Genomic DNA, 72089 nt, shown 5'->3' on the forward strand with positions numbered 1-72089 from the left:
CACAGGAAATTGTTTGCAATACTCATCAACTTTGTTGACATTCAAAAGTTCCATGAATTTAAACTCTTCTAAGGATGAATATCGTGCTTTTATTTGGTCAAGTACTGTACTGATAATTTTGTTATAAACCATTCTATAATGCGTTTGGGGCTCAATAGATACATTCTTGGATCTCATCGACTCCATATTTTCCCCCTAACATATCATAAAAGATTGAAAAATTATCAAGTTTGTTTTCGAGTATAGTTCTAGTTTTATCGATTTGCTCTTTACAATACACTATGTCATGGCTTTTACTCTGGACTTTTACTATGTCATTACTTTTACACGTCAGTAAAAGAAAAAAATGTCACTGAATACGTCTAACAAAAATAAGAAATCAGGAGCTTTTAAAGTGTGTAAGAATCCAATTGCTGAATTTATGGTGGTATCATTCCATGCTTCAGGATTTTCAGTGATGTGTTCAAAAAAGTTGATTATGAAATTATAATTTTCCTTTGTGGTAATAATAAGACGTGAGTGGTAATTCCATCTAGTTCCTGTTGCTTTCGGAAATCTTTTTTTAACAATGTTATCTAATGCATTAGCCCTTTTCGGTGATATCGTAAAAAATGTCCCCAGTCCGTTTATTGTAGAAAAAAATATCTTGCATTATTTCATAGCAGAGCATGATTGTGAAGGAACTAAATTTAGGATATGAGCATAACAATGAATAAAGATCACACATACATATTTCTTTCTTGCTTTTGCCTGTAACCCATTTAATTGTAGCTTCGCAAATTAGGTAAATTCGGTGTGGGTCTCCTACCATTTATAATTAATTGTTATCCATCGAAGTCTCTTTTCGAAAAACTATTTCTCAAAATATCGTTTATAACACACATTTCACTCATTTCGAAAAAGGCTGCTCTTAAATAAGAACACACGTGTAAGCGTGTGCGTAAATTGTAAGTCAATTTCAACAAAACGGAAAAATAACTTCAGTTAAATTAATCTAAGAAATAAGAAATATAATATAAATTATATTTTTGTTTTCAGAACACTCCAAAAATATAATAGTGCAAACAGATGTTTTGGATAACAATATTCAAACTTACCGCTTAGGCTATTCCAACATTTCAGCTGGCTAACTCAACAATTATGGGACTACTGTTGTTCCGGTCAGAAATTTGACAGGTCAAAAAGTGGAACCAGGTAAACAACAATTCTACACTAACAAAGAGAAATGCGGTCTTCTCAAAGCATGTGGCATATCAATGCCACAATGAATTTGTAGAGTCACTGAGAGAGAGGGGAAGGCGATACAAAATATTATGAATGACCTTTACTCCTAGCATATCTTTTAAACAAGTCACCATGAGAGAGAGAGAGAGAGAGAGAGAGAGAGAGTGATGAGAGAGAGAGAGAGAGAGAGGAAGGAAGGACAAACTAACAGAGACAGAGAGGGAGTGTCTGTCTTGCGGGGGTCTTCTCAAAGCAGAAGTACGAGTCACTGAGAGAGGGGAAGAGGAGGCAACATATTTCGAAAACAACTCTTTTACTTGTTTCAGTCATTTGACTGCGGCCATGGTGGAGCACCGTCTTTAGTCGAGCAACTCGACCCCGGGACTTATTCTTTGTAAGCCAGTACTTATTCTGTCGGTCTCTTTTGCCGAACCGCTAAGTGACGGGGACATAAACACACCAGCATCGGTTGTCAAGCAATGCTAGGGGGACAAACACAGACACACAAACACACACACACACACACACCACACACACACACACACACACACACATACACACACACACACATATATATATATATATATATATATATATATATATATTATATACGACGGGCTTCTTTCAGTTTCCGTCTACCAAATCCACTCACAAGGCTTGGTCGGTCCGAGGCTATAGTAGAAGACACTTGCCCAAGGTGCCACGCGCACGCCCCTGATATATATATATCTGTATTATATGTATATATATATATAAACTTGTTATCAGTTCGAATATGTTTGAGAAATGTTTGCTTTTTCCTCTTCTGCACTAACTTATTCTGAAAAGGTTTCTGTCATGAATGGAGACAGATTCATGTTTTCTGAAGAAATGAATTCGGTCGAGGGGAAACGGTCATAAACATCATATGGATTAGTAACGTTTGTTCATTGATTCATTGATAGTTTAAAAGTCAAATTGAAGAGAACCCTTCAACACAAAATTAGGAAATTCTGTTCTGTATCTATTGAATCTAATTCCAGCATGAAAGAATCATACAAAACTTTGATTTCTGGGAAGAGGCATTTTTATTAGAAATATAAGGCGGGGAGCTGGCAGAACCGTTAGCACGCCGGCCGAAACGCGTAGCCGTATTTCGTCTGCCGCTACGTTCTGAGTTCAAATTCCGCCGAGGTCGACTTTGCCTTTCATCCTTTCGGGGTCGATAAATTAAGTACCAGTTACGCACTGGGGTCGATGTAATATACTTAATCCCCTTGTCTGTCCTTGTTTGTTCCCTCTGTATTTAGCCCCTTGTGGGTAGTAAAGAAATAGGTATTTCGTCCATCTCAACGTTGTGAGTTCAAATTCGGCCGAGGTCGACATTATCTTTCATCTTTTCAGGGTCGATGAAATAAGTACCAGTTGAGCACTGGAGGTTGATGTTATAGACTATGTTTCCCCCAAAGTCCAGCCTGTAGTAGAAGGGATTATAAGAAATATAAGGGATTATAAGAAATATAAATGAAGTGGCGGGCTGACAGAATCTTTAGAGCACCGGACAATGTGCTTTGCAGCATTTCTTCTGGTTCTTTACGGCCTGAGCTCAGAACCCGTCTTTTGAAGGGTGATAAAATAAAATACTATCTGAACACCGGGTCGATCTAATCGATATACTTCTGCCCCCACCAAATATACTGGCCTTTTACTAAAATTTGAAACAACTTTTAGAAATATAGGTAGAGATTTGAGGGTCATTTTGAGTTTTCTGATGCAAGATTGAAGGAAATACTTTTGCAGGCCCTCAGACCAGATGATTGTTGTGCTTTGAATCATGTGTTAAATGAAGTCTAAACATCTGTGCGACAAAGTTTAGAATTTGTTTGGGAAACCATAAGACCGAAAACTATTCTAAAATAGGCGAACTTTTTGGATTTCTTATGCACCAACGAACATTGTCATTAAAGATTCATTTTTTGTAATGTGAGCTGGAAATTTCTCGGAAAATCTCGAGGCAGTAAGTGATGAAATCGGTGAACATTTTTGTAACGATATTGGAAAAGTGTTTTTTTTGGTAACTGGAGCCTTATACCCACTAATTAATGCTTGACTTTTAAGAGAAACGTTCCTGAGATAAAATACAGCAAAAATCAAACCAAGCTGCTCTGTAAATTAAATTTGTATATCTTTGATTGTATTTTCAAGGACGTGAGGCTATAGATGTCATTGCACTGCACGCTACACAAAAGCTGAAACATTGAAACGGTTGAGAAATGCTTAAAAATACTAAAAGTGCAAGGTATATTTTAAAGTACCAGGTGTTCTTCGAACAGGAAAATTTGTTGTTTTCTTATTTCCAAGTTGTATAGTCTGATGGCTGAAGGCTGAAGTGGGGTTAAGCAAAAAAATGAGCAATGCTATATAATTGAACGTTATTTACACCTGATGAAGACTGGAGGGTATATCTGCCGAAACATGTTAGCAACAAACAAGATGAGGACAAGTATCCATCAAATGTAAATAATGTAAATAATGTACATAATTCCTCATCTCTTAAATATAGAACGGTATTAGCTATATTATCGGTTATTTAATAATATAGTTGTTACAGAAGTCTAGCAACGATGGATGGCGTGCAAAAGAGTCAGAAAGTTTTGGAGTGGAAAGCTTACCAGAAAGAGGGAATCTCAACGTTGCAATGTTGTTTTATAAAAGTTATCAAGGTTTGAAGGTTTTCAAACGAAGATCACTAGTTTGTGAATTAGGTAGGATGGTAAGTCTTGGATAGATGTAGCTCTACGTTAGCCGTATTCATAATTACTAAGAATACAAAAAAATATTCAGACGGAGAAGGGACGTTAGTGTTGGCAATATTTTCTATAATTTAATGATATTAGAAGTGAAAGGAAAAATTCGGCCATCAGTAGAGTCAGACGCTTCTGAAGAGTGAGGCATACCTGTATGGCTTCCATGAACAGTGTAATACAATCCTACAGAGTGAGAGGAGTTAAAAGTTTGGTGAACAGAGAAAAGAACTTCGAAATACATTGCTTGTACATGATGAAGGTTTCACCTCAGAATTGGACATAAGTTTTGATTTGAAGATTCAAAGAATTCAGCGTTCTTGGTTGAGCTAATGTGTTCCGAGTAAAAAGAGTGCTTGTAAGGGTTTGGAAGGGAGAGTCGGAGTTATATGCAGTTTTACTTGGTTGTGGCTTTGTACGAAGTGATCGAACATCCTTTTAACAAGGTGTTCAATAACTTTGCGCTACCTCGTTCCCATAGCTACATTCACAGAAACATTACATATTTATTATGTATACATTTGTATCTAGTAACAAAGTTGTTTTCTATATTTTTGTCTCGGGACAAGCTTTCTTGCGGATGGAACGATGCATTGTTTTAGGAAGATTATACTGCAATAAGAACGAACACATCGAAGATAGTTTTATCAAGCCGCTGATCAAATGTGATTATGCTCAACGCAAATGTGGCATAATAAACATTTTCAATTGGACCGTGTGGGTATAAGGGATTCGCTGTATCTTTCGTTCATTAGCAATTTCATAATTATCTCCTTTGATTGCCAAAACATAACCTGCAAAATGCGTCGTATTACAATGGTCATAAGACTATGACAGGCTACACTTCTTGTCCCTATTAGCCCTACTGTCAGCTTAACTGGAAATATACTGAAAATGCATACTTCAAAAAGATGCATAACTTTTTGAAGTAGGTAGTGTTTCACTTCCAGGTCTTTCGGAAAATAAGTCAGTCCAGCACTTTTAAAGATCGCAAGCGAGCGGACTGTGAAGTGAATTGTTTTTGAGAAACACAGTACTGACTAATAGAATATTATTCTCTCCCCCTTTGATATAGTTCTTAATGTAATTTATTTTTGTTACTCTTACTAAGTAGATGTTTTACGACACTCAAAGCCTGTCTACACTGATCTTAGCCAAGTCCTATCTTTTCTCTTCTGATAAACAGTGTATCAATATCGCTGTTTTCTGTGGTAACTTGCAATCACTGTCTGAATCTTGCAGGTTTTAATATCTACAGAATGAATATCCTCTAAAGACCAGTCAAGTATCATAAATGTAGGTATCGTCATACGTTTGAAAAATACATTGTGGGTTATTGTCTCGTGAAAGGAAAGCCGAGCTTTCAGTAGTGTGAATGCTATTGGTCAGGTATTTTGGGACCTTTCATTAGCAGCAACTAAGACAGCAAATACGTTTATCGGCTGCAACATTATAGCTGCTATGAATGGAGAATAGGGTAGTATACTTTTCTGTAATCAAGCCATGCTACCACGAGATTTCCGCCGCGTTGTCTTATTCCCAAAATATATTTGCCAAGAGTTGTTCTGTAAACATATCTACAGTTCCTTCTGCTTATATCTACAGTTCCTTCTGCTTATATTCTATAATCATCTTTCTCGGGCCAGTTTTATCAATTTTAAATAGAGATATATAATAATTCAATAATGGTTATGATGGCAGCGTCAGTTTGTTTGTATTTTAATTGGTTTTTCCTATAACATATTTTGGCTAGTTTTGAATGTCTTAAAAAAAGCTCATTTGCATCACTGGAATTGGAATAAGAACTGTTATCCGAGACAAACATTTTTCGGCCAAAAGAAAATGCTAGTTATCAAAGCTTGTTTACCCCTGAAGTGGTTTAAGTTTGGGAGCGTTTCATCCTTGTGTTTTTCTAGTTACTCCTAGCTATAATCATTTCCACTAAACTTTTCATACAGCAACACTGTAAATCTTGATTTAAGTAAAAGGGCTCAGGAAACTGAAAGAAATACTATGTCTTAGATAGCTGAGAGATTAGATAATATTTGTGTATTTGTGTGTGTGATGGAGTTTTAGTGAGAGGTACCAAACGCCACCTTTTCCCAAAAGCTCTATCGCACACATAGATGGATAGACGATTCTCAAGATAATTCCTCACAGAGAAGTCGTATAAAGCAAACTCTACAAATTATCCATATCTTCAAGTTTTTGAAGCAGATACAAATCCTTCGTTTCAGGCACTAATAGGATCAGTAATCCAGCAAGAGCTCCAATGAACCCATAGACACTGAGTGGTATCCAATAGCCATATACATTGAGACCAATGATTAGTGGTGCAATGAGACCACCAGTACGAGCGAACGATGAACCTACACCCATTCCAATGTTTCTGAAATACGCAAAAATAAAGAATATTTCACATTAATGTAGATATAGATATGCAAATATTTCAGAGTGCATTTAATACAAAAAAGGCAGAGAAATAGATTGAGAGTGAGATTGTGATTTTAAAGGATGCGCATTTCGAAGTACATTTACTGAAACATTGTTAAAACTCGTATCCGTTAAGATACAACTGGATATTTATATACCTCTGTTGTTAATATTTCCAAAGAGATGGCAAGGTGGCAAGTCGGCAAAATCGTTAGCACACCGGGTGAAATGCGTAGCGGCATTTCGTCCCTCTTTACGTTCTGATGTCGACATTGCCTTTCATCTTTTCGGTGGTCGATGAAATAAGTGCCAGTTGAACACTAGAGTCTATGCAATCGACTTATTACCTCCCTCGAAATTGCAGGCCTTGTGCCAAAAGTTGAAGCCAATATTTCCAGAGATGTCGAGAAGACCAGGGTGAAATGACAAGCGAAATGTAAGCTGGAGAAATATACTAACAGGTAATTTCCTCTAATAATCTGCGATATCCACCAACAAGAAATCGGATTTCCCATGAGGTTGTCGCTAATGATACGGTTTCGTAATGAGCTTCAAAACATTGGCTGATGGTAACCCGAACAGACCACCCTGCACTTATTTTGCACATGTGCAGCTGCACAATTCCAGAGTGTATAATCTCTATTTACTCATAATAAAGTTACTTTTCTCCTGCATACAATCATGACTCAGTTAATTATTGGGGCGCTGGCATATGCAGCACTCTGCCTAAATCCCAGTCTTGAGGAATTAGGCTTCTCAAAGTCAGAAAAGAGAAAGCTGACTGGAAGACTACAGAACCAAGTCATCACTGGAACTGTAAAAATCTGTAAAACTTTCCAGAAGTTTATCATTTAAGTATATATGAGCATGTCTAGATATGCAACTATGTACATGAGAATACATACGTAAAACAAGACATACAAATCTGCATACATACATACATACATACATACATACATACATACATGCATGCATACATACATACATACATACATACATACATACATACATACATACATACATACATACATACATACATACATGCCCTGTTGTTGATGTTGAAATCCCAATGAAGGAGCCTTGAATCTTGAAATAAAACTGAATAACGACATACATACTCTAGACAGAACTCTCGTCAAAAGCATCTCATCATGATCATTCCACTTTCGAACACGAGAGTAAATGGGCAGAAATGATACTTACCTTCTACGCATGCGCTAAAGAAGAAGCTTAACTTTGATAACAGTCTATTATTTTTTTCTCTTTATATAGCTATTTGTGGGTTATGTTTGCGGGTAAGTGTATATTTGTATGCATACAAAGATATACACGTTTGTGCAACAATATTTCATAAGGAATTATATCAGTACACTTCCATTGCCGAATCATTCCAAGTATACCAGAGAAATTCCTCTTCAAGGGGTTAAAATTATTCACTTACCGTACTTCTGTTGGAAAAAGTTCTGCTGAGGTCAGAAAAATACCGACAAATGCTGCCGTCCCGCCAAGCTTGCCGAGGACAGCTAATATCAGAGGCAACCAAATGTTAACTGAAAGGAAATTGTATAGACTGAGCATAAAGATATTTGACTTTTATTAACAGTAAAACAAGTTACGTTGTCGAGGAATTATTTCGCAGTGAATCGAAGAAATGGATTTTGTGTAGTTGGGATATTACTCTTTACTCTCTTTTACTTGTTTCAGTCATTTGACTGTGGCCATGCTTGAGCACCGCCTTTAGTCGAGCAAATCGACCCCAGGACGTATTTTTTGTAAGCCTAGTACTTATTCTATCGGTTTTTTTGCCGAACCGCTAGTAAACACACCAGCATCGGTTGTCAAGCGATGTTGGGGGGACTATCAGAAGCAACAGGCATTATACATTCTTGTTGGAATCCCAAGCGTGACCAACACGGATTACTCTTTACTCTTTACTCTTTTACTTGTTTCAGTCATTTGACTGTGGCCATGCTGCAGCACCGCCTTTAGCCGAGCAAATCGACCCCAGGACCTATTTTCTGTAAGCCTAGTACTTATTCTAACGGTCTGTTTTGCCGAACCGTTAAGTTACGGGGACGTAAACACACCAGCATCGGTTGTCAAGCGATGTTGGGGGGACTATCAGAAGCAACAGGCATTACACATTCTTGTTTGAATCCCAAGCGTGACCAACACGGATTATGGATATTATTCAGCTATCTCGTTATTGCTCTACCCTTAAATCTCCTGCCGATAAGTTCTGCATGAAGAATCCACCTTGCGATTCTTCCCTGTCACATTCTAATCACATGTCCGAAGTAGCGGAGCTGTGACCTATCAATGTGTGCAAGTAGCGGCTCGACCTAGTCAGACACCCTGATCCCCAAGCTACGCACCCTGTCGAAGAACGTTACCCCAGAAATTCTTCAAGGAAATCTCATTTCGGTCGCTTGTTTTCACGATCGTACTCTTCCCGTAATTATCCAAAATTATTATTTTGGAATAAGTTTCGGATTATCAGCAGAATATTTTCCGCTGGTGAAACAGACAACTAAAAGTCGAAAGAAATTTATAATAAGATCCATTTTGCTTCGGATTCTATTATAAATTTGCTCTCCGTAAAAACTACACTTAAAAGTATTCTCGGTGAAAGCGACATAATTTTTGTCTGCACTATCCATGAAAGTGATCTGCGTGCTATAAACTTGAGCCTCTGATCGAAGAGATATAATTAAGAAGACAGAATGTGATATCAATGTTATTGTTTAATCAGTATTTACCTCATAATTTAAAACATTTCATAACAAACCAATTTCAATAGTCTTTTATTTGTTTCAGTCATTTGACTGCAGCCATACTGGAACACCACCTTTAGTCGAGCAAATCGACCCCAGGACTTATTCGTTGTAAGACCCCGGGACTTATTCTTTATTTTATCGGTCTCTTTTTGCCGAACCGCTAAGTTACGAGGACACACCAGCATCGGATGTCAAGCGATGTTGGGGAAACAACCACAGACACACAAAAACACACAGACACATATATAACATATATATATATGACGGGCTTCTTTCAGTTTCCATCTACCAAATCCACTAACAAGGTTTTGGTCGGCCCGAGGCTATAGTAGAAGACACTTGCCATAGGTGCGACACAGCGACTCCTGCACCTTGACTTTAATCATAAACATATAATGCTGTTCATTGTTGTCTGAACGAAATGAGTTTATGATATCCCAATATAGGAAGGCGGCGAACTGGTTCAATGGTAGGCTGGGCATTAACTGCATTTCGCCCGTACTTGTGTTTTAAGTTCAAATTCCACCGAGGTTGACTTTGCTTCTCATCCTTTCGGGGTCGTTAAAATAAGTACCAGTTGATTACTGGGGTCGATGTTAATCGACATACTCCTTCCCCTAAAACTCCTGACCTCCTGCCAGAAGTTGAAATCAATATTTCACTATAGGAAGGCGGTAAGCTGGCAGCATCGCTAGCACGCTCGACAAAATGCTTCGCGGCATTGCGTCCGTATTTACGTTTTGAGTTCAAATTCCGCCGCGATCGACTTTGCTTTTTATCCTTCCGGGGTCGATAAAATAAGGGCTTACTGAGATCGATGTAACTGACTCCCCACTTCCCCTCGAAAGTGCTGGCCTTGTGCCAAAATTTTGAAGCCAATATTTCAAAATACGGAATTTCGTTTACTGATTCAAGTTTTAAACTGAATCAAATTTTGTGTACACCAGTAACCGACAATAGTGTCATTGCAATGTTTGAACTAAATCGAATTATGTCAGAAGAATTAACATATTACACAGAGGAAGCTTGCTGCTAGAGAAATAAGAAATGAATATTATATATCGGTTTTCTCCCAGTTGACATTTTTCTTAATATTGAGATGATGCAGATTACATCGTATTTCTCTTTAAATCCTCTCCTCTATAATGGATCATTATTAGGCTCTGGAGCATTGAAAGTTTTCCGACAATATATTTGAAGATCTGCAGTTATGTGTATGTGTGTCTGTGCGTGCACACACATTTCCTATATTCTTATATATATATATATATATACATACTTGCATTCATACATTACATACATGTTGAAAATCATATTACAAGGCAAGGTAATTATTTATCTATGATATTTAACAACGAAAACACGTGATGTTTGATACAACAGAATATTACAGGGCAAGGTCCCAGACACTGAGGTCTTCTCTCCAGCTGATATGTCAAGCATTTACGCTGTGCTGGGAAGAGCGTAGGTCAGGTGGACAGGCAACCTTGTTCGAAGGCCTGACGCACGACTCCTCAAAAGACTGCCAACTGGCAAAAGAAAAGCACAAACAAAATGGACAGAACAAGCGTTTCAAGGATACAGTCAAAGCCTTGTTGAAGTATTTTGAGATCAATCCTGATACTTAAGAAATGCAAGCAGAGAGCCACCCTGCCAGGTGAAGCTGCACCAACAGAAATGTCCCTTTCTACGAACAGAACAGGATTGCAGAAGCTCAAAGTAAACGTGAGTTGCACAACTCCAAAGCCGACCCCTTGCCTTCAGTCCCAGCAGACGGCCAGTGCCTGACTTGTGGCAGAACCTTCTGAGTACGCATCTTACTTGTACTTAATTGTACTTGTGGCGACATTCACCCTGGGCGGGTGGAGTCGGCTTCTTCTACCACCCTCGAGGCATCTCGAACCATGGCAGCCCACGCACGACGGTCCTGCGCCAGTTCACTGGAAATAGCGAGCCAGTCACGGTTCCATCGGCGCAGGCCGACCACCTACGGTCAACCATTGTATTCACCATTGAGAATTCATGGAAGAAGTTTCGTGGGAATATATGGATTTCACAAGCGGTCCCCAACAATCCCGCATTTAGAGACATCCTGTTTGCCGCAGATTGTCCGCAGACGCAGGACAGAACGACCGAGGAGTCGCCGGTTGCCGAAACAGACACTCCGAGGATTTTCACCAGAGCCCCGGGTTGTGGCCCCTAATACCACTCGGTGTCAGACCAATCCGCCTTGGGTGGCCCTACCAGGAACCGAAGTTCCCCACGGCATAGCTCTGACACTACCCGTTGCCAGCGTCCCCACCACGGTGAGGAGAGGATGGACTTTGGGGACGCTGTCGCCCACAGCTGGACCTCCGCGGTCACCTTCTCCTATGTAATGTCCTTGATTAGGTTATCGTCGACAACGACGGACGAACATTATTATTATATATAAATCTTTGTTGCTTCACCAGAAGCGATAAATTACAGGTCTCAGTACAAATATTGAGTACTCTTTTAATAAATTATAGGCAAATAATGAAGGCAAAGTCGGCCTCGGCGAAACTTGAATTCAGAAAGTAAAGACGGATGAAATGCCGCAAAGCATTTTGTCCGGTGTGCCAACGATTCTGCCAGCTCGCCGCCTTTATGTCGTAGTGAAATATAATTAAAAACATTATAAGAATGATAAATTTATTTGACTGTTTGACATTTGCTTATAAGCTTAATATTTATGAGATTTAACAACGAAAACATGCAATGTTTGATACAACAGAAGAATATTACCTTTAGACACAAAGTTTGAAACAATACAATTCATTCCACCGAATATCAAGAAGAAGCAAAGCGGCTTACGATGACCAAACCATATAAAGGAATAATATCCAAGAATGTTGCCTGGAATTTCCACGGCTGTCATCAGAAAGAAGTTCATGTAGCGATCTCCAGACATATCAACAGATATTAGCGTCATTCCGAAGTATATCATACTGCTGGCCAGCCTGTAATTAAACGGTAGCATTGACTGAGAAATAACTTGGCTAAATGACTACGTCTGGTAGCCGGGTACATGCAAATGCGATAGTGTGTAGTTATTAAAGATCGTTTCAATCTTGACTCAAGGTTAGTAGTTTTGAGAGGAAGTGGTAAGTCGGTTACATCTATCTCAGTAATTGGCTGGTATTTATTTCATCGACCCTGAAAGGATAAAAGCCAAAGTCGATCTCGGCGGAGTTTCAACTCAGAACGTGAAGTCGGTCAAAATACCGCTAAGAATTTTGCTCAGAGTGATAACGATTATTATTTACTCTAGGTACAAGGCCCAAAATTTATGGGAAGGGGGCCAGTCGATTACATAGTCCCCAGTACGCAACTGGTACTTAATTTATTGACCCCGAAAGGACGAAAGCAAAGTCGACCTCGGCGCAATTTGAACTCAGAACGTAACGGCAGGTGAAATTCCGCTAAGCATTTCGCCCGGCATACTAACGTTCCTTATTTCTTTATTGCCCACAAGGGGCTAAACATAGAGGGGACAAACAAGATCAGACAACGGGATTAAGCCGATTACATCGACCCCAGTGCATAACTGGTACTTAATTTATCGACCGAAATACCTATTTCTTTACTACCCACAAAGGGCTAAACACAGAGGGGACAAACAAGGACAGACAAACGGATTAAGTCGATTACATCGACCCCAGTGAGTAACTGGTACTTAATTTATCGACCCCGAAAGGATAAAAGGCAAAGTCGACCTCGGCGGAATTTGAACTCAGAACGTAGCGGCAGACGAAATACCACAAAGCATTTCGCTTTGCGTACTAACAATTCTGCAGGTCGCCGCCTTGGAGTGTTAACGATTCTGCCTGTTTACTGTCTTTGAGTAGTTATTAATAGTGGTTTCAAATTTTGGCACAAGGCCAGCAAGTTTACAGGAGGTTTTAGTCGAATACATCGATCTTAGTGCTCAACTGGTACTTAGTTCATAGACCACGAAAAGATGAAAGGCAAAGTCAAGCTCGGCGGAATTTGATCTCAAGACATAAGGCCGGAAGAAATGTCGCTAAGGATCTTAGCCGGCGCGGTAACGATTCTCCTAGTTTGCCATCTTAATAGTTTGTTCCTTCTCGAGCCATCCCTAGCTCATAAGGGCCGGTTTGCCGGTTTCCTTGGCGTATGGGTTCCCTACCTGGATGGGACGCCGGTCCGTCGCAGGTGAGCTGCAAGATGCAGGAGGAAAGAGTGAGAAAACGTTGTGGCCAAAGAGTCAGCAGAAGTTCGCCATTACCTTCTGCCGGAGCCGCGAGGAGCTTAGGTGTTTCGCTCATAAACACACACATCGTCCGGTCTGAAATTCGAACCCGCGATTCCTCGACCGCGAGCCCGCTGCTCTAACCACCAGGCCATGTGCCTCCACACCTTAGTTATTAATAGTGAATAACTAACTTGGTTCTATATATATAACTAGCAGTATCACCCGGCGTTGCTCGGGTTTGTAAGGGAAATAACTATATAAGCATTTATAAAGAGTTACTTCCCTTATATAAACCGAGCGAAAATGCATTTAAAAAGGCGGAAAAATTATGGTAAATTTTTTTTTAAATTGTAGACTCATTGTAGACGCGAGTTACTTCCCTTATATGATAGCAAAAAATGCATTAAAAATGGAAAAAAATGATGGTAAATTATTTTTAAAAATCGTAGACTCATCGTAGACGCGCGCTAATACCCAGAAGGACTCGATATGAATCACGACTATAAGATACCCGGTTTTGGTTAAACTGCACCGCAAAATGTGGAAGTAGTTAGGAATCTAAATCGTAGGAGACAGACACACAACTTGACTTTCATATATAAAGATTACGGTTTTTATTTTGAATATTCCTATAAATTTTACTATAAAATATTGTGATACATTTACAATTTTTATGTGTAATACTGAACACAATATAATATTTACCAGTTAAACCAAAGGTTTAAAGAAATCACGGCTCTTCGACGTGTTTTTAACAAATCTATTGGAGTGTAGGTCTTGTGATCCCTCTTTCCTAGATATTCGTCAAATTTGGATTTGCTTTCTGCTTCTCTTTGAAGTTTCCTAATAAGATTTAGAGTATCCTCATTATCTTTCTTATTTGTTCTTGCTATCTTGTTACAGGACTCTTCAAATTCTGTAGATCTCCCTTTACTAAGAATCCATCTGGGAGATTCGGGAAGATATCTACAAAGTAAAAATCATTGATAGCGAATAAAATAACGAAGTTTCTTTTTTTTTTTATGCAATTGAAAAACTGAAGTTGTAAAATGTAAAGTTTGAAATTGTGACGTGATGCAATTTAGGAAATTTAAGCATGCGATGCAATCTTCAGAGAATTATTCCGTCGATGTGTTTATTGTATGTAAGAACTGTAATATATATCGTTAAGTTGATAGTTGTCACTAAATAGCATGTTTTCAGCATATTCATTCCACGTACAGATACTCACGAATGTGTGAAGTTCTATCATAAACCAACACAGCAAACTGGAAATGTTAGGAAACCTGATAACTTCACAAAAGAAGAGTGAGATTTGATTTGCAACACACACACACACACACACACACACACACACACACACACACACACACACACACACACACACACACACACACATACACACACACACACACACACAAACACATACACACATATGTGTGTGTGTGTTAAATGGAGACGAGCACCAAAACTTTCATGTGGCACGCTTGAACAATTGTGAAGATCTCTTTACATAGAACCATTGGTTACCTTGTTAACCCACAAACAAAGTACATACATGCATATTTTAAATTGATCATAATTATAATTCTACGAATATTTTGTAGTTAATTATCCCATTCGGTAAGCAAATAGTTTATACTTTTTCCAAATTGTTCAATACAGCAATAAAAAAATATTTTCCTAAAATTCATATGTATCATTAAATTTTTAACAAAACCAAAATCCCTTTGGTTTATTCTAATTGAAGAAACATTGCACAAATGACAGCAGCTCTCAACCAAAACATAATCACGAAAATTCAAAAAACTATTCTGGTCAGTGTGGGAAAGTGAATATTGAGACTAATACTAGTGATATAAGCAATGCCAAACGGAATAAGAAAACTGGAATAGAAAGAAACTCTGCAAATATAACCGCCGCAGAAAGAGAAACAAACCCGCTTCATAAAATAAATGACGTTGACCCCAATAAGAATTCTGCTAGAAAGAGAAGTAATATAACGTTATTACACGAAAGTGTAAATAATTAAAAAATTTCGTTTTACCTCTAACAAACAAATTAATATGAAATCTGAACGAAATATGTAAGACAAGAGCACTCAGAAAGCGCAAACACGCGCCAAACAACACCAACGTCCACTTAACGATTAGTCGGAGATGATTTTTAAAATGAGAATATATGAAATAAACTCGACTGCTCTCACAAACGAGAATACTAAAAATAAACCCGACCGCTCTCAAAGATTAAGTAAAAAAAAAAAACAGGAAAAATAATCCACAATTCTTGTCCAGTACCCGATCGATCCCAAAATCTAATCAGTTCGTGTCAGTCACAAGGCCAAACATTCCTGAAAATTTCATCCGAATCCAACAAGCGGTTCTTGAGTTATCTTGTCCACGAACAAAGAAAATAATACCGCTGCCTTCGCTAAGACGGAGGTAATATTTTCTGCAATTGTTGAAGTCAAAGTTCATTCTTTGTCAATAATAAATGCAAAGCAAAAAAATGTGGTATATAGATGAAAAGTTACTTCAAAGGGAACTGAATATTTTTACATCAGTGCAACATTACTTAATTTCAAAAACAGATTCGCTAATCATTTAAATTCGTTTAGAGACAGAAATAAAAATTCCAAGCAAGTCTAAGTAAATTAATCTAGTCTATTAAAGATAGTAAAAAGAAAATGTTACTATCAACTGGGAATTAATCAGTACCGCTAAACCCTATCGACTAGGGACAAAGAAATGTAACCTAAGGATAGAAAGATTTTTGCCAAATTTTTTACATCAGAGTATAATATAATACATTCTAGACAAGAACAATCTTTACGATGCTTGCATAAGGAAAATGGACCTTTAAACAACTTAAATAAGTTATAAATAATCAAACAACCATAATATATTACAAACGAAATATTTTGAATTAACTGACTCAATAAAACGAACAAATGTTTATCTAAGCAATACTTGGAATTAAAAATAGAGTTCGCGTCGGAATTAACGTTTAACGCCACATCATTCAACGGAATTCTAAAATAAACATAAAGCTGTAACCAGTTCAATCTAAAAGGATATTACAGTGAAGACTCTGAAGAAACTACACTGGTATTACAGAGCAAAGTTGCAAATGCAAAAGTTACTAACCGATGTAGTTGAAACATATGTAGGTCAATAATAAGCTGTATTTAAATCCAAAAATAAATTAAGATTCATGAAATGTTACTTCATCATACTCCTTATTTTATATATACATACATACATACATACATATATATATATTTAAGGAAAATAAGACAAGGTAGAAAATGCTAAAATAATTTTATCGTGAAGAACATTTATGAGACTTTTCAACTTAGAGTAAAGCATAAGAAACAATTAAATTGTGGAAAAATTAAATGAAATGTTTTTAAAAATTATTTCCATAGTTTTCAAACGCGAGGGACATTTTTCTTTTTCAGTCTGTCTCTGTCTCTTTCTTTTTTACTCTTGTGAGTTATAAAGAGAGAGAGAGAGAGAGAGAGAGAGGGAGAGAGAGAGAGAGGAGAGAGAGAGAGAAAGAGAGAGAGATAATAGTGCAGATATACAAGTAAAACCGCTTGGATTAGATATATAAAATGTACATACATAAATACATGTAAATTGAGGTGGAGACAAAGACTGGAGATATTAAGACAACAAACGTTCATGTGTAATAATATAAACATTTATATATTAACAGAGCAGATTTACACAGAATACAATACTCTCTCTCTCTCTCTCTCGCACACACACACACACACACACACACGCACATATGTACAGGTCGTCGTCGACTTACGATCTTTACGACTTACGACCGATCGACTTAACGACGTTTGGCGCGCCAGCTCCCGGCAGCAATAATTAAGTACACTTGAAATCTAATAAGTTTAATGTCTTAGAAATTAACCCATCTACGAATGATGTCAGCTAACAAACACTTCCCCTAGGTTTGGTTATCGATCGCCACTGTGTTGGATGACTATCCTGTCGCAGAGACATCGAGGCAATCTCGTATTTGTTTATAAGACAACTCCTTGAGACTCCGAAATTTTTGACTATCACCAGTATAATGATATAATACAGAATGCTGTGTGTGACGTTTACCTGAGAATGTACCTTAAGAATATAAAAATATAAAACAAAGTTATGTAGACATACAGGCCGACTTACGACCAGTGAGTCGGAACCAATTGTGGTCGTAAATCGACGACGTCTTGTAAATATACATATAGTTTAAATTTACTGAAAAACAAAAGATGAAGACAGGTGTATGAACAACAAGCAAGAAGTGTATCAGATTGACGCCCGGGAAAAATGAAAAAAAGTCCTTTACGTTTCAAGCCTATGTTTATATATATATATAGGTCGGGCAGGGGAGGGTAATTGAACCGCATTCATGTTTTGAATTCGGCGGTGCTAACATTAAATATTATCTGTCCGATACCGTTAGGTAGAGAGATATGTTCAATTATTCCAGTACTTTCGAATCCTGGGGTCCTATGCTGAAGAGGAAAACGTTGGGTAAAGTATAATTATATATTCTTTATTCCAAACCTAATTCCGAAACGCGCGTCCATAGGTGACCAGATATTGATTGATTTTCGTTACTTTTCCTCTCTGCCTGTGTGATTGTTTTCAAGTATTTTGGTTTTTCTAGGAGTCCCTTTTTAAAGTAGAAGAAATAGCTAACGTTTTTTGGCTGCTATTTCTAAATTTCGGTATGTGATGAAGCAAATCTTTGCTGAACCCTATTTATTAAGTATATATATATATATATATATATATATATATATAGCTTAGCCATTGCGAGATTAATAACCCGGTGCAGGACTCAATACACATATGTTTCAGAATGAAATTTTAGCTACGTATAGACCAGTAATAAAAGAGATGACAAAGGCGTAAATGGTTATCTAAAGAACTTCATTAGCTTACAGCTGTTTCTGCTACCAGATGCAGTGGACGCTTAGTTGAGAGAGTGAATAACACCTTATAGCTTCATCGGAGCCTCAAATATGAAGAGGAATTTATTTGGGAAAGAATTAGATTTGTACTGTATGAGGAACCACATCAACAATTTGAAAAGTCAATACAGATGTATATAAGAAAAGTGTATGTGGAAAATGTCAGTAGACGTATTAGTGAAAATATATATTTATATATATACAAACATATGCGCTCTGCGTGGTATGTGTATCTGCATGTGTGTGTATAGAAGACTGCAATTTTGGCCTCTTTGCTCAAATAAATTAGCAAGTCAAATCTTATCTGTAGATATAATGTTTACGATAAAATGTTCAGAAACTAACACTCAGATTATCGTTACATTCCTACAAAAAGATACCTACTTCAATGCTACAATGACGATCAGAATATGTGGAACAGTTGCAACATAAATTAGGTGCTGCCATTTGCGAAGTAGATACGCCACACCTGCTAGAAATGTTCCTCCAACAGCGAAGGCTCCGTTCGTAACTAAGTTCATTTGTGTTTTGTACTTTTGAGAGACACATTCTATAACTGTAAAAAAACAAAAAAAGAAAGTATAACGTTAGAATTTCTTGATAACATCATGTACGACAAAGTAATCTTTATATATAAAAGAGAGGTTGTGTGCTGTCTGTCTCCTACGATTTAGATCCCTAACTACTCCCACATTTTGCGGTGCAGTTTAACCAAAACCGGGTATCTTATAGTCGTGATTCATATCGAGCCCTTCTGGGTATTGGCGCGCGTCTACGATGAGTCTATGATTTAAAAAAAATTTACCATCAATTTTTCCCATTTTTAATGCATTTTTGGCATATATAAGGGAAGTAACTCTCTAAAAATTTATTGAGATGGCTATTATACTTTATATCTCTAAAAATGCTTATATAGTTATTTCCCTTACAAACCCGAGCAACGCCGGGCGAAACTGCTAGTGATATATAATTTATCAATATGGTGGCATGGTTGTGAGACAAGAAATTTACTTCTCAGGTACGGGGTTCCGGGTTCAGTCTCACTGCGTGGCACATCGAGCAAGTGTCTTCTGCCATAGCATCGGGTCGATCAAAGCCTTGTGGATTTGGTAGACGGAAACTGAAAAACACGCGTCGTATGCCACACACACACACACACACACACACACATACATCTGTACGTAAAAGTAGAACGTTGGAATGAGTGCTCAATGCTGCATTGGTGAATAATTTCTTTATTGTGAATTAAGGCCTTAATTCACAAATATAATATATAATAAATATATATTATATATATATAATAAATAATAAATTATATATATATATATGCTTATATGGGTACAGCACATCACCAACGGTGCAAATAACATGAAATACGTAAACAAACGAGTAAACTACGTAAACAACAAGAGAAAATGGAAAACAAAATAAGTTAATTCAGAAAAAGACCCCTTCATCATTTGTCGGTTGTCTATCTACTCCCCATATCGAGCATTCAACGACACTATGAATCTTCAAAGACAGTTGGTCTCATAAATTCTACAATAAAATTTTGGATATTTGGAGGGTCAAAGTTGGGAATAAAAAAAGACAGTGGAAACCGAACGAAAACAAGGATGGAGGGTCATTAGACCGGAACGAGAGGAAAATAGTGAACGCTGGGAGAAACATTCTTTTGAAAAGAGAAAAGATAGGAAAAAAAGAGAAAAATACGGCCATTCGTTTAAACGTCGGTGCAGGGACAGAAAGATGGTCATGTGAGGAAAAGAAAGAAGGCCGAGGATCACGTGTGAGCAACGTGTGTGAACGTGTGTGTGTGTGTATTTGTGTGAGGGAGGGAGAACATAATAATCATCTATGGACCCAGAAAACAGCATGCACCCGTTAATGTTGTTCCGTGAAGCACATCCAGAATTGTACACAAAACATTTTCATTTGAAAATAAACAGAAATCATTAAAAAAATTCTCTGTTCAAACATCAATCAATAAAATGTAACACAGCATGGCAGCATTTTTACAGAATTGCCAAAGAGACACAAAGCACAACCTACACAACATATTCTACGCCATTATTATTCAATAAAATAACGCAGCACTTATTATTCTTAGACAAAAACTTACACAATTCACAATTTGTCACAGTGATATTCTCCTAATAATATAAACATCTGGCTCTCTATCGGTTTCGACAAGGGTTCCAGCTGATACATCCTGTTGTTAACATGCAAGTTGCTGAGCACTCCACAGACATGCTTTTATTGCAGTTGAAACTGACATATTAAGTAATGAAATAAAAAGTCCAAGTATGAAGAATTTCAGAATACTTACTATTAGTGTATAAAATTACAAAATTGCCTGAAAATCCAATTCCTACAAAGAAGTATATAATAACGAAGACAATATAACTTGGTGCCTGTGTTTTGGCAAAGCTGGAAATTATGATAAGTATTTCTGCCGCACAGTAGGTTTTGAATCGGCCGAATCTGGAAAAAGTAAAATCATTCAGAGCAATGAAGGGTTCAAACATCGACAGCGAAAATCCTTAAAATTTTCCCACCCCTTAAATTCCTTTTTCGTCATGTCAAACTGTTGAATTCTAGATTAACTTCTCTCTCTCTCTCTCTCTCTCATTATTTCTTCCTTTCTCTCTATCTTTCTAGGTATATATACACACGCACTCTCACATATATGTACATGAACGCACACGTACACACACACACAGACTCGAACTCACATCCCTGTGTAGTGCTTTACCAATTACGCTAAACTGCACACTGACAAATTATTTCGCAATTTTCGAACTTAGAAATCTAGCTTATAAGACTCTGTATAAGGTAGATTTATAAGCTCAAAAATTGCGGATTAATTTATTACTGGGCTGTTTAGCTAATTACTTATACTATTATTTAATTGGGTGCCACACATCCATCTCCAAGTATGTGTGTATATATATATAATATATATATATATATATATATATATATATATTATATATATATATATATATATTTATATAAACTTTGCTTATATATATATAATATATATGCAAACTTTGCTTCAAATCACTTGATACAAGTCTCATCTTAAATTCCAAAATTGAGGTGTTTAGCCGGTGAAGTCGTGAGAGGAAATTCATGTTGAAAAGATATTAACCGCTTGTTGACAGGCGATCGGAAATCGAGCATAAACTGACTGCTTTTTTTGGACACAACTTGTACAGTTCAAAGGGAAGTAACTCAGTCTCGCCCAGAGAAATTTGTTTCAGGATTCTTTTCACAACCCTCGATGTTCAAGACTGTATTCCTGCCACCATTAATAGAACGGTAATGTGTCTCTGGCCTGCAGGTCTGATGAATCGCCGATATTGCTAAGAGCATAATAGGTACAAAACCAATGGTGACTTCCTGGTTGGCCACATCCAAGGTCTACGTTAAACACTACTTAAAATGACTTATATTATGTCGACGCTTCCACCGACAATTCAGATATTTTTTAATACTTTTACTTACAATAGTGATATATATTTATAAATCCCCATTTGTTCATATTAAATTATACCCTTAATGAAAGTGAAAGTTTCGCACTTACTTGTCTGACAGTATACCAAATGCCAAATTTCCCACAGAGAAACCTCCAAACATCACAGACACGGCGGTGTTTTTCATCCATGCTCTGTCACAAGCTAAATCAAACTGAAAAAATGAAATTGTTAACAAAAGAGTCGTTCATATATCAATTAAAATGATTATACGAAAGTATATAATTCAAGGAAATAGACGCCTGATATATATATATATATATATATTATATATATATATATATATATATATATATATATATTAGATATAGGGTAAAATTAATTAATTAATAATTAATAATTTTACCAAGTAGTTCAGTACGTTAAAAAATAACCCTCATGTGTGTATGTATATATGTGTTTGTGTGTCTGCGTGTGTGTATATGTGTGTATATATATATATATGTATATATATATATATATATTATATATATATATATATATATATATATATATATAATATATATATATATATATATATATATATTATATATATATATATATATATATATATATATAATATTATATATATGTATGTGTGTGGGTGTGTGTGTGTGTGTATAGATATATGTATATATATAACACTTAGATATGTTTCGACCAAAGATTGCTCCAGGCCATGTCTAACTTAATAGCACCACCTGATAGGATTATTCGAATCCTGTTTAAGTCAAGTTTTGTTTATGGTCCATTCAAGTAGTGAGTTTTTGTTGGGTGAGTTGTATCCAATTATGGGTGGCTTATCTGGTATTCCTTGAAGGAATCTATCCAGACTCCGTTTAAAGTTGATGGGATCCTTTTCCTCTTTGATCTCTTTCGGGACAATGTTAAATAAGGCAGGGCCTGTTGAGGAAAAGAAATCATGTTGCAGTGTACATGTATGTTGTGATCTTGAATTGGGCAGGGGACGTATGGCCCGTGATCCCAGTCTTGGATGAACCTTGAAGCTAATGTTCAGGTCGTTTGGGCAAAGTTGGCGGTATATTTTCCACATCGTACAAATGATGTACCGCTCACGGCGACGCTACAGAGAGTAAAGTTTCAAGGCTTTCAGCTATGCCTTCAATTCGTTTAGTGAGTGCCCTCTGGGGTGACTCAATCCTGGAAATGTTTTGTCTTGTATGGGGAGACCACAGTGGGCAGCAATATTCGAGGTGTGGCCGTACAAAGGAGGAGAAAAGTGGTATGATGACACCTTGTTCTCTGGACCGGAAAGTTTTTAAGATCCAGGAACTCATCCTACGAGCTATATCGACCTTCTTGTTGATGTTTGCACTCCAACTGAGATCGTCATCAACAATTACACACAGGTCTCTGATATTGTTAGAGGCTGTGAGCGGTTCCCCTGAAGGAAGAGAGTATGGCTGTTTTAGTATATATATATATATATATAAAAGGAAATGAAGAAAATGCTGACAAAATAATTTAAGTAATTTAAGTAATTTAATTAGGTCAAAGTTCTTTTTACCGGTTGCGCATTTGTTATGCTTATCAAAAGATTAGAGTTCCTTTCTGATAGATTTTTTCCTCTTATATATATATATACATACAGACAGACAGGTACTTTTTATTAAAGCTGCAAGATTATCACAGGACTGTTACTCAGAGTTTCACGTTCCCATTTCCCGTTCGTCGGACAGTTGTGATAAACACTGAATAAAAATCGTGACTGTGCAAGTAGTCTAATGTTATGTGATGTAATTCAAAATACGTGAATAAGCATTTGGATTTGATTGGGTGGCAGTTATTTTTCAAAATCTAACGGTATAATTGACATTACGAGCTGGGTGGTAGAGAGGTGTAAAGGTTAAACAGTAAAACTGTGATAAGACCAGAAAAACTCTTACGTGGAACGGGTGGGGACGGTCAAAAATTATAACTAATAATATAGTGAGTCGGGTGTTAGAAGATGGGGATAGATTAAATTCATAATAATAATAAATGGGATGTTATACTAATGAATTAATGGTGTGGAAATATTTATGTATGTATAAAGACATACGGGCATATTTACTTACATATACATATGGGTACGTACATTATTTACATTTTTTACATTTGACGGATATTTGTCTTCATCTTGTTTGCTGTTAACATAACGTTTCGGCTGATATACCCTCCAGCCATCATCAGGTGTCTTGGGGAAATTTCGAAACTGGGTTCTCATTTCATGTATGGAAAAATGGAGACCCCCACCTGTGGGATGAAGTTAAAATAATAGACAGAGAATACCACTGGAAAATACGAAAACTAAAAGAAGCCTCCTAAGCAGACCGAGTGTAGATATGAATAGCATATGGGAACCGGTATTAAGGAAGGATAGGAAAATAGTAGATTTATAAGCCCTAAAATTCACTCCATAATTGCACATGGGCATATGGTGTAGTGGTTAAGAGCGCGGGCTACTAACCCCAAGATTCCAAGTCTGATTCCGTCAAATGTAAATAATGTACATAATTCTCTTATAAGCATAACACTCGCGCGTACACATAAATATATATATACTCTTTTACTTGTTTCAGTCATTTGACTGCGGCCATGCTGGAGCACCGCCTTTAGTCGAGCAAATCGACCCCAGGACTTATTCTTTGTAAGCCCAGTACTTATTCTATCGGTCTCTTTTGCCGAACCGCTAAGTGACGGGGACGTAAACACACCAGCATCGGTTGTCAAGCAATGCTAGGGGGACAAACACAGACACACAAACACACACACACATAGATATATATATATATATATATATACATATATACGACAGGCTTCTTTCAGTTTCCGTCTACCAAATCCACAGACAAGGCATTGGTCGGCCCGGGGCTATAGCAGAAGACACTTGCCCAAGATGCCACGCAGTGGGACTGAATCCGGAACCATGTGGTTGGTTAGCAAGCTACTTACCACAGAGCCACTCCTGCGCCTGTATATATATATATACATACATATATATATAGTTTACTATGCAATTCTAGTAATGGGTTGAATGAGCAGGTAGAGGAGGAGGATGGGGGAACAACTTGTGTTTGGACATTCTCAGTAGCGAGTAACTATAAACAAATCAAATGAAACAAGAGCACCCAGAGAGCGCAAACTTCCGCCAAGGCAACACCAACATCCTCTGAACGATTATCCGGAGATGCTTTTTAAAATGACAATATCTGAAATAAACTCGACTGTCCTCACAAGCGAGAATACTAAAAATGAACCCAACCGCTGTCAAAAATTAAATAAAAACACAGGAAAATAGATCCCAAAATCTAATCAGTTCGAGGCCAAACATCCCTGAAAGTTTCATGCGAATCCATCCAGCGGTTCATGAGATATCTTCTTTGCAGACAAACAAGAGTAAAACCAATACCTTCGCCTTCGCTAAGGCGGAATTAATAAGTAAATGTAACTTTGCATATATATATATATATATATATATATATATATATATATAAAGTTATTCCAAACATGAAAACACAAAGAGAAAACACAACGTAAGGACGTGGAACAAATATAGTATTATTGGACTCTCAGGACAGAAGGAAAGAAGGAGGGTTTAACGTTTCGAGCGGAGCTCTTCGTCGGAAACATAGGAGAAGGAAAGATCCAGAGAAGGGAAGACAGAGGAAAAAAGTCGCCAACGGTACACACGCGGTCACATACGAGGTACATACGCATATATATATTTGCATATATACATACATACATATGTGCATCAATTTTGCAGTCTGAGTCACATCAGGCACATGCATACATAATGTGGTGTCCCCAATAAAGCAGACACATACCCACATGACTGCTTGAACTCAGTATTTTCGGCAGGACACCACCACTTTATATATGCATGTACCTGATGTGACCCAGACTGTAAAACGGATGCAACACAACGTGATGCGCAACACCCTCCTATAAAGCACAGTTGGCGGATGAGGCGAAACGTTCATCGTACTAAATAAAGATTAATACCAAATCCATCTTCCGTTTCCTTATTCGATTATTCTCCATCGGAAATATACTCTCCACTGCGGATGACACCAGGCAGCTCAAACCGTGCTAGTGCGTTACTGAACACATCAATACACTAATTAACATATGCCAATATATGCATATTGATGTAATGATTGCATTGTTCAACTAAATGGAGTTGCATGAAACGATCGTACTGCATTACCTCTAGATACACTTGTTGCTTATTTTGATTTTAACCACCTTACTTTGAAATTGTATGGATAATACTGTACTAAATTCTGGTGCCTCAACTTAAGTACCATAGTCATCTGAATCACAAATTACCATCTATAGTAATTATACTAGTTAACATCATGATTGTGATAATTAATGATACTTTTTCAAATAATGCTAAAATAATTTTAGTAATTGTTTTAATTAGGAATGGTCATTTTGCTAGTTTAGCCAATAAATATATAACGTAATTTTAGTAATAATAACAATAATAACATTAATTGAGGGCATAAACCCAAATATAAGTGAATTACTTGTGAATGAATAATGTACTCCACACAGTAAAATATAAACGAAACTGTTACAATTGATTGTAATATGAATGGATATTTAATTAGCCACGATTCAACTGTAATACAAGTAGAGGTGATTATAAGACCAGATTTCAAATTGATTTAAAAAGTAACGCTGTAACCTTCGACTGAATACCGACGCAGGAAGCTTGTTAAATTAGTTCACTTTGAAAACATTGCAAGTGATGGATCCTTGATGTAATTGCAGTGACTAGGATGCATAATTGCATATGGAGCAATGTGCAGTTGCTGCAGTAGAAACATATGTTGGTCATTGTTATATATGCTGTGGAAACTTTATAATAGAAAAGTTTGGATGTGAGTAAATCTCCACTCTCCTCTTGGTTTTTAATCATATATATATTTATATATTTATATATTCCCGGCCTGAGAATCGAAACCGCGATCCTACGGCGGCGAATCCGCTGCCCTAACCACTGGGCCATTGCGCCTCCACACACACACACACAGACACACAGGCACACACATCCACATGTGTGTGTGTGTGTGTGTATAGCCGATAAGAAACTTGAACAAAAATAACAATAAGAAGCGTGTCTTTTGCACTAGGAAGCCATTATTTAATCACCTTTCTTAACTAATTAAATAATGGCTTCCTAGCGCAAAAGGACACACTTCTTATTGTTATTTTTCCTCCATTTTCTTATCGTCTATATAGATTAAACTACGGTTTACCTGTTAAATTACCTGCTGCCGTATAACTTATACCAAGGAGTATACTTACTGAGGTAATTGCCAGGAGTGCCTTTGGATACATTTATTCCTTAGAGGGTTTAAACATCTCTAACTTAAACCTGCATATATATAGATATATCACTGTGATCACCCTGACCAACCAGGCTATCAGATGTTGCTACACATTGCTGGTCACAATGCACTTCGCATTGTTTTAGCCTTCAAATGACGCCACCCCGCTGGCTAAGCGAGCAGGCCAAAAGAAGAAAGAGTGAAAGAAAGTTGTGGCGAAAGAGTACAGCAGGGTCCGCCACCACCCCCTGCCAGAGCCTCGTGGAGCTTTAGGTGTTTTTCGCTCAATAAACACTCACAACACTCGGTCTGGGAATCGAAACCGCGATCCTACGGCCACGAGTCCGCTGCCCTAACCACTAGGCCGTTGCGCCTCCACACACACACACACACACACATACACACACACACACACACACACACACACACATATACGCATATATAAATACATATACATATATATCTATATACATATAAATAATATATGTATATATATATATATATATAATATATATATATATACATATATATACATATAAATAAATATACACATTTATATATAGATATATATATATAATACATATACATATATATATATATATATATATATATATATATATACATATATACATTTATATATATATATATATATATATACATATATATATATACATATATATATATATACATATACATATATATATATATTATATATATATATATATATATATATATATATATATAATATATATATATATATATTATATATATATATATATATATATATGTGCGTGTGTGTTTTTATATTTTCATATTCTTTACGTAATTCTCTTATCCTTTTATTCTTTATATGTTTCATAATATTTTTGTCTCCCCACGCTTTCCCTCCGTACCCACGCACGCAAGCACATCTACCAAACATGAAAGGCTCCCAACATATTCGCGTGAGCGCGCTAATATAAGCGCGTATAGTTTTAACACTAAGTAATGATCTACTAACCTGGTGATAACTTGAGTTTCCCCTGACCAAAAGCATCATCTCCCACCTCCCGTATCCCCCTCACCTTCCTACCATATTCTGCGTAAACTCAAATTAAGCACATTACACGAGTTTTATAGTGTAAACCAATAAATAGGTTACGGATTAATTGGTTTAAACTTTAAAACTCGTGTATTGAGGTTGGTTTGAATTTACATTTGACTTTCAACAGCTTTAAATTGTCCACTTCCCGTTCAACTTAACATCTATCAGTATGTATATCCTAGCTAATAAGAGCATTCTCGATTTCTAAACCAGAACCTGACTACTACTAATATTCCTTTGTAGTCCTACATAATTCCTCTACTATACTTAATAGTAATAATTTCCAAATATTACTGTCTTAGATTGATCATGTGTATAAAAAACCCAAACCAAATTTCAACACAACAGTTGAAGAATACGTTATGAATTTGTGTTGCAAAATTTCTGATGTGAAACCGTGTGTTGAAACAGATATTGTATTTCGGGACGGTCATTTTTTTTTTTTACCAAATAAACACACGCACCATATATTCGTTCTTCACTCGTTTATTATTGTTCTTATTTTAACCCATGTCCATTGTCCGGAAATCTTTCGTCACACATTTGTGACCTCTTCAACGACACTTTACCTCCTCGTGTGTGCCCCTGCTCCGCTTTAGTATTCTATACAAGAACAGAATGGATTAAGCGGAGCAGGTGCACACACGAGGACAAGAAAATATCGCTGAAGAGGTCACAGATGTGTGATAAAATATTTCCGGACAATGGACAAGGGTTAAAATAAGAACAATTATAAATGGGTGAAGAGCGAATATATAGTTCGTGTGTTCGTGTGTTTTGGCAAAAAAACATGACCATCCCGACATACAACAATGGTTGGAGAATACCTAACTTATACAATGTTAATATGGTAATGTGCGCTGACCTGACAACAAACAGTAATTCGCTCTTCCAAATTTGGGCCATACTATACTCTTCCTTCTATTAAATGACTTCTTCCCAGATCATTTCCTTACATCTCTTCACCCCTTTGTAACATGCCTTCCCCCTTTCTCTATTTAAAACGCATCTTTCTAAATTTTTTCCCTCCCTTTCATAGGCGCAGGAGTGGCTGTGTGGTAAGTAGCTTGCTTACCAACCACATGGTTCCGTGTTCAGTCCCACTGCGTGGCACTTTGGGCAAGTGTCTTCTACTATAGCCTCGGGCCGACCAAAGCCTTGTGAGTGGATTTGGTAGACGCAAAATGAAAGAAGCCCGTCGTATATATGTATATATGTATATATATGTGTATGAGTGTTTGTGTGTCTGTGTTTGTTCCCCCCAACATCGCTTGACAACTGATGCTGGTGTGATTACGTCCCCGTAAATAGCGGTTCAGCAAAAGAAACCGATCGAATAAGTACTAGGCTTACACAGAATAAGTCCTGGGGTCAATTTGCTCGACTAAAGCCGGTGCTCTAGCATGGCCGCAGTCAAATGACTGAAACAAGTAAAAGAGTAAAAGAGTAAATATATAGTAGAGGAAAGAAGATGAGCTGTGAACTTTATTCTCCTGTCTGTCTTCTCTCCACTGTTTTACTCTGAATCCTTCTATATTCTATTTTATTCCTTTGTACACTGTGCGTTCTCTATCTTGAACTTTCCTACAAACTTACCTTGTCTCTGATGACGGAATACCCAGTGTATGGAGATGCTAACCTATCAATTGGGATATCCAAAGATTAATTAATTGATTAATTAATTAGGTAATTAATTAATTACTTCAAAGTCACCTTACCCTAATTAAATATTCTAAATGACTTGAGGTACTCGTCTTGCCTTGGTTTCGTCGTCCTTTGTCCTCTAATGTATACCTGCCAACTCGGAAGCCTACTACGGATCCCTCGCTCCAGCCTCAGCTGTGAACTTGGAACTAACGGATGACCAATTATAGCACTTACATAGCGTACCTATTCGTTTAGATCACCAGTGAACTAAATCCCTCAAATTCCTTAATATATACATATATAAACCTGTGTGTGTGTGTACTTTCGGGTTCTGTGGTTTTTGTCAGTATTTTATCTTCCTCCTCTTCCTAGTCTCTTCTACACTTTTCTCCAATATTCGACGAATATTTCTCTTCTGTGGAATTTACCAGATTCGAATCACAGTTGTCTTTTCCCTGTGCAGAATTGTCAGTTTCTTGTACTCTATGGATATCCTAGCAAACTCTCGGGACGTTTTTACCAGTGTTTAAGTTTTTACAAATTGTTTTTACTTTTCCTCTCTACAGAGATTTCACACATTTTCTCTTTTTTATTCTGCTTTTCATATCTTAGTCCAAACTTTTCCACTTTGTTAAGATGCGTTTCACACTCATTGCTCTTGCTATCCTGATTGCTTCAGTAATATTGAATATTAGTTATAAGTTTTTAAATCATACTTTACTTGTATTTTCCAGCTGCTCTTTTTGTCAACCGCTTACATTTGGTCGAATTAAAAATGCTTAAGTGGTGTTATTTGAAGCTATATGAAAGTTCTCGACCATTCAGTTTTGATTGCATTGAATGAAACTTCACCAATAAATAGACTTTATAAAAATACGTGGAGGGAAAGAAATCCAGTAGGAAATGGCATCAATTTCGAGAAGTCATGCGGCTGACTAGGAATAAATGAAGCAGCTTAGAATTCTAAATGAATTACAGCTGATTATTTAGTTGAATAAAACAATTGGTGACTTTCAAAGAAAAACCGATTGCCTAATTTCAAGCAAATACGTGTTAATTATATTGAATATGTATGCTTCTAGATTTATCTCTGCTAGGCATTAAGTTGTTAGCTACCGTTCATATCGATCATAATCGCTTTTCTCAACATATTCTTTTCATATTTGCTCGATCAGTTGACATGGATGTTTGCAAGTATATAAAAAGGAAAGAACTATGAGCAGTTAGACTTCGGGAATTTGAATAACAGTATCTAACCAACCTACTTACGTCACCTCTCATTTCTTTTCCGGTGAACTCTTCATAGAAACTACATTTATTTTCTCATAGCACTCGTAATTCCGTAATTCCTGCATTTTAAATTGGCTTTGGTAACGATTTCTCTTTGAGGGAGTAAAAAAAAAAAGACAATTATCTATGTTTCCTGCTTATTAGTTAAGCCCTCATATTTTCGACAAAGCACGATACGTATTTATGCGTATCGAGAAACAAACAATTTTCAACAATGGAGTAAAGACTACGTACCTCAGATACAATAGATGAGATTTCATTAGTATAGAACTTTCGACCATATTTACACGTTTCCATTGTAGAATTAATTGTGGGTAGGACATAGACTCCTTCTTCAGAAACCAGTTTATACACAGAACATCTCTCCTCTTCTACAGTTACTTCATTTAGGAACTCATCCAAGGTGATGTTTGGTGGAATCATGGATTCGTTGAAATTCGAAGGATAACAAGCAAAAGGAACCTTCTCTCGTATAAACACCATCGTTAAAAGTGAATGACCATAAAATATTATAAATATCCCAATTAAGAAAGTTAGTTTCTTTTGAAATAAACCATATCCACCACATTGTATTAATATTTCCTCGGTAATTTCAGAAATTGACAAACCTAAATTATAAATAAAACAAAATTCATTTCAGTTATTGATTTCTAGACATTCACCACTTAATGTTTCTCAATGAAGGGAAAATGAGTTCGATTCATCGAAACCCTAACACATCAAGGCATTTTACAGAAAGACATATAGTCGATTGAGTAGAGACATTGAATCGGGGCTAGACTATAACTGGTTTCTGAACCATATTTTTATCATCGCAAGAAGGATGAAAAGTGAAATCCAATCTGGTGCAGCAATTTCGGATTACCCAAACATTTAGCTCAGCAGCCAGCAGATTGAAACCCCGTTCAGATTACCAGGGATTACGATGAAATCGATTTCAAATTACCCCTTCGCTACTCACATCACCCCGCTTTCTTATAAATTCTAACGCTTACAACCTGTAACATGTTTATAGCATTACGCACGTGTAACAATCAAGATTAAAGACAAAATGTAATTTCACACACACACACACACACACACACACACACACACACACACACACACACACACACACTCTCTCTCTCTCTCTCTCTAGCATACACACAAAAGCGTTTCAAATGCAGTCAAAATATATATTTTACCAAACAAACTATATTAATACACATAAACTCTAAAAACTAAATATTTAAAAAAATCATTTCTTCAGGTGTAATGTCCAGAATGTAATCATGTCCTATCACAGATCTCTGTTCTTTGTTTTCTTCAACAGTTCCACTTCTTCCTGATGTTTAATGCATCTTTCTTTCAACTAATTCCTCAAGCTTCACGTCCATATCATCCTCCCCCTTCCTCTGCTTCATTTCCCTTCAATCTTTCCAGTCACCACTAAACTCTTCAGGCCCTCTCTCCTCATTACATCACCAAGAAATCTCAGTTTCTCTATGAAGCAACTTCCTATTTACTGCAGCCCAGTTCATCATTTCTAATAAAGAGATGACTCGATCTGCGGTAAATTGACAACTGCTTCGTGAGATAAGGGCAAAGCATAGAAACGGCACTTTAGAAGAATACCCCGTCATGTACCCTCTGCATGTCGTAAAAGGTGACTGAAAGGGGAAACAAAGCTGAAACAGGGAGCCGGATGCTGTTTTAGTGGAAAAAAAACGGGATTATTAAAAACGGCATCTCCCCAAGGGTGTTGTTGTAGTTGGAAGAGTTGAGGTCGTACTTAAAAGGCCTAGCTATGCCCTGCACCGGTCAGCAGCGGTGCAGTACAAGTGTCTCGGCTGATGATCTGATGATCCGTGATTGATGGGCAACGGCAGATCTTAATTAAGTGGCCTTCTGGTGCCCCTATTTGCGCCCATCACGTCGAGGTGAAGGCAACTGGATACCAATTCACTACTTTCCATATCCCAAGAACGATTTCAGATTTTTTATTATACAAAACATATACTAATAAATTTTAAATGCGAATGATTCAAATTAACCCTGGGAGTAAGTTGAAACCAATTTCATCATACCCATTACGATTTCAGAAAAAAACCTTTCCATATTTATTTTTAATGTTATTTGCATACCGGACAATATACCTTGCGGTATTTCGTCCATCTTTACGTTTTTAATCGACGTTGCCTTTCAGCCGTTTGGGGGCGATAATGTGGGGTCGATAAAATGAGCTGAGCATTGGGGTCGGTATAATCTACTAGGTCTCCCCCCCCCAACAAATTTCAGGTCGTGTGAAAGATTATTATCATTTGTATGATTTTCTCTCTGTAACTTATAATTGTTATAGCTACCAATAAGGATAATTTATAAATAGCGCCAGAAAATCAAGATATCCTAGATCCAGACAAACGGCAGTGAGTGTTTTAAATGTATATGAATGAAAACATTTTGTTCGCATTAAAAAGGTATAAATATATTCATCTTTGTGTATAAATATATCTATCGTTGTGTATAAATACATTTCGCTCGCATTTAAAGTGCGGTGGTATATTTTGTTTTGCATATAAATACATTTCGTTTGCATTTAAAGTGTATTAATAACACTGGGGTTGTTGTGCTTGAGTTACCCCCACCCCACAAAAAATTGCTGGGCTTGTGCCAAAATTTGAAACCTGTATATATATTGTTCACATTTGAAATGTGTGTGTGTGTGTGTATATGTATATGTATGCATATATATATATATATATATATATATATATATATTATATATATATATATATATATATATATATATGCTGGCAATTAATCTTAACTATACGTATATATATATATATATACGTATAGTTAAGATTAATTGCCAGCATAGTGTAGCAGTCCTGTTTAGGACGATTGTTACTGTTATTTAGCCGCAGAAAAAACATCGTCTCCAGGTGCCTATACGACACTCTAACTGCGTCCTTATATTTTCAAACAAGAGAGTTTATCATCCCCACATAGCTCAAAGCAATATCTGCGTACCAATATCTGGTTTCTGTGTTATTTGTCTTCATCAGCACAGAATAACTGCTCGGCTAGAGATGGCGCCACTAAACACTTGTTCGAAAATATATACTTTTCAAAATGACTAGGATTAAGGTCTAAGAAGTTAGTAATCTTTGAGCAATCCGTAGAAAGTATAAAAACAACTTTCAGGAACAACAGTGATTTATTGGCGTAGAAGGGTGTGAATTTTCCCCATATCCCTACACTAGTTCCTATTTTCGTGAAAGTTAACAATGGGAAAGACATGGGAATGGAAAACAATGAAGCTAAACTTGTCGCTAAAAGAAATTCCTCTAACCAACAAAACCGAATATTTATATTGTGGGATCTCTTAAAGACAGTGTATTCTTCATTTAATTCAGGCATCTCTGGCCTGAAGACTAGCTTGTGGTCTACTCCTCGTTTGGATAATTACTACTTTCGAGGTTCTGCCAGCTATGAAACATATGCAGCCTGGATTTTATCTACTTCATTCTGTAATTTTTGATTTACACACGCACACGTACACACACATGCACACGCACACACATGCACACGCACACACATCATTGCATTTTATCTATAACAATTTCAAAGTGAAATAACAGCTTTAAATTATTAGAAAGTAAAAAAAAACAACAAAAACAAATGCTTCCAATTGCAAACAAATTATATATTTACACGCTTCAATTACAACGAAACAAATGGATAAATTCGTTTGTCTTAAAAAAATGTATTTTTACAGTTTTAAAGAATTTTAGTCGACCGAACCGACCCGAGGTCTTTACCTTTAAGTCTGGTACTTATTTTATCGATTTTTTTTGCCGAACCTCTAAGTTACGGTGACATAGCAAACCAATGCCGGTTGCCAAGTAGTGGTAGACAAACACAGACACAAATACTCACTCACGCACTCACACATACGACGGGTTTCTTTTAGTTTCCTTCTTCCAAATCCACTCAGAAGGCTTTGGTCGGCCCAAGGCTATAGTAAAAGACACTTGCTCAAGGTGCCACACAGTGGGACTGAATTCTGAACCACTCGGTTGAGAAGCAAGCTTCTTACCACGCAACCACACTTGCGCCCATACGTTTAAAAACCCAGTAATTTTTCATATTTGAAGATTAGCTTATAGTCTTGAATGTTACACGCGTGCAATGCTATAAACATATTATGTGTTGCAGATGTTAACTTTTCTTATTTTAGCTAAACTAGAAAAGGCGGGGTATAATGGGAGTAGTGCAGGGGTAATTTGACATCGAGTTTAAATTACCGGGATGTAAATTGTCAGGGGAACTTTATGATTTTACACCGGCGGACGTGAATACTGCACGCAAAGAAGCATAGTAAAGTAAGGAAAACGAATGTTCAATGGAACAGGCAAAGATAATATATAACGTGTAATTTCATGGATGGTTAAGTGACAAAGATGGTTAACACTTAAGTAAGTTACAAGTATTATTATACCATGAATATCATATCTAAAATGAAAATGACAAAAAAACATAGGTTTTTCTAACATGTGTGTTATGTAGATTCCTGATTACGTTAACAATACAGAATTGTTCAGTAAGTGAGAGCAATATAGTATAGCATTAATTCAAAGACGAAATCCTTGCGTAAGCAATTTGTTTAATTTTTCTTTTCTTTTTACAGATTAGCAAGCAGCGCTGCTTTGTTGTAATATTTAGTGTAAATATGTTACAAATACATGATGTAACTGGAAACCCCATAATCTTATGCAATTTTGTACCATATTCGTTTCCTTGTTATTTATGTTTATAAAACGAGGTATTCAGTAGTGAAAGAGAATATAGTAATGAAACGATAAGAAGACGTTGAAAAATAGTTACTTAAAACATTCAGATAAAATAGCAGTAGAATTTAATCGTATGGCATTATGTAACACTTTTTAAAAATACGTAAACAAAGATACGAGGGCATAAATGCATTAAAACTAAGGGAAATGGTGTGAAAGAAAAAGAAAAGAAAAGAAACTATACAGGCCTTTGAGTTCCTGAGCAACAAATTGCTCGTTTTCTTTTATCTGATTACTTGACTTTTTCTCCATGCTACGGATGGCAGTTTTGCTGTCAGTAACCGCACTGCACAGCGTCACCAAGAGGAATGTCTATGAAAGCAACATGAAGTATCTAATGACGTATGACTGTGGTATGCAAAATGTTAATGTATGTATACACACACACGCACATACATACACACACATATACATATATATATATATATAGTCAAAGGTCCGTCGGTCAATTGCCTGTCTCTTTTTTCCACTCATCAGTTACAAAAAAAAGAGTTTGTTCACATAATGATGCAGTCACTTTGGCTTCCTAATACTATGATAAATTTGTCATTGCTTCCGGTGTATGCTGAGTTGTGCAATATATATATATAAATACATATATATATATAAATATATATATATATATATATATAATATATATATATATATATATATATATATATATATATATATATAAATATATATAAATATATATATATATATTATATATATATATATATAAATATATATATATATACATATATATATATACATATATACATATATATATATATATATATATATATATATATATATACATGCATACATATACATATACATGCATACATATATGTATGTGTATATATGTACATAGATAAATGTATGTATACACATATATAAAATGTACACATATTCACGTGTGTATATATATATATGTAGTTGTGTGTGTGTGTGCGTGTGTATTAGAGTATATAAATTTCCGTTAAAGCTTTTAAATTGTCGTAGCCTTATCTCTAATTATGTAAATTATCCGCAATATTTATTGAGCAATTTTTAAATAAGTCTTTTTTTTTCAGTAAATAGCTATTATTACAAGAACGAAAACTATAAATCTACTTAAAATGTCTGATATGTTGCAAATTGATTTCGGTGGTGGGAGGAGACACGAAGATGAGGGAAAGATCAACGCAGATTGCAATCTCTGGCTCAAAACGTTCATGTTAAAAAAGATTCATCTTTATAATAGATGCTTTGGCCCAAAGTTTGAACTAGAGACAATGTAGATTCACTAACATCCTGAAGAGCAAGCTAAGAAAGCATTAATTAAGCACATGGCCTAGTGGTTAGAGCAGCGGACTCGCGGTCGAGGGATCGCGGGTTCGAATCTCAGACCGGGCGATGTGTGTGTTTATGAGCGAAACACCTATGATCCACGCGGCTCCGGCAGAAGGTAATGTCGAACGTCTGCTGACTCTTTCGCCACAACTTTCTCTCACTCTTTCCTCCTGCATCTTGCAGCTCATCTGCGACGGACCGGCGTCCCGTCTAGTTGGGGAACCTATACGCCAAGGAAACCGGTAAAACTGGCCCTTATGAGCCAGGCGTAGCTCGAGAAGGAACAAACCATATATTAAACTAAGTACTCAATGTTGAATGTAACAAAGAAACAGATATGCACAAGAAAAAATTAAAGAAACAAAGAGAAACACAGGAAACTTCTAAAAGGTATTATAGTTGCTTTTAGTAATTTCATTCTTTATAATTTAGATGAACCAAATCAATGCAGTTGGAATTTGTCCTTTAAAATCAGAATTTAATTTCTGATATCCATGAAGAGTTTCTACATTTTCATTAGTGCCGTAATCTGGAACCATGTCGTTGGGAAGCAAGCTTCTTATTACACACGTCTGCACCTACACACACACACACACACACACCACACACACACACACACATATACATATCTTCATGGTGGTTGACTATTCTTCGTGCAGAGTTTGACCACCTCCTGTACCTACACCTTAGAACCATCATAGCATCTGATGTGGCTTTTTAAACCAGACAATGTTTTGAAAACATACCCACATGGATTACATATCCGATTTGGACCACCAAGAGCTGCAATTAAGTTCTGATCTTTATGAATCTTAAAATGTCTTTTGAGACCTCCGTTAGATTTACAGACCTTCTGCCATACGTGACACTGAAAGTTGTGCACAGAATTAGGCAGACTAGTTGGCCAAGGTTCGTTTTCCATGGGTTCGCAAATGAAATTTGAGACTAGCAAAAGAAAGGAATGCTCTATCACAAATTGTGCACACACAAAGGCTTTGTGATTCACCTTCTATGTCCTCTGGTTCCATTCCAAGGGACTTCATGGTAGTCCTTATGCCGTCCTTAAACCATTTTTTAGGTTTACATCGATAGCGTTTCTCCTCTGCAAGCTCATCATAAAACAACTGTTTGGGTGTGCGTTCATTCGCCATTCGAACAATATGGCCACACCATATCTCATATTTTCTTTCAAAATCATAGCTTTAATTGAGGTGATCCTTGCGAATGCAAAGATATCTATGTTTGGAGTAAAAGAACTCTATTTAACGTTTAAAATGCGATGAAGGTATATATATATATATATAGGGGGAAAGTAAGAAGAAAAATAAGCGAAAATGCACATTGGAAATCAATTTATCTCCATTGTCATGGAACCTCACCCCAATATAACAAAAACAAAACTTCTACCACAAACCCCAAAAATCCATTTGATATAAATAAACAAGCTTTTTGTACGTTCACAAAATTCTGTTTGACAAATTCGAGAAACACACGAAAGCGCTAATAATAATGAATAAATACAAAGATTTTTTTCCAAAATTCTGGCGACCTTTTTTCTCAATATTCAATATCTTTACACCACACCTAACACTCTACACCCCCCACACTCAAGGATAATGTATCCAGGTCGAAACAGTTCAAGCACTCAGTTATAATCTAATTTATGGCTAACCACATCAAATAGTAAGGAACACTACGATTGGTTTAAGTAAGCAATCTCTATAAATTCCATGGGTAAAACCTGGTTTCACTTCGCTCTATCATAAATAGTTTTCCTAGCGTATGTCCAAGACAATTACAATGAATACAGAATTGAGCACATCTGCATATTTTTTACTACTTCAGTCAGTTATACAGTATATTTGAGGCGTCTAGTAACAGACCGTCGTAAGCTCCACAATTTAAAAACGGAGAAAAACGCAAAGTTTCGCGACTTTCAGTATGCGATATCTCGGGAAGGAATGAAGTTGGGGAGCTGATTTTGGCCTTAAAATGATCGCGAAAACCCACTCTAATCATTTATTGTAGTATGCATCTGAAAAATGAAACAGTGAATATACTGGTACTATGAAACGGTGTATTGCATTGAATATTTTAGTCATAATGCCTAGAAAAAATATAGAGACCCCCACCCAAGGTATTGTTTGCGTTTTAATATAGAAAAGTAAGTATCTTTAAGAGGTAAGTAAGACAAGATAGTAAGATAATAGCCCAAGCCCATTATCGTTACTATGGTAATGAAGAATATTAGAAAATGAGCTATAACACCTCAAAAAATGATACAGGAACCACACCAAAGTTATTGATGAGCGTGTTTGCTTACGATGGTGTGTTGCTAAACTTTCTGGTCTGAGTTTGGGTGAGCGAGGGTCGTGTCAATAGCATCGAGGTACAATTTTTCAGCCGCATTTTCGACCTTATTGTAGTATTCATCAACGGTTCTTCCTCCCAACGTTTTCAGATTCTAGACGTCGGGTCAAAGAAAATGATATACTAACCTGGAAAATAGTCGGGGTGGCGCTTACGACACTGTTACTAAACGCCGTATTTGATTTAAATTAGTCCAATTTGATTTAAATTAGTATATGCTGTTGCATATACATGTCGGAAGTTCATTTGCACCCTGTTACATTCATCTGATTAGTAGTCTATGCAATTTTATTCGTGGTTTGAAGCAAAGTAAGGCATGTAAGTTTAGCTAGCATTATGTTTGTTGGGGAACTATAGTTTTTGAGAGCAAAGCATGTGAGAGAAACCTTTTGAAACAAAATATGACCTTAAAAACTGTTATCAGGTTGACACTAGGATTGAATTTCGGACTATCAATACTAAATTCAAGATTATACTTTTCAACCAATAGTCTTAGACAGATTAGGAATTAATGAATTTCAGAGATACTGTGTAATTATAGGTCTCTAAATCAGATGTATCTGAAAGATATTAGATATGCAGAACTAACTTCAGTGGCGGGTCCTTATATAGCTATTTTTTTCTTTTTTTTTTACTTGTTTCAGTCATTTGACTGCGGCCATGCTGGAGCACCGCCTTTAGTCGAGCAAATCGACCCCAGGACTTATTTTTTGTAAGCCCAGTACTTATTCTATCGGTCTCTTTTGCCGAACTGCTAAGTGATGGGGACGTAAACACACCAGCATCGGTTGTCAAGCAACGCTAGAGGGACAAACACAGACACACACACAAACACACACACACATACATATATATATACATATACATATATACGACAGGCTTCTTTCAGTTTCCGTCTACCAAATCCACTCACAAGGCATTGGTCAGCCCGGGGCTATAGCAGAAGACACTTGCCCAAGATGCCACGCAGTGGGACTGAACCCGGAACCATGTGGTTGGTTAGCATGCTACTTACCACACAGCCACTCGTGCTATATATAAGTAAAGTTTTAATTTACAAGTGGGTTTCGTTGTCCTGGATATGTCGTGTTTTCATACATGTAATTTTATGTTCGGAAGACACTAATTATTACTCGATTTAGGTAAACTAGATACTACGCGGTTTTTGCAACCCCTTCAAGATAGTCATAGCTATAAGGGGATCAAAGACGCCACCTACTTAGGCTAATGCTATAACCTTTGATCGTGTCAACAGCTGTAAAGTGACAATACTCAGTTCTTCGATTTGATCCTCTGTCGAGGTTTAAGATAATGGCCCACACTTAATTGGAATATGTTCATCGCCTCTGCTCTCCGTAAAGTTTTACATTATTATTGACGCAGAGATTTTGCGTACCTTTGCCTCTGATCGTGTACCTGGTTATGTGTACGCAGAACGGCATGGTTCTATTGGATTTACGCCACTCTATCGCCAAAATAATTCTGTAAGCTATGTCACCATCTTAAAAATCTCACGCTTCTAGCATTTTTTGTGTGCATACTTATAAATACACCTGCAAAATCTTCATTCTCAATACCAAAACACGACGCCACATGCAAAACATTCTTTAAGATTCTAAACCTTAACAGAATCTTAAATCTTACTCTACAAGAAACTTTGTGAATGCAACAGTGATTTCTGTAGCCAAAAGGCGTGTGGTTCCCAATTTGTCAACTGCCGTCCGTAATATCACTTTACGTCCAACGTCTAGAACACCTATGTGTCCAGGCGACCTACAAGAAATAGCAGCCATGTTTTCCTCTTGTTTTACTCTTCTATCTTAGAAACAGAAAAAGAAAACATTGGACAACGTTCTTCAGGATTACCTAAACTCGAAGGAATGATTGCCAGTTGTTATACCTTCGATCACATGCCTGCATATTCAGTGCTGAGCTGGAGTATAAACACTATCGCCACCGCCACCACCCTCACCACCATCACCACCACCTGCACCAAAAACAACAACAAAAACAACACTAGTAAACAATCGCCTTCGTTACCATGGAACTAACGACTAACGGGGAGTCAAATACTTTGGAGATTTATTCAACTACTTAACATACAGGGAATTTATGACATTGAAATTATTTGAGACCAAAAATTAAATCGAGTTCGTATGTTCCACTGTTTTGATGCCCGTTCCATTCGAGAGGATTCCATTACAGCACTTAATCGCTTCCCAATGTCACCAGTTAGCTCGTCGCAGATTTTGTCCCCGCATTGAAAGTCTGAGATTTGTACATTTGTAATAATAAAAAATAAATGTAACGAATAATTAGTAAATATCTAAACTAAAGCAACATATTGACGTAAATGTGATTTTAAATGTTTCGACATTTCACGTTTGTTTACATTAAACTCAAAAATCCTGCTTTTCTACAAATCTACAAATTATCCATGTCTTCAAGTGTTTGAAGTAAACAAGCATCCTTCGTTTCAGGAAGTAAAAGGACCAGCAAACCAGCAACAATTCCGAAGACTCCAAAGATGCTTAGCGGTATCCAAGAACCGTATACAGAAAGTCCAAGAATCGGTGCTGAAATGATACCACCAAATCGAGCAAATGATGAAGCTGCTCCGATGCCACCGTTGCTGAAATATAAAAAGAAAGTAAATACATTTTACTTAAATATAGATATAAATATGTATCTATATATCACACTGGTGTATAAATATGAGGATATATCCACAGCAATAAAGAGCTCAATTGATAACGAATCGTTGAAGCCCAACACAATTATAATGGTAATCAGCTAAAACTATTGTTTAGAGACGCCCACTTAAAAAAAATATAAAACGGATGAGTAAAAACTCTCTATATCGTCCAACTACATCTGTTTCAATCAGATAAAACATCGTTACTTCTAAATATGCGTTATTAAAGTATATGATCACAGTTAACTGTGATTTAACTGTTATCTTCCGGTGAAACAAAAATGGCGATATGGTGACCAGGAAATGTTTCTTGATTTAGATACCAACAATCGTAAGGTCGTGAGTTCAATTCCCAGCGAGGCGTTGTGTCCTTGAGCAAGACATTTTATTTCACGTTGCTCCAGTCCACTCAGCTGACAAAAATGAGTAGTACCCGTATTTCAATGGGCCAACCTTGACGCACTGTGTCACGCTGAATCTCCCCGAAGGACTACGTTAAGGGTACACGTGTCTGTGGAGTGCTCAGCCATATGCACGTTAATTTCAGGAGCAAGCTGTTTCGTTGATTGTATCAACTGGAACCCTCGTCGTCGAAACCGACGGAGTGCCGTAGTTAATTGTTACTTCTATTAAAAATAATAAAGAAACTCAATTAGTTAGTACATTAAATAGAATAATACCAAAATTAGTTATATATTACAGTAAGATCTACCTTTAACAACAAATTCACAGTAAAATTTGCTTCAATTATTGCCCAAGTTATTGCCAAGTCTCCACATTTTTAGTTTTGACCCAATGCCTATTTTTTACATAATGAATGCCTACCATATATAACATTCTACTTTGCATAAAACGTTAGCTATATTGGTTCTTCTGGATCGCATTTTTAAGTATTTAATGTGTCGATATTTTACCAAAATGCTGGTGCCTTTTTTAATTATAATGTTACTTTCTAAACTGAACTCAAATGATTTTTAATATTCAAATTTTATCCTTAGCTGCAATATTTAAGTAAAAATCTCTGAATTACCTATTTATTCCCTCATCTTATATATATATATATATATATATATATATATATATATATATATATATATATATATATATATATATATATATATATGTATATATGTATATATATATATATATAATGCATGTATAGCTGGTGATTGTCACACGCTGATGACGGGTTACTACCTAGAAGCGACATATAAACAGTAGCAGCACGACATCGTGAAGTATATTTGCCACCTAAATGTGGCTGACCCATAGGAGACGATGCTACTGTTGTTTATAGCCCTAGGGAAGACATCTCCTGCAGGTGGCTAACGACACACTCTCTGTGTCCGATCAGTATTTGCGAAGAGAGATCATCGTTCCCATCTCTAGCCTTATCACGTAATTATGTAGTGTTCGTCTCCTTGTCAAATGATGGAATGCGGCCTGCAAAGGATGCAGCTAGCATTGCACACAACATATAAACAACCCACAACTTATTTTGATACAAACCTTAGAAGTGTTAATTATTTTTAAATGTAATTCTTTAATGTTATTAATGTTTAGCAGGATTTCGAACCTGATGGATTATACCATTAATCGAAAGCATTTCATCCATAGACATCCCATCGTTTAAGGTATGATCAAGTGCATGTGTAATTTATGGATAGCGAATAGTATATACGAATGATTGGGATGTTCTGTGGGAGAGAGAAAATGAAACTGTAACGGCATGCGAAGTCCTTCTACAAGCTATTAGATATTATACCTACCGTACTGATGTTGGAAATATTTCTGCTGTTGTCAGATAAACACCATCATATGATGCCGTTGCACCCAACTTCCCAAGAACAGCTAATATCAGTGGAAACCAAAGGTTTCCTGAAAAGAAATTGTATACTGTGAAAATAAGAACGCTCAATTTTTGTATTATATCTTCTGCATGTCACATTCCTCTGCAACGTAAAGTGTTCAATAAACAAAGAGGAGGTCGAAACTGAAGTTTCAGAGTTCTTCGCTTTAAAACGAAAAGAGATTTACGTTGATGGGATTAAAAAGTTTGTAAATAGATGGAAGGAAGTCATAGATAATCAGAGAAAGTACATTGATAATTAAATTTCAATTAAATATAACATTTAACCGCTTGTTTTCTTTATTCAAAATTCGAACAGGACTCATGGGATGACCTGATATATATATATATATATATATATATATATATATATATATATATATATATATATATATATATATATATATATGTATGTATGTATGTATGTATGTATGTATGTATGTATGTATACATGTACAAATATATATATATATACATTTACATACATATATACAAATATATGTGTACATATACATACATATATATAAACATATGTATAGACACACACACACACACACACATATATATATACACATATATACATACATATATATACACACATATATATATTTATATGTGTATATATACACACACACACACACATACATACATATATATATATATATATATATATATATAAATAGATGTCTGCATTTTTCCTAGTTTACAATTAACGCGGAAAAAATAGATAAACTGTTACCAGGGTAGTAAAAAATCATACAAGTAAAAAAGGCGTAACACCTTGTTTTTAAAAGTAGAAACTCCGGGTTTATGTGAGTTATTTTGTATAATATATATAAATAAATAATTGGAGTTAAACGCAGCTGTTATTCAAATTCTTTTACTTCCGACACATGTTTCGAAGATATCATTGGTATTATTCCAAAGGAATAAAATGGCATAAAACAATGTAATCGTCTCTTCAGGGAAATTAAGAAATAAATCTCGCCAATAAGACATTTTAACAGAATAAGATGGATATGTATATTGATGAACTGAACGCTATTATGTTAAAAAAAAACGTTAGAGGATTTAACATCAAAAGTAGCATATAGAAAGAGGAGGAGTAAAGGAAAGAAAAAATCAGAAACCAAATAAATGAGAAATATAGAACTATATGTAAACTAAATAAAACCCTAAAGTCTTGGAAAAAAGATATATCTAGGGGAAGTGAAATGTAAGTAGAAAATCAATGTTTAAATTATATATATTGGTAGATATCACTTATATGAACTAAAGGTGTGTCTCTACCAATGTTTACATCGGTTAGCACGCTCATTAACCGTGTTTACAAGGGGATCTTTAAAAAAAAGAATAAAAATAGTTCACAGTTACAGAGAAGACAGAATTCCTTGCCTTTATCATAAGGGAACGAAACGGAGAGAATCAACCAATCTAAATTAAATTGTTTATTATGGTGTTTTAGATACCAAATTAGTTTACTAGGTTCTGTACTGTTACGTTTATTCCTATCCCTAAATGTAGAGTAATGATAACCGAGAAAAAGAACTTATATATAAAAAGAAGAACCTATATAAAAAAAGACATCGGTACCTGAAGTAATTTTACACTGGTGTATAGAGATTTTAATCTTAGAATTACTTGACATAAACTTAATTCTGTAGGAATTGACTGCATAGACAATAACCTTGTTATTAATATTTCTAGAGGGATGGATGGTATTAGCTAAATTAATGTTAGCATTAGTCAATTGATTCTTATTTAACAGACTAATAATATGTGAGGAGATAATTTGTAAGAGATTTTTTGTGTTGGAAAAACCAATTCTAACCGTGTGCGACTTGATAATAAAGTAATACCTAAAATTCCTAATAATAGTTTCCCGAAACTTTAAAGGAAGATTAGATTTAATTTGCCTCCCATAAGGAATAATCAACCAAATAGTTTTGCCTTATGTTTAGTGTAACTATATTTAAAAGACATCAATTTACTTTCAGAATGAAAAAAGGAGTTTAAATAATGGTTATCTCCCTGCCTCTGTTTGGTGTTGGCGTAATTGATAAAGTTTATATCCTTACAATTAGATTTCATGTCTCCATTAGTAAAGGTAGAATAAGATTGAATGGAATTAATGTAGGTAACTTTATCTGTATAACCTGCATTAAGTAAGGCAGAGTAATAACATTCAGCCTTGTCATTGAAAATGTCATCATTAGCAGATAACTCAGATAATCTAAATGAAATATTCTTGCGTGTGTGTATGTGTGTGTGTGTGTGTGTGTCTGTGTGAGTATAATAGGCTATGATATGTATGTGAATATAAGAATTGAATTTATATTATGCAAACTTTTATGCATGCTCATAATTTGACATACGTTTGCTTTTAACTAATAAACTGTCAAACGATGCACTAAAACAGTAAACAGAGAATTATATAACAATATAAGCCAATGACATTCATTTGTATGCATGCTTAACATTTATTTATTTAACAATGACCAGTTACAAAATATCTGATGTAACAAAATCTTTACCTTTTGGTACAAAGTTCGAGACAATACAGTTAATTCCACCAAAAACCATGAAGAAACAAAGCGGCTTACGATGTCCAAACCATTTAAAGGTTATACATCCGAGAATATTCGCTGGAATTTCTACTGCTGACATCACAAGAAGTTTATATAGCGATTGCCAGACATATCAACAGAATTTAGAGTCACGCCGAAGTAAATCATACTGTTGACCAGCCTGTAAAAAAAAGAGTGAGTTTGAAAAATAGCTTACTAAGCAGATTGTTTAATAATTTTTTTTATCTATAACGAATATATATATATATACATATATATATATAATATATATATATATATATATTATATATATATATATATATATATATATATTATATAATATATATATATATATATATATATTATATATATATATATACAAGTAATAAAGAGGGACCACATGTGGTCACTCTAAAGCTAGAAGTCACTCTAAAAGCCTTTGCTCGGCTTCGTATGGATTTTGGCGTTCGGTTCAGCAAATTATATTTTTGATATACTCTACCGATGATTCGAAAATGATTTGTAAGTAAACTTACACAATCTATTGACGATGAAACAATTGTATAGAGTTAATCCATTTTTTCGTTATTTTTCATTTGTCCTGCCCGCTTACATTCTTGGCGTGTTGAATTAATGCTTGAGAATAATTCTTTAGTGGTGGATTCCCTTTGCGGATCTATTTCTAGCGTTAGAGTGACCACAGTGACCACTCTCTTATTACATGTATTAATAATTTTTATTGTATCACAGTTTTTTTACACTAGGCCACTTGGTGTTTTAAATTGATGTTGTTAATTAATATTAATTTTTTTCACCTTTATTGTGATTTTAATTATATATATATATATATATATATATAATATATATATATATATATATATATATATGTGTGTGTGTGTGTGTGTATATATATATATATATATATATATATATAGAGAGAGAGAGAGAGAGATAGATAGATAGATAGATAGATAGATAGATAGATAGATAGATAGATAGATAGATAGATAACTTGTCATCTAGGTATTGGTATTGTTGAAAATATGAAAAGCCAATGGTTTCAAATTTTGGCACAAAGCCAGCAATATTTTGGGAGAGTGATAAGTCGATTACATCGATCCCAGAGTTCAAACTCGTACTTGTTTTGTTGGCGCAGAAAGGATGGGAGGCCAAGTCGACTTCGGTGCAATTTGAACTGAGAACGTAAAGGCCGAATGCATTCCGCTAAGCATTTTGTCCGCCATACTAACGACTGTATCAGCTGGTTACCTTACTTAGTATAGAATATATTGATCTCGAATTTTGGCAGAAGGTCAGTAACTTCGAAGGAGGAGTAAGGCGATTACATCGACCCCAGTGTTCAACTGATACGTATTTTATTGATCCAAAAAGGATGTAAAGTTGACTTCGGTGGATTTGAACTAAGAATGAAAAGACGGACGAAACACCGTCAACTCGTCTCCTTAAGACGGACGAAACACCGCCAACTCGTCTCCTTAAGAATGAAAGGAAAATTCAAACTGGGCGGAATTTGAACTCAGAACGTAAAGACGTAGGAAATGCCGCTAAGCTCGCCGCCTACTTAGTATAGAACATATTGATAAATATTTATTATTTAATCTTAAACATGATAAAAGATTTACCAGTTAAACCAAATGTTCACGGAAATCATCGCTCTTCGAGGTTTTTTTAACAAATCAATTGCTGTGTACGTCTTATGTATTTTCTTGCTTCCAAGATTCATATTTTCGACAACTTCGGCCTGCAATTTGGATTTAGTTTCTGTTTGAAGTTTCTGAATAAGTTTTACCGCAATCTCAGCGTTTTTCCTATTTGTTTTAGCTATCTTTTCAAATGACTTTTCAGCTTCAGTAAATTTCCCCTTATTAAGAAGCCATCTTGGAGACTCAGGAAGGAATCTGCCAAATAAGATGATTGATAGACGGTGAGATAACGTTGCAATGTTTTAGAAGTGAAAAATGAAATTATGCAATAATAAATTTGAACTGATAATAATTTCATGCAACTTAGACAACGTAATTTAATTAATACGGAAATGTGGACCTATAACTTGGTAGCTTTTAGGTTTACTGTCTCTCTTTGATATGAAGGGATTCCTGGAAAAAAAATTACACCTTGCCTGGAATTAATTTTCCTATCTATAGGAAACTGGAAAAGATTCCTGGGGAACTGCGCTTCACATTTTGGGACATAAATAAGGAGGATCTTACAGGATTCCTTAAATCAATAAAGAACATGCACGAATCGATCAGGTTCACATTGTAAATTATTATTATTATTATTATTATTATTATTATTATTATTAATGTCATCCGTTTGCCTTCCATCAGTCTGAGATCGATAAATAATATCTGTGGCATATGCTGGGATATATTCAAGCATCCCTATTCCTCTCCAAAGAAAGGTGACATTGTGCCAATGTGAGAAATCAATATTACAGAATATGAAATCTTTAAAAGAAAATGAAACAAACACAAAATTTGTGTAGAACTTACTTTCTCTGAAGACGCAAATTTTATCTTATTTTACTAGAATTTTAAACCATCACTTGGCTCTGTCGGAATGAATTTATATAATCAACATCAGTCCATGGATACGATTACACTTCAAATGAAATAAAAGAAATGTTGAGGAATTAAATTCCCGAATGAATCCCATGCTTCCACTGCCGGACTATTAGTCCTGTTGCGTGTTGTTTCTTCATACAGTCACTAGTATTACTGTTCTCTCTCCATATTAGTTGTTCACGTCCTCCCGTAGATCGTGGTCAGTAGCGTATTAGCAACCAGCATACAATCGGGGTACTGAGCACTCAGAGGGAAAACGATCGCTCAATAAAATTTACTAATCTATATATATAAAACTGAGAATGTGTGTGTGTCTGTCTGTCTGTGTATTTCCCTAAAACTTGAGAACTACTCTACCAATTTCATTAAAATTTTACACATGCCTTACTTAGGGTCCGGGGAGTGTCATCAGCAAAATATTTAAAAACTTTTTGCCTAGGGCGAGCCCACAGCAATATCATATCTTCTCCACTATGATTCCCTAAAACTTGAGAACAACACAACCAATTTCATTCAAATTTTACACATGCCTTACTTAGGGTCCATGTAGTTTCATGGGCAAAAAAATGTTCAAATATTACCTAGGGCGAGCCCATAGCAATATCATATCTTCTCCACTATTTCAGTATTACGTATTAAAAGTGAAACAAAAACATTTCTCTATTTTATGTCAGATACTTTCACTTTAACAATAAAAATTAGAGATAACTAGCATTATGACCCGGCGTTGCTGGGTCATAGTGCTAGTCAATATATAAGATTCACTTTAAAGCGGTGAGCTAGCAGAATCGTTAGCACACTGGGAAAAAAAGCCTAGCGGCATTTTGACCCTTTTCTCGTTCTGAGTTCAAATTCCGCCGACTTTGCCTTTTATCTTTCGGGGCCGATAAAATAAGTACTATTTCAGCACTGAAGTGGACGTAATAGATTTACCCCCACCCACGAAACTTCTAGCCTTGTGCCAAAATTTGAAACCCGTATATAGGATTCGCTTCGTTCCGTTTCGAAAATATTGGAAGAATTTTGACAAGATGAAAAGTGCTACACAATTCAGAACCAGAATTTGTTGTGCGCTAAGCGACAAATATGCATAGAAAATAATAATGAGTAGTCAAAATTCACTACAACATCTCTTTATATGATGATGTGAGGCACATATATACACCCATATATGTATATACATCTATCCATCTCCCTCTCTTATATATGTCATGTATGCATACATGTCTGTGTGTGCATGTGTGTGTGTGTGTGTTGTGTGTGTGTGTGTGTGTGTGTGTGTGTGTGTTTGTGTGTGTGTGTTTGTGTGTGTGTTTGCGATGAGGTGTTAGTTAGATGACATCTTTAATATCTGTTCTGATTTTCGTTACAGCATGCACAACTATACTTACTTTAGTGCTAGAATGAAAATCAAAATGTGTGGAATAATTGTAGCGTATAACAGATGTTGCCACTTAGGAAATACATATGCCACACCAGCTAGAATCATTGCTCCAAGACCGTAGGTTCCATGCATAAGGTAATTCAAACGCGTTCTGTAGTTTTGGGTGACACATTCTTGCACTGTAATATAGAAAAAGATATCAAGCTAAAATTTCTTAATATAATATGTAAGTAGTGATACAAATACTGGTTTCAATTTTTGGCACAAGGCCAGCAATTTTGGTGGAAGGGGATACGTTGTTTGTTCCTTCTCGAGCCATGCCTGGCTCATAGGCGCCGGTTCCCTGGTTTCCTTGGTGTATAGATTCCCCACCTGGACGGGACGCCGGTCTGTCGCAGGTGAGCTGCAAGATGCAGGAGGAAAGAGTGAGAGAAAGTTGTGGCGAAAGAGTCAGCAGATGTTCGCCATTACTTTCCGCCGGAGTTGCGTGGAGCTTAGGTGTTTCGCTCATAAACACACACATCGCTCGGTCTGAGATTCGAACCCGCGATCCCTCGACCGCGGGTCCGCTGCTCTAACCACTAGGCCATGTGCTTCCACAAGGGGATAAGCCGATTGCATTGATCCCAATGTTCACCTGGTATTTATTTTATCGAAACCGAAAGGATGAAAGGAAAAGTCGGCCTCGGCGTGATTTGAACTCAGTTTTCAACCACCGGTTCAATCAAAGTTTAATTACGTAAAAAAATAAGGAAATCTTTGCAATGAGATGTATCTATTGCATATCTTTTAGAGTAATTACTGTAATACCTTATAATCACGAGTTACATGTGTCTGCGTCCTTAGTTCGAATCGCACCAATTTCAACTTCACTTTTCATCTTTGAGGCATTGATTATGCAATAATGAGAGACATACCGTTTACCTTTTACTTGTTTCAGTCATTAGAGTGCGTCCATGCTGGGGCACGGCTTTCAAGAATTTTTAGTCGATAGTATCGACCCCAGTACTTATTTTTGAAAGCCTGTTTATTCTATCGGTTTCTATTGCCGGACTGCTAAGTTACAGAGACGTAAATACACCAGTACCGATTTCAAGAGATGCTGGGGAACACATGGGCCAATATAGTTAAAAACCCTAGATATACTTACCAGTTTATGCCACAACATATTGGAATATTTTTGGTCTATCGTTATTTGCTGGACAAGTAATTTTTAATCGTCTTCCTCAGAACATCCATGTTATTGGTTGTTGAAGATTGTTCTGTATAATGATACTAATTATTCGCGAATCCTACTATTGTCATTTTGTCAATTCTAACAACGATGGGTTCAGCTTGCAGTTTCTGTATATTTGCCTATGAGTCATATCTAGTTCGACCATGTAATCCACTAATTTGAGGTTGGGGTAGTTGAAATGAAAAACGCTGTAACTGAGATAAAAAAAAAACCCGTCTACCTACTTACCGACCTCACAAATTCCCTACTTAGACACGCTCTAGTTTATTGGACCGCCTGTTTCAATTATGCAGTGGAACATTAGCAAATTGCTACAATAGTTGAAGAAGATTATACAGATTTTCACTGCTTTCCGTTTGGTTAACCACACACAATCCTAGCATGACTCTAAAATACGATTCCTGTAATTTAAAAGCACCAACTACCAAAGCGTTTACCTTTTTCTCTGCTGGGGAGTTGACTTTTGTTTTATTTGTTCAATTGGTCCCTGTGAAAAAAATTTGCTATGCTCCAGTTTCCGCGAATTCCTACTCACCATCGGACAAAATATCTGTTGAAGCAGGCGAATTTATTCATGTTGTTCTGGAGAAGAAGCGCTGATGAGATATCTTCTGTTTCTAAAGTGGGGAAAGAAATCTCCCGCTTTGGTAGAAGTTTAATTTCTTCTAGAAAAACTGTTATTACTTCTGTTGCGGTGTTGGTATTTTTAATCACCAAACAGGGCCGGATTTAGATACAAATGTTATAGAAAAACAATCAAGCAGCGTTTGTATACGGACGTCTTTAAGTTGTATAATCCTCATGATAAACTCGTAATACTAAAGCAAGCAGTCGATGAATTCATCAGAGAAATGGATATGAAACAGAGATTAGAAACATACAACAAGGTAACGTTGAAGAGTGAAAAATTAAGAACGTTTTCCTGTTAGATACAGTCACAGAAATAATTAGAGAATTCGACCAAACATCGATATCTGGAAACTATACAATACACAAATTAAAGAAAATATTACATAAGAAAGGACTATTTGATGCTCCCACAAAATTTGTGGTTGGAGTATCATTGATCATGGATATATTTTTTAATTAGGGCTGACCATAGACTATAAAGCAGTCAATTACACATTAAAAACAAGATATAACAGACTATCATACAAGCACATTTCTACACACTAAAAAGAAACGATTTCGCATACACCACAGGAGTACAAAGGCCCAAATTATGACGCAACAAAGAGAAGCATGTAAGTGTTAAGATCAAAAGTTGGCGTCTATAGAATTTTGAAATACTTACAGATGGTGAATAAAATTAGATACGTGCCAGCAATTCCGAAACCTTCAATAATGTAGATAATAAGAAATAGTATAATATTTGGTGAGTATATTTTGATTAAACCGCCAAATATGCTGAGTGCATTCGCGGCACAGAACATCTTAAATCGGCCGAATCTGCAAAAAAAAAAAAAGTATATATATATATATAGGCGCAGGAGTGGGTGTGTGGTAAGTAGCTTGCTTACCAACCACATGGTTCCGGGTTCAGTCCTACTGCGTGGCATCTTGGGCAAGTGTCTTCTGCTACAGCCCCGGGCCGACCAATGCCTTGTGAGTGGATTTGGTAGACGGAAACTGAAAGAAGCCTGTCGTATTTATGTATATGTATATATATATATGTATGTATGTGTGTTTGTGTGTCTGTGTTTGTCCCCCTAGCATTGTTTGACAACCGATGCTGGTGTGCTTATGTCCCCGTCACTTAGCGGTTCGGCAAAAGAGACCGATAGAATAAGTACTGGGCTTACAAAGAATAAGTCCCGGGGTCGATTTGCTCGACTAAAGGCGGTGCTCCAGCATGGCCGCAGTCAAATGACTGAAACAAGTAAAAGAGTAAAAGAGTATATATATAGTGACGAATTATTGTTTCAGTGTTTTTTTTTTAAGAAAACTTTATTTTAAAAATTCTGTTAGAAATCGAATTCCTTACATGCCAGTCTATAAAACACACAGATTTCTCTCTCTGGCCTTCCCCCCATCTCTTTCACTCTCTCTCCTTCTTTCCACCTCTCTCCCTCTCTCGCTCCCTTCTCTCTCTCGCTTGTTCTATCGCTTTTCGTTGTCGCTCTCTCACTTTTTATCTCTCATCACACACACATCGGTATATATGTATATACGAGGGTTGTACCGAAAATAATGCAAAAGTGGGTATGAAGATACGAGGAGGGTGGTGAGAGAAATTTCGGGTATTTTTAGTGAAACTTTTGAAAAAACAACTTTTAGATGTACAGGTTATGATTTGGTTGGAATTTAACGTGAAAGAAATTCAGCGAAATTGAGCTGATATTTTACTCATTCCGGCTTTGTTTTCTCATTTATTTTGATGATTTAGATTTCAATTATGTTAAAGAAATTACTTTCAGGACAGTTTCATCCTTTCCCGAAAATTCACTGAAAGAAATCATTGTACTAGTATGAGTAAATTGCGCAGCGAACTAGCAGAATCGTTAGCACGCCGGACAAAATGCTTAACAGCATTTCTTCCGGATTTACCTTCCGGAGTTGAAATTCCACTGAGGTCGACTTTACCTTTCATCTCTTACAGACCGATAAATAAGCACCAGCGAAGCACTAGGCTCGATGTTATTGGCTTTTCCTTTCTCCCCAGAGTTGCTAGCCTTGTTCCAAGATCTGAGACCATTACTTTGACGCTGTCAGACATAGTCCAGTGTCCATTCACTACCTGGTCGTTTAGTATACTAAAAATAGAATAAATCTAGGATTTATGGTGAATGTTATTTGATACAACGTTATTCACCTTTATTGCTTATAAGTCCTTGCTTCTTTGACATTTTCTCATATTGACAGAAAGTCAAAACCCAAGGTTAGTAGAAGTATTTGAGAAGGGAAGTCGTCCAATTGAGAGCAGAAACTTGTCAAGCGTCTCGTAAATATCACTAAATTCAAGCATAGATAGTCAGTGTTCGTCGACTTAATGTGTGTGTGTGTGTGCGTGTGTGTGTGTTTTTTGTTTTCTTTTTGGCGATAGCGATTCTGCACGCTTTTGATCCATGGATTTATGAGCGTGGCCTTTGCAAAATTCTTCCCTTAGGGATTTTAAAGTTTTTAATATCGCTCTTATATATAATTTGGAATGCACTGCACTACATACAGGAATTAAACGTTGGCTAATATGTCTATAAGATCGCATTTGAATGGGGCTAAATCCTTTACCTTGGGGGTTAGCTACGTGTCACTGAGTACTGGCGTTCCGTACTGGTGGGTTTAACTCGGCATCATATATAGAGCTTTCCAGTGAATCCATCTCACTTGGTCTTTCATTTTGTTTAGGAGCTTTCGAATATTAAGCAGTGTAGGTATATAATTCCTGGATCAATCCGTGCGGCATAACGCAGTATTAATACAGTGCATCTTATATAGGTAATAGTAGTAGTAACGGCAGTAGCAGCATCAGTAGTAGTAGTAGTAGTAGTAGTAGCAGCAGCAGCAGCAGTAGTAGTAGTAGTACTAGTAGTAGTAGTAGTAGTAGTAGTTGTAGTAGTAGTAGGCATCTGTACAGCCCACAATTTGGGGCATTAGTTTTCCCTAAGCCCCACGCACCCATGAAGCATGTGGACTGTGACAGGACAGCACCCAAATGGCTGGAGCTTGCCCAGCTTGAGACGGGCGGTAGGCGTCCAATGAGGCACTATGGCCTCTCCCTCCGTTGAAAGCAGCCCCTGGCGCCTTGCTCTTATGCCAGTTATGCGCAGGCTTAAAACCGGTAGACTGCTGCTTTCCGTGTTTTGCCACCGCGATTAGATGGCGCTGGAGTGTCCTATTGAAGCTGCAGGTCTGGGCATTTTTTCGTGGAAGATCGGCAGTTGCCCATGCGACACGTCTGCCCTCTACACTGCCACCAGTGTTTTCTGTCAGCCAAAATCACTGACATGGCTTTGATCGACCCAAGGCTATAGTAGCAGATACTTGCCGAAGATGCCACGCAGTGGGACTGAACCCGGAACCATGTAGTTGGGAAGCAAGCTTCTTAGCGCACAGCCACGCTCGCACCTATATATATATATATATATATATATATATATATACTCTCCCTTACTTAGATTATTTTGTCAGCATTTTCTTCATTTCCTTTATATATATATATATATATATATATATATATATATATATATTATATATATATATATATATATATATATATAAAGGAAATGAAGAAAATGCTGACAAAATAATCTAAGTAAGGGAGAGTGTATTTAATTAGGTGAAAGTTCTTTTTACCGGTTGCGCATTCGTTATGCTTATCAAAAGATATTGTGATAGAGTTCCTTTCTGATTGATAGAGAAAAAAATCAATCAGAAAGGAACTCTATCTCAAATATCTTTTGATAAGCATAACAAATGCGCAACCGGTAAAAAGAACTTTCACCTAATTAAATACACTCTCCCTTACTTAGATTATTTTGTCAGCATTTTCTTCATTTCCTTTTTTTATATATCACAACTCGTGTTCCACATCTCCTTTTTTAAATATATATATATATATATAGGGGTAGCTTAACCTGTTCAGGCTATATTATTAGCATTATCCTGCGTTTGAGAATTTAACATTACTTCTTTAACTTTCGAAAACATCTCAACGCTTTTAAAGCAAACTTCGTTTGTTTGTTTACGTTCATCGTAATTTGAATTATATAATCAGCCGAAATTGCGAGGATGATCCGGTTCTTGACTGAAGATTGAAGGCTTCGAATGTCCCGTCCGTGTTTTTTGTATCGTCTTCTAAATGTTTTGCGTTCTGGTCCCAGTTTGTATTTTTTACATATACATATATATATATATATTATATATATATATATATATCTATATATATATATATATTATATATATATATATATATATATATATATGTATGTGTGTGTGTGTGTGTGTGTGTATGTTATCCTTTAGATAATTTTCTAAAGGATTTCATAAATATTAGTATCTTATATAGGGATAGAAAATATAGAAATCATTTAATATTTATATAATATAAATATATATATATATATATCCATTTCTATTAATATATAATCATAATTAGCTAGTAAATGGTGATTCATTTTATTAATGAGTTGAATTAAATGAAAATGTTAGACATAATATTTACTAACTGTGGAAAAAAAACTTTATCAATTTAGCACATATATCAGGAGTCAATAAGATATATTAAAAGATAATGGAAGGGAGGTAATCAAGATGAACCAAGTACTTTCTCTTGATATATAGAATTTTTTGCAATCATGTCATATCTATACAAATATATATAAGTTTTTTCTATTAATATAGAATTATAATTAGCTAGTAAATGGTGATTTGTTTTATTAATGAGTCGAATTAAAAGAATATGTTAGACATAATATTTACTAACTGTGGAGAAAAACTTTATCAATTTAGTAAATATATCAGGAGTCAATAAGATATATTAAAAAGTAATGGGAGGGAGGTAATCAAGATGTGCCAAGTAATTTCCCTAGATATATAGGGTTTTTTCATCTTATATAGGAGAGTATTAAAAAAAATCTAATTTCATTATATTCAGATTTATATATATAATGAAATTTCTTAGTAATCTATGCAGGTTAAATAAAAGCTAGTATGGTAAGTTAATTTTTTATTTGGTTACAAAATATTAAGATTTGAAAATTTAGGAATGGTCAGAATGTTATTATTTAAAATACTTAAAATTACGAGTGCAACAATGTATACAAGATTCTCCCAGTTCGGATCGGTTATTCAATAAGTTTGTATTATTCCTATGTTTTAGAATTTCATATGTCTCCATACAACAAAGTTCACATCCATCCCTACTATTTTTACAAGGCTGTGCCTTTCTTATTATATCCCATTTTAGGCTAAATTCGATATTTTTTCTGTCAGTTCCCAAATTTTACTGGACAGCGTTGTGCAACCCGCCTTATGTTTAAGACTAAAAGAAGAAAAATGGTTGTTCAAACGTTCTTTTTAGGTCTATCGAACATCCGAACTAAAGATAGCTATTATTTAAAGTCATTATTGTACATTTATAAATTACATTTTGAACCAGATAACGACCAGATACCAGACATTTTGACCTAATTCTACAATTACAGCTGGGGGAATGTCTTAGTAACCTATGCAGGTTAAATAAAAGCTATATATATATATATATATATATATATATATATATATATACACGTATACATATATATATATATATTGGGTTGGCAACTAAGTTCCCGCCGTTTAATTAAATTTTGGAATTTATTGCTTTTTAAAATTTTGGAATCCATTTTTTGGGGGGTATTCTATTTTTGAATCATTTTGGAATCTATTTTTTTCTAGTTAATTTTAGTTAATTTTTGTTTATTTTCAGATCATTAAAAAGGAGTGTCAAGTTAAGAAAAACGAGCATTTTCGACGCCTCCTTCCTTTTGCTTTTAATCAAGGTTCTAAGGCCGCAAAAGCTGCTCGCGACATTTGTGCTGTGTTTGGAGAGGGTGCCATAGCTGAAAGAACCGCTCGCTTGTGATTGGTATGCCAAGTTCAATAATTGGAAATTTTGACCTCAAAGACGCACGTCGTTCTGTTGAGCTATATATATACATGCCTACATACATACGTGCATACATACATACATACATATATATATACATATACATACATATACATATATATATACATATATATATATATACATACATAATATACATACATATATATACATATATCTACTTATATATACACACACATATATATATACACATAAATATGGATGTATAAATATATATACATAAATATATATATATATATACTTATATATATATGCATATATATATATATATATATATATATATATATATATATATATATATATTATACCTACATAATCACACGTACATATACATGCATACATATGCATACATAATATACATACATCAATATATCGTAGTGAAAATAATACAAATGAAAGTAATACATATATATATAGTGAAAGTATTAATAGTTTCACTATTAAAGCTGAAAGCATCCTACATTACAATAGAGATGTTATTGTTTCACTTTTGAAACGTAATGCTGAAATACTGTAAGAGGTAAGAGATTGCTCCGGGGTCGCATTAGGCAAGAAATTGAATATTTTCCTCGCCCATGACACTGCATGGACCCTAAATATGACATGTGTAAAATTTGAATGAAATCGGTCGGGTAGTTCTTGACTTTTAGTGATGCACACATACAGGCAGACATACATTCTCAGTTTTATATATGTACATATATATACTACATATGTGGGAAATTCTGTCTGTCGGTGTGTTTGTTTGCGGAGATGTTAGCTAACTCCTACGGCGTTTTATCGATTTTGATGTAACTTGACACGTGAGTTAAACTCATGCCTGAAAACCACATGGCATACTCAGATATATATATATATATATATATATATATAGTGTATATTTAAACACATAAGGAATCCACTCGTGAATTCAACACGTTAGAAAGAACAGCTAGGTTCCATAACCACAAAAATTAGGGATGAATGTAGTTATGGAACCCAGCTGTTCTTTCTAACGTGTTGAATTCCACGAGTGGATTCCTTATGTGTTTAAATGTACACTATATATTATGACTAATAATAGTCTTTTGGGACTAAATTTTTTACACGTTTGGCAACTGGAAGTGAAAATTGTAATTAATTTTCCATTTCCCTTTGGTATATATATATATATATATATATATATATATATATATATAAACAATCATGTATATAAATACATAGTGAAAGTAATTGAAACTGAAACCACATAATAGTGAAACTATTATATCACATTACAACAGAGATGTCATAGTTTCATTTTTGACACGTAATACAGAAACAGTGTAATAGATAAGAGCTTGCTCCGGGCTCGCATTAGGCATGAAGCTAAAAATTGCTTTGGCCCATGACACTCAATGGAACCTAAGTAAGGCATGTGTTAAATGTGAATGAAAATCGTTTGGGTCGCTCTCGAGATTTACTGATGCACATATGCAGACAGACACACACTCATTCTCAGTTATACACGCACACACACACACATATATACACAGCAATAAAAACATGGAGGGGATCAAGAGGTAGTATTCATCAACTTTTAGACATTATATTATGTCTATTTTTTGCATGTGTAACATATTATGCTTTACATATATAGAAATACCAGTGTTTATTAAAATATACAACGTAGAACATAGACCATACTCTACTTTCTATGTTCTACGTTATATATTTTAATAATTACTGGTATTTTTACTTGTAAAGCATAACATGTTATACATATATGTATATTGTTATAATTGTTTCTTTAAAAAAATTAATAGACATCATATAATGTCTAAAAGTTGATGAATACCACCTCTTGATCCCCTCCATTTTCTTATTGCCTTTTAAATTAAGTGTAAAACAACTTTTCACCCTCACCAATTTACTACATTAATAACTGGGTATTATCCCTTAGTTGGTTGGACTCACAACCTCTAACTCTCTTGGAATATATATATATATATATATATATATATATATATATATATATATATATATATTGTTATATTTCGGAATGGTCATTTTGCCAGTTTAGCCAATAAAAACACACGCACTATATATTTGGTGTTACTTTGCTTCAGTGTTATTTAATCTTATCTTATTTCGGCCAGAGTTCTTTCGTCACACTCCTGTGACCGCATCAGTGGTCCTTTGTTTTCTTCTCACTTATTTGTGTCTCTCCTTACTAACCGTCAGCCATTTTGTATTTCTATTGTATGTCTTCATTTGCGTATGCTTATATCTCTATGTGCGTTTATGTTTATTTAGTGTGTGTATGTGGGGGATGCCTGTAATATTTGTATCTTCTGTTTATATATGTTCATGTAATTTGTAATTTTATATGTTCATGTAATTTGTATTTTGTATTTTGTATTTTTTCGATTCAATTTATTGTTATTATTACTAGTATTGTTGTTATACATACATACATGCATACATACAGGCATATGTAATGATAGTAATGGGTGGATGTAAACACATGAACAAAATAAGAATAAACAAAAACAAAAACAAAAACGAAAAACAAAAAAAAAACAAAAAACAAAATACAAAATACAAAATACAAATTACACGAACATATAAAATTACAAATTACATGAACATATATAAACAGAAGATACAAATATTACAGGCATCCCCCACATACACACACTAAATAAACATAAACGCACATAGAGATATAAAGCATGCGCAAATGAAGACGTACAATAGAAATACAAAATGGCTGACGGTTAGTAAGGAGAGACACAAATAAGTGAGAAGAAAACAAAGGACCACTGATGTTGTCACAGGAGTGTGACGAAAGAACTCTGGCCGAAATAAGATTAAGATTAATGTAAAAAATAAATAACACTGAAGCAAAGTAACACCAAATATATAGTGCGTGTGTTTTTATTGGCTAAACTGGCAAAATGACCATTCCGAAATATAACAATATATATATATATATATATATATTCCAAGAGAGTTAGAGGTTGTGAGTCCAACCAACTAAGGGATAATACCCAGTTATTATTTTAATAATTACTATTTTAATAATCAGTTATTTAGTTATAGATATATTTACAGCTATTGGATGCCATACTGACCCACAAACTGGCTTGCAATCTGGTTAAAAGTTCACAAACCATAGATCTATCATTGTTCATCTGATTGGCGTCTTGTCAATGTATTTATTACTCGACGTCCGTCACATAATTATATTTATAAGGACTTTATACACACACACACACATACACACACACACATACACACACACACACATACACACGACCACACACATATATAGATATATTCACAAATACATACATATATACATGCATACACACATAAACACAAGCATCATGGCGTCGAATCGAGAAACGTAGGCATAGCGGTCTATTCATTCTACCGGTTAGTGAACACAGTCTCCCATAGTTTTTTGCCATAAATACAAGCCTCGGACGACATTTCCGTTTGCCCTGGATCCCACGAAAGACATTTCCCCTGGATCCCACGAAAGACACATCGTCAACAGCTATAGCCTACAACAGAATGAAAAGGGCTGCCCCCTTAAAAATGCCGCCCGGGGCGGACCGCTCCTACGCTAGTGAATGTTATACTTTTGTAAGAATTCCATTTTTTATAACCAGCATTATAAGAGAAAGTAAAGATTATATACTCACGCGTCTGAAAGTGTACCAAAAAGTATATTTCCAACCAGAAATCCTGCAAACATTGCTGACACCGCAATGTTTTTCAACCATTCTCTTTCGCAAACCAAATCAAACTGAAGAAAAACAGAATGACATTTTAAACAGCGCTAATTGTTAAAGGTGTGTGTATGTATCTCTGTGAGTGTTTGTGTGCATATGTGTGTGTGTGTGTGTACGTGTGTGTGTCCGATTATTAGTCACAGAAGCAGTTTTAATACTAAAAGTTAATACTTATCCCCACTTATAAGCAGATGTTGAGTTACAACGAAGTGTACTGCGACCATTACCAAGATGGAAATTCTCATATTGGCTTTCGGTGTACATAAGCACTCATCTTTATATCGATAGCGGGAAGATAAATCATCCCCCATCACCACCGCCAAGACTAGCAGATCACGTTATTTCAACCCTCTCTAGCTTTATCAACGGTGGATACCCAGACGCTGGAGGTAGCAGCGATACCCCTGCTAGCGATATGCATAGAATCTCAATACCTAAATAGGCACTGGTGCTGCTAAAAATACCATTGGGCATATTAAAAATGATTGTAACGCAGCATCTACTATTAAATAGGGATAAATATTACTTTCTGGTATTGGTATTGCTTCTGTCGCTCATAATTATTACACTGTTTTCTCCAGCGTCCGGGCATCTACGATTTACAACGCCAGGAAGGCAGAAATCACGTGATCTGGCAGACGCGATGATGGCGACGGTGAGTAATTTATGTCCACGCTGGCGATGTAAACAAGTGTTAGCCGAGAGTCAATATGAGAGTTTCTTTCTTGGTAACTGTCGCAGGATCCTGTGTTCTAATGCATTCATTTTAAGTGGGGATACCTTATATGTATGTATGTATGTATGTATGTATGTATGTATTACCTTATATGTATATATGTCATTATTCAGTTTATTTCAAGATTTCTTACCAATAGAGAAGGAACCAGTTTCTAACTTAGATCCAAGACTCTTTCGTATGTATATAGTACAAAAATTATTAAAAATACGATGAGGTAAAACAAATAGTGTATTAGGTTTACGCTCAGGAAAAATAGAAGGAAAAGTCTTTTATGTTCCGTGAGTACTCTCTTCTACGGATAAACGGGGAGAGAAAAAATTAGAGAGCGAAAAGGACAAACGAGTCTCAGTCACTATCAATATTAAATTCTTATAATCACTTCCAATATCACACACTTATACAGACACACCCACAAACTCATTTCTACGCATCTTAGAAAGAAGGGAATCAAACGAGCTAATGTTTGAGACAACCGAGAAATTTGGAGTAAAGACGGCATGTCACTGATGATGTCGGGAATGGTAACGAAAGGACTCTGAAAACCCAACTTAATAAATGATTGATTAAAAAGTTTGATCATTAGTTAATTGGAAAATTGGTTGACTAGATATTTGAAGGAATGAGAATGACCCCCTTCGGTCAGACAATGACCATGGTTTGCACCTAGAGAGTTAACCCTCTGAGGCACAGTCTGGGCAAGTTGTTTTTATGGTAGACCAGCAGTCGCCATGCATACCGGCCTCCTCTCTCCACGTCACTGTTGTCCAAGGGAAGGCAAGGGCCGATACAGCTTGGCACCTGTGCGTCGCAACTCGTTTCTACAGCTGAGTGAACTGACACGTGAAATAAAGTTTCTTGCTCAAGAACACAACACGCACCCGGTCCGGAATTCGAGCTCACCACCTCAGATCGTAAGCTCGACGTCTAACCACTGAGCCACGCGCCTTCACACTAGATATTTAATGATATTTAAAAAAAAAGCAGTAAAATGAGACCGGTAGATGTGTTTCTTATTGACATTATGACCATGACCATCCCAAGTGACAACAACGTGGTTCAATACACGATTTCACATCACGAATCGAGAAAAACTAAAATACAAAAGCTTAATCTTTACCATTGAGCGATATTTTCTATCAATCTCTCAAATTACATAAAAAAAACTCTGCATCGGTGTTAATTAATGTTTTTGATTCGTCTATGATCAATTTTGATTATATTAATAAAACCTCAATACTACATAGATTAAACAAAACGTTTCATAAGAGAAGCAACTGGAATGTTATAATAAGACAAATCTGGACGGCCATTTTCATATCCTACTCAATGTGAATGTTTTGTTAAAACACCAAATACAGCAATATTTGCCATAAGAAAGCTTTTTGTACAGACGGCAATGAATATCCTACATTCAGTAGGATCAACATCGCCATTTGGTATTGATGCAGCTTCCGTCGCTAATATTTATATTCAGATGATTTAATAAAAAATAACGATAAGTTCATTGACGAATGTCAGACATTCTGAATGAATTCAAATTTGTCCTTAATTTAAAGAGAAGAAACGAAAATATAGTGGAAAATACTAGTGACCCTCAGAGAAAGGTAAATATTTAAATTTATATCTCTTCAGCCTTTAAGATCAGTGAATATATATATATATATATATAAACCAGCTTAGAGAAGAAGAAGAAACGAAACGAAACGAATCGAATCGACGCGAAGGCGCTCAGTCATACAATAGTGTAATAAATAAAATATATGCATACATACAAACATATTTGTACGTACCTACATCTACATGTATATATACATGCATATATAAATATATATACGTGTGTACAGGACACCACAAATAGACGTAGAACTCAACGAGAAACGAAAACGTAAAAACAGCATGGAACGGACCAATTTTTTAACAACGAAAAAACAGAGTACAAGACAACTACACAAGGAAAAATCCCCTTCATCAGCTGTCCCTATATATTACACGAAGAAATAAATTACAAAAATTTCGTTAGCCGGAATCTATACAAATACAGAAAGTGGACGACTTTATCTACATTGGTACCCCTAATACACTTGGTTTATTTCTTTTCATTGCCGTACATTTTAATCATTACAATGTTCCACTAAACTTCGTATTTCTTCTGCCACATGGAATTTTCGGTCTAGAAAATCAAAAATACCTTTCTCACTGCATAAATGATCATTAAATGCTGTAAACTGTGGAATTGATTTTTGCAAAGATTTAACGTTAATCAGGAAACTAAAATTTATCTACAGCATCTACTGAAATTTCCGTTTATTGAAATCACGATTTTATAAGACTTAGGGGGCGTATATATTTAAGGAATAAAGATTTTAAAAAAATAAACAAACAAAAAAAATACGAGCTACAACTCCTTACCTCAGAGACAATAGATGACAGATGGTCAGAGTAGAACTTTCGACCATTATTACACGGTTCCTTTGTAGAATTACTGGTGGGAAGGATATAAAATCCTTCTTTAGTATCCAGGTTATACACAGAGCATTTCTCATCTTCGACAGCTGCCTTGTTTAAGAATTCATCCAAAGTGATATTTGGTGGAATCAAAGATTCATTGAAATTTGAAGGATAACAAGCAAACGGAACGCGTTCTCTTATAAATACCATCGTTAAAACAGCTGGGGCGTGAAATATTACAAAAATTAAAATATAAATTGTAAGTTTCTTTTGAAATAGACCATATGTTCCACATTTCTTCAATATTTCTTCTGTAATTTCAGATACTGACAAATCTAAAATTGAAATAAATCAAAGACTGTTTCGTTAATAAATTTCTAATGTTAGTTAGTTAGTTAGTTAGTTAATTTGGCTCAAAAGCAAATAGCAAGGCCATGTAGGGGGACATGGAGTTAAGTACAGGGTGGTGTTCATGCAAAGAGTTCAGGCCACTTGAGGTCCAGGGAGGCTTTGAACAAAGCGGTCGTCGGCATCTTCACCATCTCGTCTGGCAGCTTGTTCCACGGATCCGCAACCCGGACGGAGAAAGCTCCTCTCCTTCGATTGAGATGAAATCGTCGCAGGTAGAGCTTTTCGGAATGACCCCGCAGCCGACGCTCTGGAGCAGGAGTGAAGAACAGCTCTTTCGAGAGGTTACACTTTCCGCTTATGATGTTGTGGGCGAGAATGAGATCACCACGGCGGCGGCGTTTTTCAAGAGAATAAAGGTCGAGCGTCCTCAGCCTTTCTTCGTAGGACAAATTTTTGAGACCATGACCATGCGGGTAGCCAGCTTCTGGACTCTTTCGAGATGCTGTATGTCTTTGAGGAGATAAGGAGAAGAGGCTTGAATCCCATACTCCAATATGGGTCTCACCAGCGTGACATAGAGTGGTAGGAATATGGCTGCTGTGAGCATTTCGAATGACCGTCGAATCAAGAACAGAATTCCGCGTGCTTTGTTGGCAGCATGGACGCACTGGGCCGAAGGCGAAAAGGAGGAATCCACCAAGATACCCAGGTCCTTTACCTGATCGGTCCTCTCCAGCAGCAGACGACCCGGCTCGAAATCAAGTTGAGTTGCAGGTGTAGAGCCGACAGGCAGATGACAGCACTTTGACACGTTCAGACACAGGTCCCAATCGTTAGACCACTTCCAAATTTGGTGGAGGCATCGACGAAGATCCTCTATATTACCGCGAGGGGCGACCAGTTTGATATCGTCGGCAAATAGAAGGGTGTGTTGAGTGAGGTCGTCGGGCAAGTCATTTATGAAGACTAAGAACAACTTATTCTGAAATGGAATTTCAAAATCAGTTACGCGTTGCATGACCCTCTGTAAAACCCAGTCCATCTTACAAATGGTAAGATACCGGTAGAATTTCCACGAGTACTTCTAGATGTATTTTAATATTTTCTAAGTAGGTGTTGTCACTGGTAGTCTCTTTTGTTCAAATTTATTTTGTAAACATTTACGTTGGATTATTCAAAACATTTAAAGGGTTGACAACTTGAAATGTGTAAAATGACAAGTAAATATGTATACAAACATAGACACACACACACACACTCACACACACACTTACACATCTACACATTTATACACTCACACATATAAGACAATGAAGTAGCATGAAATATATTAACTACAGAACCTAATATAACAGCGTTGAATAAACAGTTCACAAAACACAATAATATATTTTTATGTTTATATATATATGTATATATATATATATATATATGTGTGTGTGTGTTTGTGTGTGTGTGTGTGTGTGTGTATGTATATATATATATATATATATATATATATACATATATATGTGTGTATGTGTATGTATATGTATATATATATATATATATATATATATATATATATATATATTATATATATATATATATATATATATATAATATATATATATATATATATATATATATATATATATATATATATAAACACGTATTCATACACAGACACCAGCACACACGCATGCACACACATATGTACATTCATTCAAACGCAGAAAAACATGATGCCATTATAAAACGAAAAGAAACGAAAATAAAAGATAATCTTCAGACCTTTGAATTCTTCAACATTTAAATCCTCGTGTAATTCCTTTAAAACGCTTGCTTCATTCTCCATGTTACACTCAGTGGGTGTCTCGTTGCAATCTCTACTGAAAAAAGGCCGCCTAATGACGTGTTTATTAAAACAGACTGGTTCGTACAATTATATTAGACTACGGGGCGTAAAAACAAGACACTCATTAGCTGCTAAATCGGTAGTTTATCGGCATTTCATTCGTGCTTACTTTCTGAGTTTAAATTCCGCGGGCCGACTTTACATTTTGTCTTTTGGGGGTTAATAAATAAGTACTAGTCGAACACTAGGGTAAATATATTCGACCGGGCCCGTCCCCTACATTTCAGCCCTTCTGCTCTTCTATTTCAGAAAGGATTTGGGGTGTGTGTGTAAAATGATGATTTAATGTTATTATACATTCTATAACCACATGAATGACTGCTTGGTTATGAAACTCGCTTTGCACCCACGGTTTCGGGTTCTGTCCCACTGCGCGGCACTTTAAGCATCTTCTTTTTTTACTAGAGCCAGTCTATGGAAGCCCATGGAATACATATATAAGCATATATATATATATACGTATGAGCTTCCTTTTGTTCCTTGCCACTCCTTGACAGCTGGTGTTGGTTTGTTCACCTCCCCGTAGCCTAGCCGTACGGTAAAGAAGCCGACTGGATAAGTACTAAGTACCAAACTGAAATAAAAACTGGGGTGAATTTGTTCGACAAAACTCTTGAAAGAGGTGCAACAGTATGGCCGTACTTTAGTGGCTGAAACGAGGAAACGATTAAAAAAACACACACACATATATACAACATACGTTCACGCACACACACACACACACACACACACACAAATTACATATATTTTTTAGTTTATATTTTTGTAAAATTATATCATTAAAATAGCCAACTGGCAGATTCGTTAGCACATCGGACAATAAGCTTAGTGCCACTTTGCCGCGCACAACGCCGACGAGAGGAGGATCGCTAGGCTGGAATTACTGTCGAAAAGACCTCTTTCTCCGCGGATCAGTTTTGTGTGTAGCGGAATCATTGGTCTCCAGAATGCCGCCCTTCTCTGTCAAATCAGAATGATATGGTTGAAATATTTTCAGTTTCGCTTTTGCTACACTCCTATATACTGAGTATACTTAAAACAAATTACTCAGCAAGAAACTATTTCACTAATCCGGTTCCTGTAGCGTTTGCGTGTGAATGTATGCGTGTGAGTGTCTATGAGTATCTGTTCGTCTCTATGTGGCCGTGTCTTCGTGCCTATCTAATTGTGAGTCTATACAGTACATGTAAATTTGGGGTTGTATAACAGTTTTTTGTCTATCTGCCTCTGTGTCTGCACATACAGGTTTTGCATACATACATTCATACATACAGGCATACACACGTATCTATCTATCTATCTATCTATCTATCTATCTATCTATCTATCTATCTATCTATCTATCTATCTATCTATCTATCTATCTATATATATATATATATATATATATATATATATATATATCGAAAAAATCCTTCCATGGCGGATAACTGAAGAGATGGCGGCGTGGGTTTCCGCCCCGACATCCGAAACTCGGAGTTTTATCATGGCTACCGAATAATTGTCACATATTATATTTACAGATAAATTCCCCTATTTACACAATATCAAGGTCGCTTTCATTCTTTTGTTGTCTTACCATTTTTATCAATATATATATATATATATATATATACCAAAGTAAGCACATAAATGCGAAACAAGGTGGGGAATGTAGTACTCGAGTACCGGAGGCTATATCACAAAAACTGCTAGTCAGAGTTTTACGTTCCCGTTCGTTGGACACTTTAAATTGAGGTCGATTTGTTCGACAAAACTCTTGAAGCAGATTCTCAATCTAAACTGTCCGACTAAAAGAAACGTCAAACTCCAAATATGACAACGTTTTTGGTGACATTTTTGTGATGTTTTTGCAGTTTTAATAATAATCTTGTCTACTATAGGCACATGGCCCGAGATTTTGGGGGAGTGGCCAGCCGATTAAATCAACTCCAATACGCAACTGGTACTTAATTTATCGACTCCGAAAGGATGAAAGGCAAAGTCGACCAAAGCGTAATTTGAACTCAGAACGTAAAGACAAACGAAATATCGTTAAGCATTTCACCCGGCGTGCTAACGTGTCTGCCTATATAATATAATATACTATATAATAATATACTATATAATAATATACTAGGCGCAGGAGTGGCTGTGTGGTAAGAAGCTTCCCAGCCACATGGTTCCTGGTTCAGGCCCACTGCATGACATCTTAGACAAGTGTCTTCAACTATAGCCTCGGGCCGACCGAAGCTTTGTGAGTGAATTTGGTAGACGGAAACTGAAAGAAGCTGGTCGTATATATATATATATATATATTAGAAGAAAAGAGGTAATCAGAAGATCAGATGGTTCATATTTATAGATATTTATTTATATATTACATTTTTTAATGATATGATCTGAATGATATGATATATATATGTAAAAAATGTAATATATAAATAAATATCTATAAACATGAACCATCCGATCTTCTGATTACCTCATTTCTTCTAATATATAATACCTGTACATCATCTCCAAACCTTCCAATATATATATATATATATATATATATATATATATATATATTATATATATATATATATATATATATATATATACATACATATATATATATATATATATATATATATATATATATATATATATATGTATATATATATATGTATGTGTGTGTATATGTTTGTGTGTTTGTGTTTGTCTCTCCAACATCACTTGACAACCAATGTTGGTGTGTTTACGTTCCCGTAACTTAGCAGTTCGGCAAAAGGGACCGATCGAATATGTCGTAAGAGATAAGCAAATACATTAAGATACGAATTAAAGTATGATAAAATAAAATAAAATAAATGTCCTATATATTGAATTCCGTGTATAATAATGACTCTTCAGAAAATATGTCCATAGCTAAACAGTCAGATGCAGGCAGGAAACAAGGCATTTATCTCTCTCTCTCTCTCTCTCTCTCTCTCTCTCTCTCTCTCCCACTATATCTTCCATTCTATATAAACTCCATGTACTCTAATAATCGAATGTCAAGTAAAAGTCGATAAATGTCCTTAAAATTACACACAAACGTCTGCAACGGAACGATAGATGAAACATCAATGATGGATCGAAAATAATCAGCGTCGAACAAATCTCTCTCTTTCTCTCTCTCTTTATCTATCTGTCTAAAAGCGGTGCTCCAGCATGGCCGCAGTCAAATGACTGAAACAAGTAAAGGAGTAAAAGACTATATATATAGATGTAAGACAAAAGACGCAGCAGGTATATTGGTTTGACCCCCCCCCCCCGGTAAAAATGGAGAGCCTACTACTTTTCGAGACTACACTCTTCGAGAAAGAATTAAGAGGGAATGAAAAAAATGAATAAGAAGGAATGAAAAAAAAACAGTTCAGCATTATTTTATATCTGTGTGCATACAGCCATACACACGCACACACACGCATATATATATATATATTATATATATATATATATATATATATATATATATATATATGCAATAAAAATGGTAAATAATTTTCCTGCGGTTTTTCATGTAACCAACAATTATTTACCGGTAAATTTCGGTATGTAAATACGACAAATTAATTGTCAGGACCTTTGTAAGGTTCAGTATATAGTAAAGAAAAAATAAGATGGCTAGCAGCAAGCTGTTTCGCCTCATACCGAAGGAATTAGAAATGGCAGTCAAAAACGGTCTTTGACTGCCATTTCTAATTCCTTCGGTATGAGGCGAAACAGCTTGCTGCTAGCCATCTTATTTTTTCTTACTATATATATATATATATATATATATATATATATGTATACATATAACTTGATGAGTAGATAAACAGGAAGAGAAGTAAAGATTAGTGACTGAAGGAAGGGGTAGCAACGTGTGTCACATGCAGGTTATTGACACCTAAACTAATGTATCTCATAATGTGCATATGTCTATGCGCTTCTGCATCGCATGCTTTACTAGAATTTCTGCAAGTAGGTATAGGCTCGTGTTCCTTGCGCAAATAGGTAAAAGATGAAAGATGAAAGTAGGTTCTACATTACGATATGATGTTGGCTATGTATAAGTATGTATGTATGTATGTATGTATGTATGTATGTATGTATGTATGTATGTATGTATGTATG

General features: G+C 35.7%; 2 protein-coding genes across 2 annotated transcripts; both read right to left on the bottom strand.

Annotated features, from left to right (window-relative positions):
- Nucleotides 1-4934: 4934 nt before the first annotated feature.
- On the bottom strand, nt 4935-36671 carry LOC115218492 (solute carrier family 22 member 15-like). The gene is made up of 9 exons (XM_029788343.2): nt 36349-36671; nt 31560-31933; nt 22031-22134; nt 20771-20925; nt 18826-18997; nt 14160-14420; nt 11984-12198; nt 7882-7990; nt 4935-6396 (listed from the first exon to the last, which is right to left on the bottom strand). Exons 1-9 carry the CDS (start codon nt 36410-36412, stop codon nt 6189-6191), a joined length of 1662 nt encoding a protein of 553 aa, XP_029644203.1. The 5' UTR covers nt 36413-36671; the 3' UTR covers nt 4935-6188.
- A 5319-nt stretch (nt 36672-41990) lies between these two features.
- Nucleotides 41991-67956, bottom strand: LOC115218359 (organic cation transporter protein-like). Its single transcript, XM_029788124.2, has 9 exons — nt 67841-67956; nt 65678-66051; nt 62440-62543; nt 53459-53613; nt 50935-51106; nt 48599-48874; nt 46923-47136; nt 44309-44417; nt 41991-42476 (listed from the first exon to the last, which is right to left on the bottom strand). The coding sequence occupies exons 1-7, from the start codon at nt 67902-67904 to the stop codon at nt 47055-47057; spliced, it is 1227 nt and encodes a 408-aa protein (XP_029643984.2). The 5' UTR covers nt 67905-67956; the 3' UTR covers nt 41991-42476; nt 44309-44417; nt 46923-47054.
- Between the last annotated feature and the right edge of the window lie 4133 nt (nt 67957-72089).

Source organism: Octopus sinensis, linkage group LG13 (genome assembly GCF_006345805.1).
Source record: "Octopus sinensis linkage group LG13, ASM634580v1, whole genome shotgun sequence".
Taxonomy (NCBI): Eukaryota; Metazoa; Mollusca; class Cephalopoda; order Octopoda; family Octopodidae; genus Octopus; species Octopus sinensis.

What these genes read in the sequence shown, in the direction of transcription:
- LOC115218492 (XM_029788343.2), bottom strand. Translation starts at nt 36,412, where the DNA reads ATGGAGAAAAAGTCAAGTAATCAGATAAAAGAAAACGAGCAATTTGTT. An exon ending in TTTGGTATACTGTCAGACAA is followed by an intron (nt 20,926 to 22,030) that starts GTAAGTGCGAAA and finishes TACTTTTTCCAG; the next exon opens with ATTCGGCCGATTCAAAACCT. An exon ending in TTAAACCTTTGGTTTAACTG is followed by an intron (nt 12,199 to 14,159) that starts GTAAATATTATA and finishes GTTTAATTACAG; the next exon opens with GCTGGCCAGCAGTATGATAT.
- LOC115218359 (XM_029788124.2), bottom strand. Translation starts at nt 67,904, where the DNA reads ATGGAGAATGAAGCAAGCGTTTTAAAGGAATTACACGAGGATTTAAAT. An exon ending in AAATGTTGAAGAATTCAAAG is followed by an intron (nt 66,052 to 67,840) that starts GTCTGAAGATTA and finishes TTTCAATTTTAG; the next exon opens with ATTTGTCAGTATCTGAAATT. An exon ending in TCTAATTTTATTCACCATCT is followed by an intron (nt 51,107 to 53,458) that starts GTAAGTATTTCA and finishes TCTATATTACAG; the next exon opens with TGCAAGAATGTGTCACCCAA.